Consider the following 72,089-nt stretch of genomic DNA (forward strand, 5'->3'; position numbering starts at 1 on the left):
TCCTCTCCTCTTCTTCTCTCCACCTCTTGTTTTCCCTTCTGCTCTTTCATCCTCTCCCCTCTCTCCTTTTCTCTCCCCTCTTGTTTTCTGTTCTCTCCTATTTTTTTCCTCTCTTCTCCTCTTTCCTCCTCTCTTAAAGATTTCTCTCCTCTCCAATCCTCTCCTCTTCTCTCTCTCCTTCTCTCTTCTTTTCCTTTATTTCCTCTCCTCCTCTTTTATCTCTTTTTGCCTCTCCTCTTCTTCTCTCCACCTCTTGTTTTCCCTTCTGCGCTTTCATCCTCTCCCCTCTCTCCTTTTCTCTCCTCCGCTTGTTTTCTCTCCCCTTCTCTATTTTTTCCTCTCCTCCTCTTCTTTCTCTCTTCTTTTCTCTCCTCTCACGTCCTCTCATTTCTTCTCCTCCTCTTGTTTTCTCTCCCCTCTTGTTTGCTGTTCTCTCCTCTCTTCCCCTCTTTCCTCCTCTCTTAAAGATTTCTCTCCTCTCCAATCCGCTCCTCTTCCCTCTCTCCTACTCTCTTCTTTTCCTTTCTTATTTCCTCTCCTCCTCTTCTTTCTCTCTTCTTTTCTTTCCTCTCACGTCCTCTCGTTTCTTCTCCTCCTCTTTTCTCTCCTCCTCTTGTTTTTTCTCCCCTCATTTAGCTGTCCTCTCCTCTATTTTTCTCTTCCCTCCTCTCCTCCCAATTTCCCCCCATCTCCTTGTTTTCTCTCCTCTCATCTTTTTTCCCTCTCCTCTCCTCACCTCTCTCCTCTTCTCCTCCTCCTCTCCTCTTCTCCTCTGAGACGGTGACTCAGAAAGGCGGATTCATTGAAGGAGTTGAAAGTAATTGAAAGTAAAACTTTGACAGACGGGTGGAGACAGACAGAAAGTAGGCTGAGCTGAGTTGAGTTGTTGTTGCGTAATAATTCTTCTGAAACTCTTTGGAGGAAAGTAGGTCAGAGTTTCAGATTCAGAAGGTTTCCACAGTAACAACATCTCTGCTTTATGTAATCACTGATGAGCTGCTTTCTTTACACATTAAAGCATAAAATCAGGTGAATTGATTGCTACGTTTTTATTTCTGTATCAGTCGTTTCTGTCTTTAATAAAAAAACATCACTCACTGAGTTAAAAGAAAAGAAACAAACTGTGAAAGAAGAAGCAGCTCTTCATAATTAGGAAATGTAATTAAATATCTGACAGTCTACTATCGCTCTGTCTGAAATGAATCTCTTATTCTTTCATTCATGACTCCCTGTATAATAAACATTACATAGTTCACTCAGCAGAGAGCACATACAGCAGCAAGTACACCATCGCCTCCAAATCAAGATTTCAGACACTAACTTATGGTGCTTTTCCACTACACAGTTCCAGCTCGACTCGACTCGGCTCGGTTTTTCTGCGTTTCCACTAGGGATAGTACCTGGTACCTGGTACTTTTTTAGTACCTGCTCTGCTGAGGTTTCAAGCGAGCCGAGCCGATACTAAATGTGACGTCATCAGACTGCCAGCCTCTGATTGAGCCGTCCCACACAAGAATCAAACCCGCCATTTTTAAATACCAACAACAGCGTTACAGCGATTCGGTTTCTCTTCTCTTTGCTTTGTGTGAGACAGAAAGCCACATACAGCAGCAAGTACACCATCACCTCCATGTCCTCCATTGGTTATGTGTTTGTGTCGCGTATAAACCGAAGTCGCGGCAGTTTCGTGGAGCCGTTGCTATAACGACCCCGCCCACGTTGAGTAGGTACTTCTTTGTAATGGAAAAGGTCGTTCCTGGAACCGAGCCAAGCCGAGGCGAGTAGTGCTGGAGCTGTGTAGTGGAAAAGCACCATTAGTGTCATAATTTTGTGTCGTCACCATCAGCTGTAGAGTCACGTGACGGTTGTTTCCCCTAAGGGTGGGACTCACCAGAGGCTCCGTGATACGATACTATTGCAGTTTCAAATATAATGTGATGTATTGCAATTCATTTCCCTTTTTTCAACTGCAAATTCAGTCTCCTGCACGCTGACTGTCACCAGAAAACAAACTGGAGCCCTCTAGTGGACTGAAAAAGCAATTGATTTTATTATTCTAGTACAAACTTAAATTTTCATTTGCAATTCATATAATAAAAGATCGATATTTGGCGTATTTCATGATACCACTGTATGCTGTATCGATTATTCCCCCACTCCTAGTTTCCACATGCCATAGATACCAGTTTCTGCTCTGCATGTTGGAGTATTTGAGGGCTCTAATGTTATATACAGTAGTGGATATCTTACACACACTCAGCATTCAGACACTCAAATTAAATGGCAGAGAGTAAATGTAGAGCACTAGACAGTCAGTAAGGAGTGATTTCAGACACAGCCCTGGTGTTTCTGAAATGCTTTTAATGAAATCTCAGACTTCATTTGGATTGATTTTAAAGAGCAGCTGAACTCACTGCAGGTTGCTCGTGTTGCTGCTCTGATGTAGAAACATAGAAATATACTCCAGTACTTCCTCACATCCCTGTCAGGTGTAGTTACAGCTTCACTTCTGGAGTAAGGTACCGCATTCAGAGATGTGAAATACAAGTAAGGCAAGGCAGTTTTATTTATGTAGAACATTTCATACACAATGGCAACTCAGTGTGCTTTACATAAAACAGAAAAACATGTAAGTTGAGAAATAAAAATAAAAAAATACATGGAAACATTAAAACATACAATCTTTCTTTCCTCCCCACTGCCTTCCTCACTTCCTTCTTTTCTCTGTCTTTCCTCTCTTCCTTCTTTCCTTTCCTCTCTTCCTTCCTTCCTTCCCTCTTCCCTCCTTTCCTTCCTTCCTCCCAACCTTCCTTCCTCCTTCGTTTCCTTCCTTCCTTCCCTCCCCCCTTCTTTCCTTCCTTCCTCCCTCGCTTCCTTCCTCCCTCATTTCCTTCCTTCCTTCCCTCCTCCCTCCTCCCTCCCCCCTTTCCTTCCTCCCTCCCTCCCTTCCTTCATTGACTCGAGGACAACAGGGGGGTTTATATTCTACTAACATGTCATTCATGCCAAGTAAAGTTTTAAAATATTTGGAATGCTAATTAGGACATCCAGTTTGTTTTTGATGCTTATTCGTGCATCGTTTACATGATTTTTATATATTTAAAATCTCTTCTCTAGCTGACTGGGAGCCAGTGTAAAGACTTGAGAACTGGAGTAATGTGCTCTGATCTCTTTGTTCTGGTTAAAACCCGAGCTGCAGTAGCATCTAGCTCTATACGTACTAATTAAATGGACTGTACTTATATAGTTATTTAGTATACATAGTACTTATTTGAATTCGAGGGTTTCAGAATAGTGGATGTTGTGTGTTGTACAGATCTTTAAGCTGATAGGAAATATGAGTGAAACTGACTTGAGAACAGGGAGGTTTGTATCCATCATAGCTCTTAAATATTATATATACAATTTATACAACGCTTATATTACTCCCATCAGAGTTTCTGACATGGTTGTGGGAGCAGAGCATCTTTGTTGTGTCTTCTGTCGGAGTCCCAAATGTTTTGGTTAGTTAGTAAAGTTTTGGTTTTGGATGAAATTGTACTGTACTGATAATAATCCAGTTTGTCCTGTAGTGTATCTGCTGGGCCAGAAGTTTAAAGCAGTATGCTCATATATATAATCCATAAATACACAATATGTGAAAGCAGAAATGTTGAATATACATGTATAAGACAGACAAGAAGTAGTAAATTTATATTATCTATAGTCTCTTTGTTCAATAAACACTGAATGAATCTGCAGAGCTAAACAGGAACAGTGATCAGTGATTTGACTTTAAAATAGTAAAGACGCATAATAATGATGGTGTTTCTTAGTCTGTCCTCTGTTTGGCCTGCAGGTTCAGGCGAGGGGGAGGACGTGAATATTAATGAGAATTTTTGGGGGAAATTTGTGGATTCACAGTTTGTGTCCTCCGTCTGAAGCAGAGGAGGCGGAGAGGAAAAGACACAAAGCAGACTGTTTGGAAATAAAGACAAAAACATGTCAATCAGATCAAATTAAGAGATGATGAAAGAAGCATTGTTTTCTCTTTGTGTCCAATACTGTGACGAAAATTACGAAAAGAGTCGAAATGTCTCAAAGTGTTTCTTGTTTGTGGATTAAAAGTGTAAAATGTTCACAAACTTAAAGAATACATGATGATGAACATGAAGCAATGTGACAAATTACACAGAAGAGAAGAAAACATGAAAACCCTCCTGTTGTCCTCGAGTCAAGGAAGGAAGGAAGGAAGGAAAGGAGGGAAGTAAGGGGGATGGAGGAAGGAAGGGAGGGAGGGAGGGAGGGAAGAAGGAAGGGAGGAGGGAAGGAAAGAAGGAGGGAGGGAGGAAAGAAGGACAGAAGGAAGGAAGGAAGGAAGGGAGGAAAGAAGGAAGGAAAGGAGGGAGGGAGGGAGGGAGGAAGGAAGGAAGGAATGAAAGAAGAGTCAAAACAGATGGGGTGAATTTGACCCAGGAGGACGACACGAAGGTTAAACCTGCCTTCTCTCTAATGGCTAGCAGGGGGTGACTCCACCAGCTCCAAAAAGAAGTCTGATTGTCAGAAGTCTCTACTTCTACTTCTACTTCTACTACTAAATATACAATCAGGGAGGCCAAAATGTCCCAAATGAACATCATACTGCATTGAAGAAGGCTTTAAACTAGCGATTGAGACCATAAACACATTTTGAAAACGTTTACTGAGGTTAGAAATCAAGTGAGAAGTTGGTGAATTCTCCATTGACTTGTATAGAGACGGTCGCCCCCTGGTGGCCTTTTGATAGAATGCAGTTCTAAGTTACTTCCTGGTTGACTTCATTTCAGAGGACCAGAACTCCCCGCCTGGAATAAACAGTCATTACAGAAATTCAGTTAAAATTTTCCCTACATTCAGACTTCACTTATTTCTTTAGTGAACATCTACAGTAGAGGAAGTTAGATGGTTGACTGCTGGACATCGATGCTGCTGATGAACATGAAAGTTAGATGACAATTAGCTTTTTAATCTATATCAGTGTGTTTATTCCAGCTGTTTTGTTGCTGCTCCTTCAGTGGGATCGTAGAAGAATTCAGTCCCTAAAATGCATAAAACACTTTCGCTTCTAAGAACCGCTAACATTGGCTAACAGAACAGTAAAAGTTACAACAGATTGGACCAAATAAAAGATTCTGCAGCAGAGTTATTGTTGGCTGTTGGAGTTTGTGATTCAGACAGAAGAGCGAGGAGACGTTTCCTTCACTCAGACATGACAGGACATTTAAATAAAAGACACTAATGCTTGCTGATATTTGAGACAGATCAGCGGTGAGTTCAGATGTTGTAAATCAGGAGGAAGCAGACACGTTTTTCTTCTCCTCGTCTCTCAAGCTGCATCACTGACGGATTTTCAAACAGATTGTTTTTTTGCAGTTGAAGTCTTCAGAAATCAGCGTCGCTCTGCGGCTCATCACTGTGATACGTTTTCACTTCAGTTTCATCATTTATTTGAGAGTTTTTTAAAGTCCCACAGGCACAAACACTGGATGACAGGACGCTCGGCTCTCATGCTGCATCATGTAAAGCTGCAGAATCACTTTATTGATCCTGAAGCTGCTAAATGAAAATATCAAATGTAGATTATTATTGTAGTCGACTATATGGACCAATCAGCTGCAGCTTTTCCTTATCTATTAACCTTCCTGTCCTCCTCCCGGGTCAAATTGACCCCGTCTGTTTTGACTGTTCTTTCCTTCCTTCCTTCCTTCCTTCCTTCTTCCCTCTCTCCCTCCTTTCCTTCCTTCTTCCCTCCCTCCTTTCCTCCCTCCCTTCCTTCCTTCTTCCCTCCCTCCCTCTTTCCTTCTTTCCTTCCTTCCTCCTTTACTCTGTCCTTCTTTCCTTCCTTCCTCCTTTCCTTCCTTCTTCCTCCCTCCCTTCCTTCCTTCTTCCCTCCCTCCTTTCCTTCCTTCTTCCTCCCTTCCTCCTTTCCTTCCTTCTCCCTACCTTCCTTCCTTCTTTCCTTCTTCCTTCCTCCGTCCCTCCCTCCCTCCCTTCTCTCCTTCCTTCCTTCCTTCCTCCTTTCCTTACTTCTTCCTTCCTTCCTTCCTCCTTTGACTCAAGGACAACAGGAGGGTTAAACTTAATGCTGTTTTCCCATCGACCGTGCAACTTTTGTCCTCCTGGTTTGACTGTTTATAAAGCACAAAATAAAATACTAATTATCACCCAATATCATGAAAGTAGTGACGATTATACTCACGATACCTGCCAATAATGTAGTATGGAACCATCCATGTGGTTTCCAGACAATTACACGATAGAAATCCATATTTCTGATATAAAGAACATTTTTAAAACGGGTCAAATTTGGTTTTCTGTGAGTATCAGAGATGAAGATTGAGATAATAAATGTGTTTGAGCTCCTACTGAGGAAGGTTGACTCAGGACTTTAAGATGTATAAGTGACTCTGTGTTTATTCAGACGACACATGGAAAGAGGTGCAGGTCTAAAAACAAGGATCTGGACTTTATTTTTATTTGTCTGTGTGTCCATATTTCACTAAATATAATACATTAATATATTCAGTGCTTGTCTTTGTCTTGTATGCATGAATCAGCGTCAGTGAGCAAAACTGCATCATCCTCTTTCTTTCTGGATGATTTAATCTCAGACGAGTATGAAATGTTGTTTAATTGTGTAAAATGTTGTGACTGTGAAGAAGAGCACGAGTTTGTTGTATTATACAGAAATCCTTGTAATGTTAGTTTGGAGTCAGTTCAGTCTAAGCTGCTTGTTTTGAGCTGCAGAGAGTTAATTAGCAGCGTGGGCTGTTTGTTCTATATTTATGTCTCCTCCCACCTGAAGAGGGGTACGAGTGTGTGTGTGTGTGTGTGTGTGTGTGTGTGTGTGTGCGTGTGTGTGTGTGTGCTCGTCTGACCGCTCAGAGTTAATTAACCAGTGTCTCTCGCTCTCCTCCAATCACAGCCTCTGCAGCAGGACACTTAACGAGGCGCTTGCAGCTCGTTAAATAATTAATATCCCCTCATCAATATTCCATCTGCTCAGCAGCAGCAGCAGCGGGGGAGGGGGGGTGAGGGGGGGATGTGTTCAGATGTTGGAGCAGAGAGACGAACCCGCCTTCAGTCTGTCGTTAACAAGTAGAAGGAGCATTTCAGATGTTTTAACGATCTGTCAGCGCTGCCCCCCCATGCTGCGTTCAGGTTCAACTTGGGAAACTAGAAACTCCTGCTGGAGGAACATAAATATCAAAACCTGTTTTCTAAAAAAAGAAAAGTCCTGACATAACCTCCTCGTTAGCTTCTGTTCGTCACAGAGTTTTTTTGGATGGGTGTTTGGGAGGAGATGAATCATTTCTGAGGTTTTCTGATCTAACTGAACAGAAACACCTGAACAGCTCGGTGCTTTTTGGAAAGTTCAGCAATCAACACCTAGGATATATCTCCCATCAGGGTTTGACAGACTACTTTAATTCATGTTATTGTGAAAAACCAGCTTGTGTGTGTGTCTCCTCCCATTGGCTGACAGATTGTTGATCAATCAGGTGATTTATTATACGTCGTGACCTCAAACTGCACGTCAAACAATAACCGAAATATTAGTCGGTTCATGGTTAAAACAAATGTGTCTCCTTGGAATCATGTTCACATATTCATTGAGATTACCACAAACCTAGTTTCCCACTCCCCAAAGTGTCTCTGTATCTCCTTCGCTCTCATGCCGCACCCGTTTGATATCCTGTGTGTGTCTCTGCACGTTAGACTACGATCTGTTTTTATCTTAAACCAGAAATAACCTTTAACAATAGATTCACTTCATTGTCATTTCACTGAGTAAACCAAATACTGTTTCTCAGCAGCTCCTGTCTGTATTACAAAAAGAAGTAATAAATAGATACTAAAAATTATCATACCTAAGATAAATAATAAATGAGCTAATAAAACATATTAAAAACACAACCATAGACCACCAGGATCGGGCATTACTTCGACTCTCTTCCTGTATATAATATACTAGAAGAATGAAGACAATGTGATTAACAGATAAAAGAATATAATAGCTTGAAACATTTTAAGAGACTTCATCGTCAGGGAAGAAAGAAATTGCAAGTTAACTACCATGAGCTATTATTATATGCTTTAAGAGCCATTTTTGCATCGCCATCTCATAACATACAAGGCCTAATAATGATAATAACAATAATAATATGAATCTCCTTTATAGGGGATTAAGGTCACACGTCAACATAAAACAAGATCATTTATTCATACTGTAACAGATCAACCACAGAGCCAATAATAAAAGGCTATAGATATTTACTTTGTAGAAATATTTTCATTTATTTTTCATATATTTTTTATTATTTTTGGTTTTCAAAGACATGTTTGTGTTATTGTGTAGTTTGGCTGCTTTGCTTTAATCTGGTGAGGCTCTCTCAGGTCAGTAGCTGCTGGTGTTCGTGTCCCATGTATGATGATAATCCAATATCAAATGGAAACAATAACGTGATGGTAAATAACACAAATGCGGTAATCATAGAGCGCAAGAGAAACCCCCCCCCCCCCCCCCCCCCTTAGAGGCAACAATCAGGCTTAGGTCACACAGACCTCGGCGGCCGTCGGAGGTATAAACTCTCAGAAATCATTTGTGTTTTATTTTAGCACTTTATGGGCTTCATCTTTCTATCTTTCTTTCTTTCTTGCTTTCTTTCTTTCCGCCCGCTACGGAGCCAAGATGGCGACCGTTGAGCGTGAGAAGTGTCCATATTTCCACACTAAACTTTTTGAGCGTTTTGAGTGAAACCATGCAGGTTCTCATAGTGCTGCATGTTCTCAAACTTCTCAGTGTGACCTCAGAATATTAAGAAGTGTAAGAACAGAAGAAGAGAACCCTAAACCCTACAGAAGAGAACCCTAACACTACAGAAGAAGAGAACCCTAACCCTACAGAAGAGAACCCTAAACCCTCCGGAAAAAAGAGAACCCTAAACCCTGCAGAAGAAGAGAACCCTAAACCCTCCAGAAAAAAGAAAACCCTAACACTACAGAAGAGAACCCTAACCCTACAGAAGAAGAGAACCCTAAACCCTACAGAAGAGAACCCTAACTCTACTGAAGAGAATCCTAACCCTACAGAAGAGAACCCTAACCCTTCAGAAGAGAACCATAACCCTACAGAAGAGAACCCTAACCCTACACAGGAAGAGAACGATAACCCTACAGAAGAGAAACCTAAACCCTCCAGAAGAAGAGAACCATAACCCTACAGAAGAGAACCCTTACTCTACAGAATAAGAGAACCCTGACCCTACAGAAGAGAACCCTTACCCTACCGAAGAAGAGAACCCTAACCCTACAGAAGAGAACCCTGACCCTACAGAAGAAGAGAACCCTAACCCTACAGAAGAGAACCCTGACCCTACAGAAGAGAACCCTAACCTTACACAAGAAGAGAACCATAACCCTACAGAAGAAGAGAACCCTAACCCTACAGAAGAGAACCCTAACCTTACACAAGAAGAGAACCATAACCCTACAGAAGAAGAGAACCCTAAACCCTACAGAAGAGAACCCTAACCCTACAGAAGAAGAGAACCCTAACCCTACAGAAGAAGAGAACCCTAAACCCTACAGAAGAGAACCCTAACTCTACAGAAGAGAACCCTAACCCTTCAGAAGAGAACCCTAACCCTACACAGGAAGAGAACGATAACCCTACAGAAGAGAACCCTTACTCTACAGAATAAGAGAACCCTAACCCTACAGAAGAGAACCCTGACCCTACAGAAGAGAACCCCTAACCCTACAGAAGAGAACCCCTAACCCTACAGAAGAGAACCATAACCCTACAGAAGAAGAGAACCCTAAACCCTACAGAAGAGAACCCTAACCCTACAGAAGAAGAGAACCATAACCCTTCAGAAGAAGAGAACCCTAACCCTTCAGAAGAGAACCCTAACCCTACAGAAGAGAACCCTAACCCTACAGAAGAGAAACCTAAACCCTCCAGAAGAAGAGAACCATAACCCTACAGAAGAGAACCCTAACCCTGCAGAAGAAGAGAACCTTAACCTTCAGGAGAGAACCCTAACCCTACAGAAGAGAACCCTAACCTTACACAAGAAGAGAACCATAACCCTACAGAAGAAGAGAACCCTAAACCTTCAGGAGAGAACCCTAACCCTACAGAAGAGAACCCTAACCTTACACAAGAAGAGAACCATAACCTTACTGAAGAGAACCCTAACCCTACACAGGAAGAGAACGATAACCCCACAGAAGAAGAGAACCCTAACCCTACAGAAGAGAAACCCTAAACCCTACAGAAGAGAACCCTAACTCTACAGAAGAGAACCCTAACCCTTCAGAAGAGAACCCTAACCCTACCGAAGAAGAGAACCATAACACTACAGAAGAAGAACAGAAATAAAGTGCAGCTCTGATAGTAACATCCACAGTCGAGAGTTTCCCATGATGCTGTGGGTGAAGCTGATGTTCGTGTCTGAGGTCACGTGTGTGTGTGTGTGTGTGTGTGTGTGTGTGTGTGTGTGTGTGTGTGCGTGCTCCTTCAGGGAGAACAGCAGGTAGAGGATTATTTCTGTCTGACCTGCCAGCTGTCTGCTCTGATTTCAGCCTTTTGCTTTGAATATTAAGAATATTTTAGATTTGAATTTAATATTTCACAAACAAACAACCTAAAGTATAACATACTGTATTATTTCAGTTTTTATTCTTCCCTTCTTTTCCCTTCTTTTCTCCTTTTATAATTTTTAGTACATGTAGTCTCTCTTCTTATTTGTGTTGTTTTAGTTTCAGTCTTTAACTGTTTTCTTATTCGCCATCCTTTGTTTTAAAAAGTGCTGAACAAATGAGCTCTACTACTCATAATAATTATAAATCACATACATATCCAAATATCCACAAAAGAACAACAAAAACACAAATTGAATTGTGTAAAACAAACAAAAAAAAGTGGAATAAAATAACACAAACTATAAAACAAACAATAAATATCGTATAGCACAAACAAACTGTTCTGAATAAAGTGTAAAACACAGAATAAAAACACAATGGTATAAAGATTTAATTACAATAGATATGTTTACTGATACTTATTAAATTAAAAAGTCATTTGTTTGACCTCATTTCTTTTAATCAGGGAATTAAAAGGAGAATAGATAAAAGTCTTTTCTATTAAAAAAAAACATTTTGGCTAAACTATATGAAAACATTCACTTGTTTTTCCTCATTTCTTTTAATCAAAAGAAAATAGATTAAAACATTTCTGTTTAATATATAAAAAAACCAAAATTATATAAAAGTAATGCATAATAAATGAAGTCTAAAACGCACCACTCTGTCACTGTTTACTGCCAATATTTATTTATTTATTACCCCACATGTGAGTCATGACATCACTTCCTGTCTCTGGGCTGAATTTGGGTCACTTTTGTTGACTGATGTGACCAGCGTGAAAACACAGACAGCCAATCACAGCGCAGCTCAGAGGTCGCTCTGCAGCCCCCCCCCGCCCCTCCTCCTATGTCACTTCCTGGCTGGTTGCCATGGCATCAGAGGCAAGGTGTCTCCCCGTTTCCTGTCCCGCTGTATATGTGTGTGTGTGTGTGTCTTTTTTAGAAATTAATAAGGGATTTGTTGTCGACTGCGAAAAAGAGATAGAGAGACTTTGATTTGATCATATTTGTCATCAGTCTGCCTCTCCCTCTCTCCACACGCACACACACACACTCACACACACACACACATTGGCGCAGTGTTGTCAGACTAATTGCTGGTGTGTGTTGATGGTTGCTGCAACACGAGTTTGACACAGTTACTGCTAATGAGCTGTGTGGAGATGAACATTGTGTGTGTGTGTGTGTGTGTGTGTGTGTGTGTGTGTGTGTGTGTGTGTGTGTGTGTGTGTGTGTGTGTGTGTGTGTGTCCTACTCCAGCTGTATTAAAGGCATACCATGCAGGATTCGTCAGTTGTTGTTTGTAAACACAGTATTCACAGTTGCCCCCACCCCCTCACCACCAGCTCAACATCTCTCTTAGCTGCTCACTCACACACACACACACAGAGAGAGAGAGAGAGAGAGAGAGAGAGAGAGAGAGAGAGAGAGAGAGAGAGAGAGAGAGAGACAGAGAGAGACAGAGAGACAGAGAGAGACAGAGACAGAGAGAGAGAGAGAATGAAACAGATTTTAGGTTTTTAACCAGGTGGGGAGTTCCGGTCCTCTGAAATGAGGCCAACCAGGAAGTAACTTAGAGCTGCATTCTATCAAAAGGCCACCAGGGGGGCGACCGTCTCTATACAAGTCAATGGAGAATTCACCAACTTCTCACTTGATTTCTAACCTCAGTAAACGTTTTCAAAATGTGTTTATGGTCTCAATCGCTAGTTTAAAGCCTTCTTCAATGCAGTATGATGTTCATTTGGGACATTTTGGCCTCCCTGATTTTATATGTGACGATAAAGCAGGGTATGCATTAGGGCGTGGCTACGTCCTGATTGACAGGTTGATTGACCAATGTCTTCGAGATCCAGCCCTCGTAACCATAGCAACCTCCCCGCTCCGCCCATGGCCCCGCCTCATGCCCATATAAGTAGAATCCATGTTTTTATTTTTCCCAGCATGCACCTGAAATTTTCAAGATGGCGCTGCCTAGATTTGAAACTTTTGGCTTCTGAGCAGCAGTCCACAAACCAATGGGTGACGTCACGGATGTTACGTCCATTTCTTTTATACAGTCTATGGTTTTAACGCCCAAAGGCTGAAGCCCATAAGTGTCCTGAACACAACATGATGATAAATTGCAGGCAGAGGAGAAATACATACAGTGTTGGAGAGTAACTAGTGACATGTAACATTACTTAATTTTATCTACAAAATAAATGTAAGTGTAATCTATTACAATTACTGAGAAACATCTGAATTCAGACCTTTAATATTTTACTCAGGAGGGTTTTTCCTCATTTTGAAATATTTAACATGTTACTGAATACATATATTATATTAATACATATATTGCTGACCTATTACATTTTCATAGTAACCTTCACAACCCTGGCCATATTGTACATTACTACAAATAAATCCTTAATAACTGTGTATGGACTTGGTGTTAGATTGATCAATAATTATCACTGATTGGGAAAAAACAACTGATTATCCATTTTATAGTATAAAGTTCTTAATTTCCTTTTCATCTGTGGAACAGGTGGGAAGAAAGTTTAGCCAGGTGATTCGTTTGTTTTGTAAGTTTTTGTTGTAATACTCATTTTGGCCACCAGGGGCTGAAGTGCTTCATGTTCTGAATAGGATTGAAAGCATTTATGTTTTCTTCCAAGTGCGTTTTAATTTCTCAATGAACTCCAACCACCAGCCACTTTTCCCTGTATGAAGATTTAATCATCACAATTTTAAGCAGCTCTGCAATCTGACTGTGACATTATAGAAATGGTTGTCAGCTAATAAATTATTGCTCTATAAAACAGATCTTATATAGTTTGACAATCTGTAGCACAAGAAAGAATACCAACACAAACTCCCTCAGTTATTTATTTGTAAAAGAAAAGTGCATCTCTGTGAAAAGCTGATAAAAGTTGATTACTATTATTCAAATTAATTTGTGATGTGTTGAAATAGATTTGTTACTTTTTAAATCCATTCACAAAGACAGTTTTACATATAGTACAGCAGTACTATATATGAATGTACAGTAGGTAAAGAGCATAGTATTAAAACAATGATGCATGTGACAGATCAACAACAGAAACAATACAACAAATTAAGTAAATTAGAAAAAAATATTAACAGAAATATAAAAAGGTGCAGGCAATAGATCAGGATATTTTAGATATTAAAGAAGGAAGATGTCCTCAAAATAAACCACATCTATTAAGTCCAATTTCCACTGGGTTCGTCAGCGGGATGCAGTCACCAGAGCTGATCGCTGCCACTCTAATCAATGGAGCTGCTTCTAAATCGCAACAAGCTCAACAAAGCAGACAGGAAGTCAGACAGAGAATCGGCATAATAAAACTTCCATTTTTCAAAATAAAACAACCCGTGCAGCCTCCTGATCATATTTCAGCAACAAACACAATTAAAACAGATAAAGACTCCATCTAGCTACGTAGCTACTGACACATGATATAAGCACAAACATCAAATTACCAAATCAACTAAATTTGAGCAAGTTAACAAAATCGTGCCGTTTAGTTGTGCTGCTACTACAGTAAATACGGTAGACTAAAGGCACTTGTTTGGATTTTAATGGACTGTCGTAATTACTGTATTGACAGTGCAACTTCATTTTAAAAGGCAGATTTCTCTCCCAGAGCTCCGCTGCAGTAACGCGCCCGGGCAGACGACCAAGCTAAACCGTGTCACGGCTGTTACGCACCGCTGATGGACCCGGTGGAAATCCCGGGTTAGCGACAGGGGTATTAACACATTGCTGATTTAGTGGCAACAGAGCTGATTTCTGCCAGTTTATTTTAAAACCGGAAAGTTTGTTGTAATGCTCAGAAACGGACAGTATTTATGGGATACATTACAGTCGGTTGTCAATATACAATAAAACATCGTCCGCATACAACTGAATATGGTGGTGTGTTCCTTTAGTGGAGATTAGAGACAACATGGGAGAACAGTGGATGATATTTTAGATATTAAAGCAGGAAGATGTCCTCAAAATAAACCACAACTATATTATTTGTGGTATAATTTATCCAAATCCAAAACAAGTATCATATTTCCTGTCTGAGTGTGGCATACGTCTGGTCAGGAGACATGGTGGCTGGATTGAGGGTCTCGTAGGTGGAGGATGGATTGAGGGTTTCGTAGTTGAAGGATGGATTGTCATAGCCAGACTCTCCCAATGTGGAGACTGGAGCAGAGTTCTCATAGAAGACAGACTGAAAAAAAAACAACAGTACAATTTACCAAAGTGATGAGGAATGATTACATACATGAGATACACAGCCATTTTAACAGGCCAGACTCTCTTCTGTTATTTAAGCATTTTGAGCACAGATACCATGATGTAAAGTAATAAAGTCACCTCCATGTTTATGTCGGTTAAATGGCCCCTGCTGTTCACATCTGTGGAAGACATAGAACAACAAAGGTGTTTTCATTGCTCTTCATTTGTAATTATTGAAAGAGTTAGAATAGGAAGGTAACTCACCATTAGAGCTTCTTCTTTTCTTCCATTTGTACAGGAGCGGCAGAAAAACAGCCAACAGGATAATAACCACAGTCACAGAAACAGCCAGATACAAGATCCCACCTGGATGAGAAACACAGTGTTGAAACTAGTTCAAACTGCTGTAGTAGGGGAGCTACTGCAGTTTATAAAGTCAGAATCAGAAACGTGTTTATTGAACCCTGAACCATGAAAAATTAAACTTAAACTTTCTAAACAAGTATACAAGATATCAAAAGCATGATAAAAATCAAGTTCCAAAACTGATGACTGAAATTACAGTTCAGCAAAACCATAAATATGTCCCATGTATTTTAGAAACAGGAACCCCGGTATATAGTTTAAGGAAATATTGATTTGGGAGAGTGGCCTCCCAAAAATAACCAAAGACCTCCAAAACAATTAGATATAATGTTAGACGTCCCAAAGTGACAGTGATAGTTATGTTTGACACATATCAGACCAATAAGCAGAATCAATAATGGCATTGGTATCAATAAAATCTTATCAGTTCCCATCTCTAGCACCGCTGGAAAAAATCACATGTAACTCATCTAGGAGAGTGCTCTGTCTTACTGAGCTTCTCCTTAATAGTGAAGGTAAATGTACCTGAACCTCCAGCTGTTGTCTTAGCTTGCTTGGAAGATGAAGTTGTGGTGCTTCCTCTGGAACTCTGTGTTGTTGTTGTGAAAGCTGATGAGAAAGATGTTAAAAAAAAAGGTCTGAGACTCAACTTTGGTTTTGAAGGGGGCGGAGCTGTGAACAATAAAAAAGAAACACGCTGATACAAAATAAATCCTGATGAGAGAAATAAAACGCTCCTTTAGCTGACCGGCTGCTTATAAACGATGGCAACATTAAATTAAAATGATCAGTTTATTATTTTTATTCCTAAAAACACTGAGACAGTAAATGAACACTGACTGTATTAATCTTCACAGTGATTATTAGACCAAATATCAGGTTATTAAAATATCAGCTGCAGTCAGAAAAATGTTTCCTCTGACCTCCAGACACATGAAGAAACATTTTCATGACTTTCAGTAGAAACTCACCATCTCTGACGTTGAGCTCAAACTGCTGGTATGGACCCGAACGGTAACTGTTCAAACCACACCTGTAACGTCCAGAGTCAGATTTTCTCAGCTGTGTGATGGTCACATCCAGACGACTTCCTGTAGGTGTTGTTACATATCTCATGCTGTATCTGCCACTTTGAGCTCTGTCACCATACATTATAAGAGGGCTTTCACATTCGTCCTTACAGAAGTACTTCCCCCTTCCAGTCTCAGTAAAGAAACATTGAACTGTGATACTTTCTCCTTCAGTTCTTGTAAAACTGGGGATTTGTGCATTGATGAGACCAATGTTTCCATCCTGCAGCACTGTTGGAAAACAAATCAACAATCAATAATGAACATTTCCACACTGATCCACAGAGTCACACTGGGAGCTGCCCAGTTCAACCAGTCTGTGATTTGACTTGATTTATTCTGTCAGGAAGGACTCGATGGATGCAGCATAAACTCTCACATTTTTATGATGATTTGATTTAATTTGAATGTTTAAAATATTTTATTTGTTTTCTTTTGTTTTTTAATTAAATGTATTTATATCAGGGACCATGTTCTACAAAAAAACATTAATCTCAAAAAGAGAAAAGATGCTCTGCAGCAGATTTAGCTGACAGCTAATTTCCATCTGCAGTCACTGGGCTGGTAAAGGAAACAATAAAACACAGTAAAACCTAACACCACTCATATAAGTCAACACACACACAAACACACACATCATAGGAATCACATATAACAGAATGTAGAAATCAAAATACATACATAAAGTGATTTAAAAAACGAATGTGATAATAATGAAAATTAAAGCTGCAAGCAGCGCTGAACAGGCCCTCGCCACCCCATGCATGTCGGTTTACAGAAACAACAGGGCTTCGCACTGGTCAGTGCTCGGGCCCTAACAAGACTGATTACTTAAAATCATTTTTTTAACTTCACGACAGAAAAGTTGGAAGTCTGTGAAAAACTACGTCTTTGTTCTTTGTCCTAATGAATCACAACGGTTTATCTAGTATGGGTCAGGTTTGATACGATGGCTGTGCTGTGGATGTAACAGGATGTGGTAAGGACTTCGTAATACCAGTTCACTTACTCTGTAAACAGTAATATCTTACTTAATAACATTGCATAACATACATGGTAAAAGTTTGTGTTAACGGCACAGAAAAGGTAATAAGCAGTTACAAAGGATATAATACCTCAGAAAAACTTGTGAAACCATCCGCAAGAACATCATCAGAATTTAAGATGTACCGTAATAATGGAGGAAACCGGTTCATGGGGCCGTCATTACCAACACTGATGATGTAATTTCAGCCGAAAAACTGTCACTCTACCCTTTCCTGTTATGTTGCCAACACCTTCATAGTGTGTTTCACAATGTGATTAACTAACATTGCCATGGTGATTGTAGTTTTCATCATTTTTGGCCTTCCTTATTGACATGTAGAGAGATTTAAATACAATATAATATACAGTGATCAGCTGTATGCTCACTGGAGCCCCAAAAACTCTTCATAAGTCTCACCAAGCACGCTGTCCCTAAACTCTGTGTCTGTCCCAGAGTCAAACAAAGCTTCATCCTCTGTTCACACCCAGTGGAAAAAAGTTAGTGAATCTTTTAGGCTTCAGATGTGTGCTCATACTGAGTCTCTGCTTCAACATGCTCGTGTGGGTCGGCTCAGTTTGGTCTGTAAATACTGAAACATCACAGCAACTAGGGGACAGCGGCAGCCTTTAAGTTATAAGTAATTGAGATCGATCTTGTGCAAATTGCCTCTCTCTTCTGATGGTCACAGAGCAGACACTGTTGATAACTGAAGCGTCCGTTGACTGACGACAGAAGTATTTGTAACTCGCTTTTTATTTCACGTGGGCGCTGAAATTGGGTCATTATTAAGTTTTAATTAAGTTTTTTTTAAGGCAAAACTACAGTGGAGACATTGGTCAAGTCATGTAATCAGTATATGCTCCAACACAGTGTAACACCAGTAACAGCTTTACACACTGCAACACATTTTACTCAGCAACAACACAGTCGGGTAATCGGTCCTCACCTGATAAGAAGCAGAAGAGCAGAACAGGCTGGATATTCATTCTGAAGTTGTTTCTGATGAAGAAAAATCCTTAAACTGCTGAAAACTGCTGCTATGACTTCAGTATCTTCCGTCTAATACACCTCCAACCTTCGAAGTTCCTCACTTTCAGTCCCTTATTGCTCAACTTAGTTGCCAGTCTTCATTTCAACATGACTTCCTGTTTTCTCTCGCTCTCATTCTCAGGGCTGAGCGCTACATGAATATAACATACTGTGACATCCAGTGTTGGGGGGTAATGGGTTAGAGTACTTGATTACTTTTTTGATCTGTTATTATTTTTAACCAACTATTCCTGTAGCTACCGTTCTGCCACAAGAACAGAAAAATCTGCCACCAATTTGCATCGTCTTCCTTTCGACCTGACGGAGGAAGTTATCGTCACCAAAACACTTCCTCTCTGCTCTGCTCCAAGCCCCAGTGCACCATGGGAACTGCAGTCCTCTTTGTGCTGAACATGTTACTGAATACATATATTACTGTTTTTAATTCTTTGAAATCAATATTGTTTTATATTTAGTAAATAAATCATGATACGGGCTTATTTGGAGCACACATGGGCTTAAATGTCAGTAGCCATGAAAAACAGTTGGACTTAGATTTTGGTGCTTAATGGGAACACTTACCCTAACATCTGAATACATTGGTTAGAAAATGTGATTAAGTAATTGAAATAGTTACATTACTTATTACATGTTAAATAGAGTAACTAGTAATCTGTGACCTATTACATTTTCATAGTAACCTTCACAACCCTGGCCATATTGTACATTACTACAAATAAATCCTTAATTACTGTGTATGGACTTGGTGTTAGATTGATCAATAATTCTCACTGATTAGGAAAAAACAACTGATTATCCATTTTATAGTATAAAGTTCTTAATTTCCTTTTCATCTGTGGAACAGGTGGGAAGAAAGTTTAGCCAGGTGATTCGTTTGTTTTGTATGTTTTTGTTGTAATACTCATTTTGGCCACCAGGGGCTGAAGTGCTTCATGTTCTGAATAGGATTGAAAGCATTTATGTTTTCTTCCAAGTGCGTTTTAATTTCTCAATGAACTCCAACCACCAGCCACTTTTCCCTGTATGAAGATTTAATCATCACAATTTTAAGCAGCTCTGCAATCTGACTGTGACATTATAGAAATGGTTGTCAGCTAATAAATTATTGCTCTAAAAAACAAATCTTACATAGTTTGACAATCTGTAGCACAAGAAAGAATACCAACACAAACTCCCTCAGTTATTTATTTGTAAAAGAAAAGTGCATCTCTGCAAAAAGCTGATAAAAGTTGATTACTATTATGCAAATTAATTTGTGATGTGTTGAAATGGATTTGTTACTTTTTAAATCCATTCACAAAGACAGTTTTACATATTGTACAGCAGTACTATATATGAATGTACAGTAGGTATAGAGCATAGTATTAAAACAATGATGCATGTGACAGATCAACAACAGAAACAATACAACAAATATAAAAAGGTACAGGCAATAGATCAGGATATTTTTGATATTAAAGAAGGAAGATGTCCTCAAAATAAACCACATCTATTAAGTCCAATTTCCACCGGGTTCGTCAGCGGGCTGCAGTCACCAGAGCTGATCGCTGCCACTCTAATCAATGGAGCTGCTTCTAAATCGCAACAAGCTCAACAAAGCAGACGGGAAGTCAGACACAGAATCGGCATAATAAAACTTCCATTTTTAAAATAAAACAACCCGTGCAGCCTCCTGATCATATTTCAGCAACAAACACAATTAAAACAGATAAAGACTCCATCTAGCTACGTAGCTACTGACACATGATATAAGCACAAACATCAAATTATCAAATCAACTAAATTTGAGCAAGTTAACAAAATCGGGCCGTTTAGTTGTGCTGCTACTACAGTAAATACGATAGACTAAAGGCACTTGTTTGGATTTGATTGGGCTGTCGTAATTACTGCATTAACAGTGCAACTTCATTTTAAAAGGCAGATTTCTCTCCCAGAGCTCCGCTGCAGTAACGTGCCCGGGCAGACGACCAAGCTAAACCGTGTCACGGCCGTTACGCACCGCTGATGGACCCGGTGGAAATCCCGGGTTAGCGACAGGGGTATTAACACATTGCTGATTTAGTGGCAACAGAGCTGATTTCTGCCAGTTTATTTTAAAACTGGAAACTTTGATGTAATGCTCAGAAACAGACAGTATTTATGGGATACATTACAGCGGATTGTCAATATACAATAAAACATCGTCCGCATACAACTGAATATGGTGGTGTGTTCCTTTAGTGGAGATTAGAGACAACATGGGAGATCAGTGGATGATATTTGAGATAATAAAGCAGGAAGATGTGCTCAAAATAAACCACAGCTATATTCTTTGTGGTATGATTTATCCAAATCCAAAACAAGTATCATATTTCCTGTCTGAGTGTGGCGTACGTCTGGTCAGGAGACATGGTGGCTGGATTGAGGGTCTCGTAGTTGAAGGATGGATTGACGCTGTGGTAGTCACACTCTCCCAATGTGGAGACTGGAACACAGTCATCATAGACGACAGACTGAAAAAAACAACAGTACAATTTACCAAAGTGATGAGGAATGATTACATACATGAGATAAGCAGCCATTTTAACAGCCCAGACTCTCTTCTGTTATTTAAACATTTTGAGCAGAGATACCATGATGCAAAGTAATAAAGTCACCTCCATGTTTATGTTGGTTAAATGGCCCCTGCTGTTCACATCTGTGGAAGACAAAGAACAACAAAGGTGTTTTCATTGCTCTTCATTTGTAATTATTGAAAGAGTTAGAATAGGAAGGTAACTCACCATTAGAGCTTCTTTTCTTCCATTTGTACAGGAGCGGTAGAAAAACAGCCAACAGGACAACCACAGTCACAGAAACAGCCACAGTCACAGAAATAACCACAGTCAAAGGAACAGCCAGATACAAGATCATACCTGGATGAGAAACACAGTGTTGAAACTAGTTCAAACTGCTGTAGTAGGGGAGCTACTGCAGTTTATAAAGTCAGAATCAGAAACATGTTTATTGAACCCTGAACCATGAAAAATTAAAATAAACTTTCTAAACAAGTATACAAGATATCAAAAGCATGATAAAACTCAAGTTTCAAAACTGATTATTGAAATTACATTTCAGAAAAACCATAGATATGTCCCATGTATTTTAGAAACAGGAACCCCGGTATATAGTTTGTCCACCAGAGGAAAATATCGATTTGGGAGAGTGGCCTCCCAAAAATAACCAAAGACCTCCAAAACAATTAGATGTAATGTTAGACGTTCCAAAGTAACAGTGATAGTTATGTTTGAATAACACATTTCGTACCAATAAGCGGAATCAATAATGTAACTGTCTTATTGAGCTTCTCCTTAAAAGTGAAGGTAAATGTACCTGAACCTCCAGCTGTTGTCTCAGTTTGCTGCTGGTTGGTGGTTTTAGTGGAAGATGAAGCTGTGGTGCTTCCTCTGAAACTCTGTGTTGTTGTTGTGAAAGCTGATGAGAAAGATGTTAAAAAAAAAGAGACTGAGACTCAACTTTGGTTTTGAAGTTTACAGAGCTGTGAACAATAAAAAAGAAACACACTGATACAAAATAAATCCTGATGAGAGAAATAAAATGCTCCTTTAGCTGACCGGCTGCTTATAAACAATGGTAACATTAAATTGAAATAGTCAGTTTATAATTTTCATTCCTAAAAACACTGAGACAGTAAATGAACACTGACTGTATCAATCTTCACAGTGATTATTAGACCAAATATCAGGTTATTGAAATATCAGCTGCAGTCAGAAAAATGTTTCCTCTGACCTCCAGACACATGAAGAAACACTTTCATGACTTTCAGTAGAAACTCACCATCTCTGACGTTGATCTGAAATCTCTGGTATGGACTTGAATCGTCACTGTGCAAACCACACCTGTAACGTCCAGAGTCAGATTTGCTCAGCTCTGTGATGGTCACATCCAGACGACTTCCTGTAGGTGTTGTTACATAATCCATCTTGAATCTCTCATTTTTAGCAGTGACATCGGTCATTTCTAGAAGATATTGTTCACATTCGTCCTCGCAGATGTACTTTGTGCTTCCAGTCGTCCCAAAGTTACATGTAGCTGTGATATTTTGTCCTTCAGTTCCTGTATAAACGGGGATTTGTGCATTGATGAGACCAATGTTTCCATCCTGCAGCACTGTTGGAAAAAACAAATCAACAATCAATAATGAACATTTCCACACTGATCCACAGAGTCACACTGGGAGCTGCCCAGTTCAACCAGTCTGTGATTTGACTTGATTTATTCTGTCAGGAAGGACTCGATGGATGCAGCATAAACTCTCACATTTTTCTGATGATTTGATTTGATTTGATTTGAATGTTTCAAATATTTTATTTGTTTTCTTTTGTTTTTTAAATTAAATGTATTTATATCAGGGACCATGTACTACACCACTCACATGAGGCAACACACTCACACGCAAACACACACACACACATCATAGGAATAACATAAAAGAATGCAGATATCAAAATACATACATAAAGTGATTTAAAAAACGTTCATTAGAATGTGATAACGATGAAAATTAAAGCTGCAAGCAGCGATGAACAGGCCCTCGCCACCCCATGCATGTCGGTTTACAGAAACAACAGGGCTTCGCACTGGTCAGTGCTCGGGCCCTAACAAAACCAATTACTTAAAATCATTTTTTTAACTTCACAACAGAAAAGTTGGAAGTCTGTGAAAAACTACATCTTTGTTCTTTGTCCTAATGAATCACAACGGTTTATCTAGTATGGGTCAGGTTTGATACGATGACTGTGCTGTGGATGTAACAGGATGTGGTAAGGACTTTGTAATACAGTTCACTTACTCTGTAAACCGTAATATCTTACTTAATAACATTGCATAACATACATGGTAAAAGTTTGTGTTAATGGCACAGAAAAGGTAATAAGCAGTTACAAAGGATATAATACCTCAGAAAAACTTGTGAAACCATCCGCAAGAACATCATCAGTATTTAAGATGTACCGTAACAATGGAGGAAACCGGTTCATGGGGCCGTTATTACCAACACTGATGATGTAATTTCATCCGAAAAACTGTCACTCTACCCTTTCCTGTTATGTTGCAAACACTGTCAGTGTGTTTCACAATGTGATTAACTAACATTGCCATGGTGATTGTAGTTTTCATAATTTTTGGCCTTCCTTATTGACATGTAGAGAGATTTAAATACAATATAATATACAGTGATCAGCTGTATGCTCACTGGAGCCCCAAAAACTCTTCATAAGTCTCACCAAGCACGCTGTCCCTAAACTCTGTGTCTGTCCCAGAGTCAAACAAAGCTTCATCCTCTGTTCACATCCAGTGGAAAAAAGTTAGTGAATCTTTTAGGCTTCATATGTGTGCTCATACTGAGTCTCTGCTTGAACGTGCTGCTGTGGGTCGGCTCAGTTTGTACTGTAAATACTGAAACATCACAGCAACTAGGGGACAGCGGCAGTCTTTAAGTTATAAGTAATTGAGATCGATCTTGTGGAAATTGCCTCTCTCTTCTGATGGTCACAGAGCAGACACTGTTGATAACTGAAGCATCCGTTGACGACAGAAGTATTTGTAACTCGCTTTTTATTTCACTTGGGTTCTGATACGCAAAAATTGGGTCATTATTAAGTTTAAATTAAGGTTTTTTTAAGGCAAAACTACAGTGGAGACATTGGTCAAGTCATGTTATCAGTATATGCTCCAACACTGTGTAACACCAGTGACACCTTTACACACTGCAACACATTTTACTCAGCAACAACACAGTCGGGTAATCGGTCCTCACCTGATAAGAAGCAGAAGAGCAGAACAGGCTGGATATTCATTCTGAAGTTGTTTCTGATGAAGAAAAATCCTTAAACTGCTGAAAACTGCTGCTATGACTTCAGTATCTTCCGTCTAATGCACCTCCAACCTTTGAAGTTCCTCACTTTAAGTTCTGCATTGCTCAACTAAGTTGCAAGTCTTCATTTCAACATGGCTTCCTGCCTTCTCTCGCTCTCATTCTCAGGGCTGAGCGCTACATGAATATAACATACTGTGACATCCAGTGTTGGGGGTAATGGGTTAGAGTACATGATTACTTTTTGGATATGTTATTGTTTTTAACCAACTATTCCTGTAGTTACCGTTCTGCCACAGAAAAGGATAAAGAACAGAAAAACAATCTGCCACCAATTTACATTGTTCCTTTTTTGTCAGGCAGACAGCTAGCTACGTGGCCACTTTCACAGTTTATTATGTAACTGAACTATTATTACAGGATTTCAGACACACGAGAAACACGGCTGAATACAGATGTTTCCACACAGTGACAAATCCAAATTTCCCACAAAGTTATGAGTTTAAAGACTGTGTAAAGTGAATTCAGACATTTTCTTCTAAACACATTAAATAGGTCATAAATGTATTTCTAAAAAAGGTGTAAAAAGCATTTCAACCATTTAGATTTGAATTGTGGAGCTAGGCTTCACAAACTGTGTTTCAACATTTCTGTGTTCAGGATTTAGTGATTAGCATAAACCCGCCCCTGCTGCTGTAGAGGTATAAATACATTCAGCACACTACTACTACTACAGTCTACAGTTAGCCAGTTAGCTGAGTTAGCCGCAGAGCTAGCCGCCGAGTTAGCTACCAAGCTAGCAGCTGAGCTAGCAGCAGAAAGCTCTCAGGTGTAGCGTCCATGTTTCTGGTAGAGGTGGTGACTTTGATTGACAGGTGACACTTGGTAGGGGGCAGGGCTTCAGCGGACTCGGCGGCCACGCCCCCAGCGTTTGGGAGCAGAGAAAGAGGCTGATTTTTACACAACTTTGAAGCCTATTTTCATATATTTTGCAATTTTTCCAGTTAGTGGGTGTAAATGTTTCGTTATTAGTTAGTGATCTCTAAAAACTACCTTATATGGTGCAACCTGTTTTTATTTAGTGATTATTGAATATCTTTGTATAAGAAAAGTGAGGCGTATGTTTCTTTAAAACCTCCTCTAATGTTCAGTATTACTTTATGTGCTTGGTGAAGGATGGCTACAAGAAGCTAAGTTGTTGAGCTGCAATCATTATAGTTCTGAGTCTGCGTAAATGCAACAATCTTAGTAAATATTATGTTAAACTAGAGGCCAAATATAAACATAGCAACAGCTGACAAATCAGGGAATACCACTAAATACTACAAAACCCATGAGCCCCAGTTTTATCATCAAAATCAAAAAGTGAAGTGAGTCCAAACTGTGTCAGAAGTGGAAAAAATCAGCAACATAAATGAAAAAAAAGAAATAGTGATTAGTGACAGAAAAGTTGAGAATATGGTCTTTAAATTTAACTAACACCCATCTAATTTAATTATGAAACAAATCTTATCCTCTGTTGAAATGAAAGATTATAAAAGTCATAATTAGTCTCATGTTTGTCCTCTGTGTGTTTCCGTACAGCAGCAGATGTGACTCGCCTCCTTTCAACCTGACGGAGGAAGTCATCGCCAACGAAACACTTAGTCAACACTTCCTCTCTGCTCTGCTCCCAGCCCCAGTGCACCATGGGATCTGCAGTCTTCTTTGTGCTCCTCTCCTCCCTGATGATGTCATCAGTGCATGGGGGAGTGGGCGTGGCCAGCCAAGGTGATTGACAGTTGTAAAAGCTGTGCATTTTTATTTTTTTGTTTTTTGGGTCATCAGTTTTTAAAAATAGGTTTTGTGTGTGTGTATGTGTGTGTGTGTGTGTGTGTTTCTATGTGTGTTTGTGTGTTTCTGTGTCTTTGGGTTTGTTTATGTGTGTTTTTCTGTGTGTGTGTGTGTGTGTGTTTATGTGTGTGTTGCGCTACATTTCTGTGTGTGTGTGTGTGTGTCTGTGTGTGTGTGTGTGTGTGTGTGTGTGTGTGCGCGTGCGTGTGTGTCCTGCAGGTGGTGCCGTGCTATGTCCTCTGCAGTGTGTGTGTGAGACGCGACCCTGGTACACGCCTCAGTCCGTTTATCACCAGGCGAGGACCGTCGACTGCAACGAGCTCCACCTGCAGAGAGTCCCAGCGAACATCTCTGCTCACACACAGGTAACACTCTCACCTGTTGAGCTGTAAATACACTCTAAAGACTAAAGTATTGGGATGCACCTCTTACTCATTAAAATCAGGTGTTTCATTCATTGCCACAGGTGTATAAAATCAAACAGCCATGCAGTCTGCATTTACAAACATCAGTGAAAGATCATTTTGAATAACCCAGTATATTAAAGCATGGTCCTGTCACCAACTGTGCAAGAAGTCAGTTTGTGAAATGTTATCATTGCTTAGATATTCCATAATCAGCTGTAAGTGGTTTTATTGAAAAGTGGAAGTGTTTAGTAACAGCAGTGTTGGGTCAACAGAGCATTGGCAACTTCCTCTTACAATAACATCAGCACAGAAACTGAGCCGGGAGCTTCATAATAACAGCAACAACAACAACAACAATAATAATAATAATAATAATAATCTTCATCTTTTATTTCTAATAATAATAATTAACTTCATTTCTATAGCACCTTTCAAAACCAAAATTGCAAGGTGCTTCACACACAGCAATATTAACAGAATGACATACACAAAACACAATTAAAATAATGACAATAAATAAAACAACAAGGCACAAAGCCAGCTCCATAAAGACATGATTGGATAAGTTTGGTGTGGAACTTGACTGGTGTGCACAGAACCCTTAACTCAACCCTATCCAACACCTTTGGGATGAACTAGAACCGAGATTGTGAGCCAGACCTTCTCATCCAACATCAGTGTCTGACCTCACAAATGCTCCTCTGGATGAATAAGCAGAAGAGAGGAAGTGGTTATAGCTGCAAAGAGAGGACCAGTTCCATATTAATGCCTCTGGGTTTATAATGTGATGTTAGAAAGGCTCCTGTAGGTTTAATGGCCAGCTGTCCCAATACTTTTGTCCACATGTTGAAACCAATCTGTGTATTTCAGGTGTTGCTGCTGCAGAGTAACAACATCTCCTCCATCACCACTGAACTGCTGAGTCTGACCAACCTGACAGAGCTCGACCTGTCACAGAACCACTTCAAACAGGTAACACACATGCACACACACACACACACACACACACACACACACGCACACACACACACAGAAACCCACACACACAGAAAAACACAGGCGGGGAGCTCCGGTCCTCTGAAATGAGGCCAACACGGAAGTAACTTAGAACTGCATTCTATCAAAAGGCCACCAGGGGGCGACCGTCTCTATACAAGTCAATGGAGAATTCACCAACTTCTCACTTGATTTCTAACCAAAGTAAACGTTTTCAAAATGTGTTTATGGTCTCAATCGCTAGTTTAAAGCCTTCTTCAATGCAGTATGATGTTCATTTGGGACATTTTGGCCTCCCTGATTTTATATGTGACGATAAAGCAGGGTATGCATTAGGGCGTGGCTACGTCCTGATTGACAGGTTGATTGCCCAATGTCCTCGAGATCCAGCCCTCGCAACCATAGCAAACCTCTGATGAGCGCTGCTGTGTGTGTGTGTGTGTGTGTGTGTGTGTGTGTGTGTGTGTGTGTGTCCAGGTAAGCTCGATGGGCCTGTCCTCTCTGGGTCACCTCGTCACTCTGTACCTAGAGGAGAACAAGATCGAGGAGCTGGAGGACTTCAGCCTGAGGAACCTTTCCAGCCTGGAGGAGCTTTACATAAACCACAACCACATCTCCTCCATCGGACCCAAAGCCTTCGCCGGCCTCACCAACCTGCTGCGGTACGACTCGCTCCGTCTGCTTCCTTTTTCACAGACAGGAAAATCACTGTTATGAAAGTGTTAAGTAAATCATTATGAGAGGAGATTTTATTTACACTTTTTTATTTTAAATTACTTAGTTGTATGAAATATATTATGTACATTTTGTTCATCTTCTATTGATAAATGTTGAATCTTTTTATATACCACAAATCATATAATACAATAAAAAACTATAACACTATTTTTTTCTGTCCACAGTAAACATGAATTAATCCATTCAAATGAATTAGCTCAGTTAACTGGCAAAACAGACAGACAGGAATTAGCCAATCACAAACAAGTAGCTCAGTTTCTGCCCAGCGACAGGTTGCTAAGGACAGCTAAGGCCCTACTACGGTTGCTAAGGTCAGCTAAAGCCCTATGGTTGCTACGGCGATGTGTGAGAATCTGTTTGGAAATTCTCAAAATGCCCCAGAATTTGGCTTCTGACAAGGTCCGAACAATTGCAAACTGTGAGAAAACCGTAACTCCTGTCCAAAAAGTATTTTAAGTGTTTATTTTATTCAGATATTCCTTAAAATGAGCGAGTAAGCTCAGTGTGAAGTCAGAGTGAGATTCTTTTGGGAAAAAAAGACGATTACATTAGGTTCAATGGGGAGCGAGACAGGGATTACCCCCCCCCCCCCCGTTTAAATTTTGTGCAGACCCCGCCTGTCAACGTCACATTTTATGAATCCCAACACCTATGTCTTCATTTTGACAAAAAATTATTTGTCTCCTTTTTACGGTTTGGCCGTGAGCTCGAGTTAAAAATAAAAATTAAAGGTTATTTTTTACTGCTTCTCACACTCTAGCTAACTGCTGCTTCCACTCTAACTTTGAAGAAATAGTGATTTCCACTCCTCGTTTGACTGCTCATAGTTTGAAAAGTTTACATGTTATGTAAAAACAGTTTGGTGTTTTGGAGAGAGCACAAGTTTTCCTCTGTTTTAAAGTTTGAATCACGTTTCTACGTGCAGGTATGAGAGAGCTAGGTGACTCCGAAAAAAGATGAAATTTTGTGCTTTTAAAAAAAAAAATCAATGGAGATTTTCCCTGTTTTTTTGGGAATAACTTAAAACATAAAAATTTGAATTTCAACACCAAAAGCCATAGCACCTCTTTCCCGATTGAGCCGCACGTTTTGATGTTTATATTGTTGGGGTTTTCTCAAAGCTGCGGGACGAGTTACGCCCCGAAATTTGGCTGTAGAGGAGTGCCATGGAACTGCGCCTCTCCTCATCTCTCCTCATCTCTCCTCTCATCTCTCCTCCTCCCTTCCTCCTCATCTCTCCTCATCTCTCCTCTCCTCTCTCCTCCTCCCTTCCTCCTCATCTCTCCTCTCCTCTCTCCTCCTCTCTCCTCATATCAACACATTTATATTCTAATCAATAAATGAACAGGAACAGAGGCAGTGCGTCTGCTTATACTTAATACATTTTAAATAAATATTACACACTGGATAAAATAACTGAGTCTCTCTGTCAGGTTATAAAAACTCTGTTAGTGGATCAAGTTTCAGCTCCAAGTCTGAACTCATTTCCTGTCCTGTAGGCTCCACCTGAACTCCAACCGTCTGGTGGCGATCGACAGCCGCTGGTTCGAGTCCCTTCCCTCGCTGGAGATCCTGATGATCGGGGAGAACCCCATCCTGGGTCTGGAGGAGAAGAACTTCCTGCCTCTGTCCCGGCTGCACAGTCTGGTGCTGGCTGGGATGGGACTGGCCTCTATCCCCTCCGCAGCCTTCCTGGGCCTCGACTACCTAGAGAGTCTCTCCTTCTACGACAACCGGCTCAGGTGAGTCCGAGCGGAGGAGCTTCGGTCTGTAAGCGTCTCTCACTGAGACACAGAGCGAACATGCTGATGACCCGCTGTCCTCCTGCAGGTCTGTCCCCCGAGACGCTCTGAGCGTGCTCCCTAACCTCAAGTTCTTGGACCTGAACAAGAACCCGATCAGCCGAATCCAGCAGGGAGATTTCCAGAACCTTCAACACCTGGAGGAGCTCAGGTGAGTCACGACACACTGAGCCCATATTCAGTATATTCTCAGAGAGCAGAGAGAGTGTATCTTTTAGCTCCTATCACACAATATCATGTCCCATTTTACCTCAGACATGAAAATATAACATAGACATAATGATGGAAATGTCTCTTTTTGGTAGTTTTGAGTCTCTTTAGTCTCTCCATCTCTAAGTTACCATGGTAACTAGATGGCAGCTGTCACTCAAACTAACTGTAGGTTGATTTTAGGAAGCATTTTTTTTTGGAAGCATTTGGGTTACTTCAGTCAAATTGTGTCTCTTTTTAATCCTTTTTATGTCTCTTTTTTGTATTTTAAAGGTTTCTTTAGTCAATTTGTGTCTCTTATAGTCATTTTTGCATCTCTTTTTGGTGGTTAAATGTTATTTTATATGTAAAGTGTAAAATAAGCAGAGCTTTCTGGAAGTGTGGGGTTTATTGTATAACCATTAGAGCCATCAGTCTTCACTGCTACATCATGAAAAGAAATCCTCATAACTACTATCTTATTAAAACTATTAACTATTCATTTCACTAAAACACATGGACATAGATACGGAGATCATCTGAGACAGAACAGCCTCAATGGACAAACATTAGTAGCATCTATACAAAAATATAAAATTTTAAATATTTATATTGTTGTGCATTTTGGGCCACTTTAGGAAAAGTCATCAAATTTCAAAATAAAAGACATTTGTGGTGTTTTTTCAGCTGTTAAATTTGACCCAAACAGTATGTAAAGGGTTAATCTCTGCTGTAATGCTATAAATTAAACTAAACATCCTGCTGTGATGTGTGACTGTTTGTGACTCAGTGTGAACAACATGGAGCAGCTGCTGATGGTGGAGCGATCAGCTTTCCAGAACCTTCCAGAAATCGCCAAACTGGAGCTGTGCAACAATCCTCGGCTGTCCTACATCGACCCGCAGGCCTTCAGGTGGCTGCTCCGATCAATCATCAATCATCAATAATCAATAAATTGGTCTCATCACATCACAAAGTTTATAATACATTTCACACGATAACAAATGAAGATGAAGATCTAAACTCCTCTTCCTCCTTTTTCTCTATTTTACTTTTTCAATTTCTTTCCCTCTTTTCTCCTCTCCTTGCTCCTCCTCCCTTCCTCTGTCCTCTCTCCTCCTCTCCTTGTTTCCTCTCCTCCTCTACTCTCCTCCTTACTCCTCTCGTCTCCTCCTCTCCTTCCCCTATTCTGTCCTCTCCTCTCCTTGCTCTTCCTCTCTCTACTCCTCTCCTCTTGTTTCCTCTCCTCTCCTTGCTCCTCCTTTCCTCTCCTCTCCTCTCTCCTCCTCTTCTCTCCTCCTCCCTTCCTCTCCTCTCTCCTCTCGTCTCCTCCTCCCCCTCTTCTGTCCTCTCCTCTCCTTGCTCCTCCTCTCCTCTTGTTTCCTCTCCTCTCCTTGCTCCTCCTTTCCTCTCCTCCTCTTTCTCTCTCCTCCTCTCCTCTCCTCTCCTCCCCCTCTCTCCTCCTCCCTTCCTCCTCCTGTCTTCTCTCCTCCTCTCCTCCCTTCCTCCTCCTCTCCTCCTCCCTTCTCCCTTCCATCTCCTCCCTCTCTCCTCCCTCTCTCCTCCCCCTCCTCTCCTCCTCCTCTCCTCTCTCCTCTCCTCCTCCCTTCTCCCCCCTCTCAGTGATCTATCCTCCCTCCGTACTCTCCTCCTCAACAACAACCAGCTGAGCCTCCTCTCTGGTGACCTCCTCTCCTCCTTGCCGTCCCTGGAGGAGGTGTCTCTTCACTCCAACCCTCTGCGCTGTGACTGTCTCTCCTCTTGGGGGCCTCACCTCGGCAACCAATCACATCTCAAGCTGCTCGGCTCCTCCGTCACGCTCTGCTCCTCGCCGCCTCACCTGATTGGTCGGGAGCTGCAGGAGGTGGTGGCGGTGGGATGGGGAGGTGTAGACGGAGGAGGAGCGGGAGCCAACAGCTGCCTGCCACACATCTCCGCTCACGCGTTTCCACCGGCGATGAACATCAGCGGCGGGCAGCCAATCACGCTGGAGTGCTGGGCGGACGCTGACCCCGCCCCCCAATTCTACTGGGTCACGCCCACTGGAGACAAGGTGTGTGTGTGTGTGTGTGTGTGTTTGTGTGCGTTTGTCTGTGTGTGTGTGTGTTTGTGTGCGTTTGTCTGTGTGTTGGTGTGTGTTTGTGTGTGTGCGTATGTGTGTGTGTGCGTTTTGTGTATGTGTGTGTGTGCGTTTGTGTGTATGTGTGTGTGTGAGTTTGTGTGTATGTGTGTGTATGTTTGTGTGTGTGTTTGTGTATGTGTGTCTTTGTGTGTGTGTGTATGTTTGTGTGTGTGTTTGCATGTGTGTGTTTGTCTGTGTGTTTGCGTGTGCCTATGTGTGTGTGTGCGTTTGTGTGTATGTGTGTGTGTGTGTGTGTGTGTGCATGTGTGTGTCTGTATGATCTGTGTATGTGTGCGTGTGTGTGTGTGGTTTAATGACCTCTGACCTCGGGTTCTCTAATAAAGACACTCAGGAGTTTTTGGGTTGGTCATCATTTCTCCTCGTGTTATCTTCCTGGTCAGGTGAGCTCGGAGGCGGTGGCTGCACCAATCATATCAGAGGAGGGGCGTGGCCTGAGCAGGAAGAAGAAGAAGCACCGCGTGTCTGAGCCGGGAGCGCTGGTGATCGAACACGCTGAGCCGTCAGACGCAGGTCAGGAAAAATACAACAACTACAGGATCACATGTTGAATCTGACAGTTTAATGTCCGCAGCTTTCATTAAATAAGATAAGAAAGATAGTCTTTATTGTCATTCTACAGTCACCTATACAATGACACTGGGAGTGCTGCAGCTGACGGTGCATTACAGATAAAAACAAAGATAAGAAAAATAAGAATAAAATATAACACTGTACAACAGAACAGGTGCAGGTAATAAATAATAATTAAAGCTGCAAACATGAACGATGAACTGGCCCTCGCTGCCCCGCCCGGAAATTCACCACAACGCCACGGCCAGCAGCTTTAACACAGGCGTAAGATTTTGACAACTTTTCATCTACAAAGTCTTAAGATCATTCAACAACTGAATTTGAAGTCGGAGGAGTTCATAAACATACGATGCCTTGAAATCGCGAAAATGGCACCAAAATCGCAAAATCGATTCACAATGGGCGACTTCCTGTTGGAGTTAGTGTATGGGTCCAAGAGACTTTTTTGTGTGTCTTTACATGATGTATATGTGTTCAGAATTTCGTTTGTCTACGTCAATCTGGGGCGAGGGGCTTCATTTTTAAAATTTTCTAGGGGACACTATTGAGCCAATTTTCCACGTCCATTTCCGTGGACCATAAAATATCAAATGTTCATGAGTTTTTGGGCACGTTTAGACTGAAAAATGCATTTGTTTTCGGAAAATAACTAAAGTTCTTCTCTCTCTCTCTGTCTCTCTCTGCCCCCACCAATCCCCCCCCCCCACACCTCTCTCTCTCTCTTTCTCTCTCTCTTTCTCTCTCTCTCTCTCTCTCTCTCCCTCTCTCTATCCAGGTGTGTATACCTGTGTAGCGTGGAACATAGAGGGAGCAGACACAAAGAGCGTCTCAGTGTTTGTGGACTCTCATGGTTCTCTGGCTCCGTGGTCGGGCAGCAGGGGGAGCTGGGATGGCGTCCAGCCCAGCAGAGAGCAGCTCTGGCTGGGCAACTCGTCCAGCGCTGCGGCCTCGCTGGTGGTGCTGGCGAAGGTACTGCTGTGTTTATAATGTTCACACTGTAATCTGTTATAAAGCTCATTTCATTCTGTCTGTTTGTGTGTAATTAATCATTTTATGTGTGTGCATGTGTGTGTGTGCGTGTGTGTTTGTGCGTATGTGTGTGTTTGTGTGAACATGATTGACTCTCCTTCTCATGAATTCATCACGTTTCCTGCTCAGGTGGTTCACGCTCAGTCGGTGGTGTTGGAGTGGAAGTTGTATCCCAGCGGAGGAGCTTCGTCTGTGGGTCAGAACCAGCAGGACTCCGCCCTTCCTCTGCCGCGGTGGACCAGCGCCACCGTGCACATCGACAACCCTCAGATCAGCTACACGGCCAAGGTGAACACATCCGCCCTCGCTACACCTGCACACTTAACATAGCATAAACCCGCCCCTGCTGCTGTAGTGGTATAAATATATCAGGCACACTACTACTACTACAGTCTACAGTTAGCCAGTTAGCTGAGTTAGCCACCAAGCAAGTAGCCGACTTTGATTGACAGGTGAAACTTGGTAGGGGGTGGGGCTTCAGCGTTTGGGAGCAGAGAAAGAGGCTGATTTTTACACAACTTTGAAGCCTAATTTCATATATCTGGCGATTTTTTTAATCATTCAAATTTGGCAGGGTGGTTAACAACACACTTTTCTGTGGTATGTCAAACTTATTCTGACTTTACACAGACTTTAAATCCTGTTTTTCTCTTTTGTGTTTGTCTTCCAGGTTCCCGTAGACGTTCAGGAGTATAACCTGACTCACCTCCTCCCTGCCACAGAGTACCACATCTGCCTCACCGTCTCCTCCTCTCCTCCCTCACCCACTTCCTCCTCTTCCTCCTCCCCTAGCTCCTCCCCTGAAACCACCCCTCCCTCCTCCTCTTCCTCCTCCCCTTCCTCTCCTGCTCACACCTCCTGTCTCAACGTCACCACTAAGGAGGCGGGTTTCTCTGTGGAGCTGGTGGCGTCGCGTCGCAGCAGTGTGGCGCTGGCGGCCGTGATGGGCTCCATGTTCGCTCTGTCCATCATGGCGCTGCTGGTGGTCTACATGGGCCGGCGCGTGCAGCAGCACAAGTCCTGCGGCCACTCGCTGAAGAAGTACATGCAGCACGCCATGTCCATCCCCCTGAACGAGCTGTACCCGCCGCTCATCACGCTGTGGGAGAGCGAGACCGAGAAGGACAAGGACGACAAGGAGGAGGAGGACGAGGATGAGGAGGAGCGGCAGGGCAGGGAGAGGGAGGAGGAGGCGACGGGAAGCCAGATCGACACAACAAAGACGTACATGTGGTAGCTGGAGAGGGGAGGACGAGGAGGCGAAGGGGACGTTTTAAATAATAGAAAGACAGACATGCGACGGGAGTTTCGGGAGGGATGAGGATGATGAGGAGGAGAAGAGAAACTAGATGGATGAAAGTGTCAGGATGAACAAGTGAGAGAGAAAGAGAGGAGAGAGAGAGAGAGAGAGAGAGAGAGGGAGAGAGAGAGAATGTGACTCGCTGACTCGGTATAAAATATTTAAAGATGTCGACGACAAACACATCTGGCTGCTGAGAAAGAGAGAGAGGAGACTGAAGGACAGAGAAAAACAGTGACGCTCCAAACTGCCCAAAACACAACATCACACCCATCAGATTCACTCTTAAAGGACAGTTCTGGTGTTTTTTTTCATGTTTTAGACCCACAAACTGCACATTTGTAGTATTTACTTTCCATTACTATTGATCATAAATCAGATTTTAAATTAATTTTCTTACTTAAGACAAACATTGGTTTCATTTATTTGTATGAAAATCTGTTTACTTTTTCTTTACTTTTTTTACTTAGTGTTGCTACTTCCTTCAGAGAATTACAGTAAATTAGTGTTTTTGTAATTCTGGTGACTTTTAGGTCCATGAACTATAATTCATATTTACTTTATACGAGTTCTTTTGTGATCACTGATGAGTTTTAGGTCTCAGTACATTATTGTGCTTCAACAAAATATTGAAATTACATAAAAATGATATAAGATAAAAACAAAGCAGTCATATTAACAATGATGGAGACACAAAAGGAGCCCGGTTGAGGTGATTTTTGTCACATGATTCCCTTAAATTACTTTGTTCTTAAAGAAAAGTGGGTGAGACATTTCACAGTTTCAAACTAAAGGTGTCGGTGCTTTCTGACACTGTGATGTGACGTGATTATATTAAAATATTCAGGATTTAAACAGATCTGCAACAGAAAGTGAGCAAGATGTGTGGTTAACGGGCTAAAATCTGAAAATACACCAGTTTGTTTGTTCTTTTACTTTTGTTTGCGTCAGTTTTATTTTGTCACCACTCGGGCAGCTGGACTTCCTGTGGCAAGATTGGATGGATGGACATTAACAGAAGAGGTTGATGGGTTTGTTTTCCCTCAGATCTGTTTCTCAAACTGAGGGTTGAGTCCCATAATGAGGCCATCTGAAGAGACTTTTTAGTACAAACGAACTGTTGACTTGTGAGTCCAGATGTTTTTACTCACCTCTTTCCTCTCGTTTCATTCTCTCTTCTGTCCTCCTCCCTCTCTCTTCTCTCTGTCAAGCACACTGACAGTAGTCGTACTGTAAAAAAAAAAAAAAAAAAATCAGATTATTGTAATTTAGTTCATCTGATGAACACGAATGCAGCACTAACACTCAGCACAGGCAGCAATGTGGAAGATTTCACTCTAAATGTTTTCAGCGTAGCACTTAAAGGTCCCGTATTCAAATGTTCTGTCTTTATGAGCATAGGTCACGCATAGAAAAGTAGTTTGTTTAATGAAAATAATGTTGAATTAAGCTTTAATTTTACACACGGGTGAAACACAAGGGTGTCCACTCCTTCACTTATTATTTGTCATTTTCATTTAACCATTATTTACCCGTCAAAGCTCAAACATCCTGCAATACAGTCCACCGACGTAAATCAAACTCTATCACTGTATGCAGACGACACACTACTTTAAACCCAGATTAATGCATTTTTACATTTTGGACATAGCTCACTTTTTTAAAATAAATCTTTTGGTTATTACTTTTGTTGTTTGTTGCTTTAATTACAATATCAGAAAAAATGCCTCAAATTTATTGTCATCAGGCAAGTAAAAACTCTACATATATGATCAAGAACGAGCATTTTCAAGCTGGATAATGGTGCACACATGGTGTTATCTATGTAACGGTTGAAAATTTGTCCTCAAAAACATGTCTTTCATCTATTGTCATTGCATTTGACTCCCATACTGTTTCATATTTAAGAGATTTGAGAGCCCTGAGACTCAACAAAAGAGAATACATGAACACGTGAAAGGCCAAAAATAGTTTGTTTTATAGGCCGTTTTGCTGCATCTTCCTCCTGTTTGTTTGTTTGTGGGTTTTTTTGGAAGGGGAGGGGGGGGGGTGGACGTCCCTGGTTAACTCAGTGTAAAACGTTTGTCCTCTGCTGCTCTGTGTCATCACAAAACCAGCGATACACCTCATGTTTTCCAGCCTGCAGAGCTCGTCCTGTGTGATCAGGACTTCTCTCTGCACATTTATTCACTTTAAGTTCAGCTTCAAACCAAACAAACATCAAGAACTTCCTGCCTGAATACGGGACCTTTAATCCTCCAGAAACTTCACCTTACTTGACATGCTGTCGCCGGGTGCAAAATTATCCTTTTTGTCCATCGGCCAAATGACTAGTGAATGTTTAAATTTGACCAGCCAATAGATTAACATTGTTTTTTAATCTGGTGAGTGAAGCAAATCGACTACATTTGGCTGGTGGCTGCTACTAATTTTGCACCCTGCGCTGTTTTCATCAGCCAGCATGAAAGCATTATTATTATTATTATTATTATTATAACTATTCAGTGGGCCGTGCATTTGTTCCGCATCAGGAATGTGTACAGTGGTTGTCATGGTGACAGTCCTCCATGTAGTAAACCTGCATCCATCCTGCTTCACTTTCACTAAAACAAACAAAACAAAAACAACAGACAATCTAAAGCTGTGGTAGAAACGTGCAGGCGGATGGATTCAGGTCGAAGCTCGATCACTGACATCACTATTACATCCAACTTTATCGACACTCTCTGCACTGACACTAACAGTGACCATGTTGTGCTTTTGTTCGTCACAAATGCAGAGTTGTAACCTCTGATTGTTTTATATCCTGTAACACTGACTTATTTTGGGTGTGTGGAGTTTTTAGCTGTTGATGATGACGTTGCACTCGGAGGCGGGTGGTGCTGCATGCCTTTGCACTCATATTTAGGACTGTTTTTATGAAACCACGTCTGTGTGACAACCTGCAAACTGCTGGAGGAGCCGTGGGTTCGATCCCAGCTGATCCTGCAGAGGCAGCTCTGACCTGCAGGAAGTGAAAGCAACCTGCATTCACCAAAGAAAAACAAATATTATCTCAAGATTATGATTTACATTATGACTCAGCATCACATACATTTAGTTATGACAGAAGATTTAATTATTACATTGTGGGATCCTTATCTCATAATTACAACAAAACTATCTCATACGTTTTCAGATAAGAATATGATAATTATGATGTACTGAATACTGATATCAATGTTTTTAGTTTTCATGTAATTACAAGATATATTTATAATGAATAATTACAGGATACAGACTTTGTAATTATTAAATACATATCTAATAATTGTAGGAAACCTATCTGAGATCCATACATCATAATAAGAAATACACATCTTGTAGTTTGTCATAATTATGAGATAATATCTCTGGTGCTGAGGTTAATCAATCAATGCTTTTGATTTATTTTCCTTTAACAGCAGAAGTCAAATTTCTGTCTGAACTGAATATCTTTGAGTTTTGGACTATTGGTCGGACAAAAAAAGACATTTAAAGGCGTCACTTTAAGAAACGACCAGACAGCTGATTGATAAATCTGAAAAACGATCAGCTGCTTAACCCACAGTGAAAGAAGTCCTTATTGGAGCTGAATGCAGCGTGTCTGTAGTATCAGAGAGAGTTCCTGCAGTACCTCTTCTTCTTCTGCTCTGAATCTGAATATAGAAACAATTACCTCTGCAGAAAGAAACTTAACAGGTTTCACATCTTAATGAAATGTAAATCCAGACAGCGTCAAACCAACAGTTCAGGTGTTGATAAGATCCATCAGTTTGCAGGTTTGTTTTTCAGACTTTTAGCCAAATATTCCCTCAAAACTGTCTGTCAACCAAAACACTTCAGGAACAAACACTCAAAGGATGCTCGGGGCATTTTAAAGAATATAGATGTGTATAAATATATATATATATACTGTTATAAAGATGTTTCTTTGGTTCTCTGGTTCCAGCTTCTCCAATATGAGGACCTGCTGCTTTTCTCTGTTTTCTATTATTGTAAACTGATTTAAATTGATTAATTAAGAACATAATCAGCAGGTTCATCACTAATGAAGACAGTCATATGTTTTTTTATTGCTCAGATAGTTTAGCAGAAATTGTGGGTTTTAGTTTGAGCTTTAAAGGAGCATTAAAGGGTTGAGATGTCTGGACTGGATAACTAAACCAAGCAGGTTTAACTACTGGAGTGTCCACGAGCAACACATGCATGACTACCAAAATTATAACATTTCACTTCTTTGAGGTTGAAGATCTTAGAAATGCCAGTTGGGCAAAAAAAAAATCTCAACACAAGCTACGACTTTCAACCACATATACAATCAGACCAGTCATGAAGTCCACACATTGAGGCTGAAAGCTCCAGAAACCTCTTTGACTTTGTGCTGAGACTTTTTTTGTGGTTTTTCTCTGTGATTTATTAATCAAACACACTCTACAGATGATTTTTAAAGATTACACGTTGATGTGATTTCATTCAGTCTGAACCTTTGTAGAAAGTTGGGGGTGAAAATATTTGCAGTGGCTCCCTCCGGTGGCCACCAGGGTGAACAACCAGGAACAATAACGTCACACTTCTCATTTAGATTAAATTTGACAGTAATATGCAGGGTATTTTGTATAAAGTGTAATGGCTCTATATTTGAAGACAACTATTGCTTATATTATTATTATTATGAATATAATTATTATTACTCAACACTGAGCACAAACTGTAGCTGAAGATGTGTGTGTGCGTGTGTGTGTGTGTGTGTGTGTGTGTGTGTGTGTGTGTGGGAGGGGAAGATAATATAAATACACACTTTGTCACTCCAGAGCCTGGTGTCTTATTATTTACTCATTATATATGATATATAAAAAAAATGTGTATAATTTCACTCTGTGTTTGCAGCTGCTGCTACTGATGATGATCATGATGATGATGATGATGATGAGGGTTTCATTTAGTGGTGGAATATAACTCTAAATACAATTTTAGGGTGCGATTTTATGCTACTTTATACTTTGACTCCACTACATTTTGCCTTTATTTGGCAGATTTAGTTATAAAATGCAGATTATTAAACCAAATCCACTAATAAATTGTAATATATTATTATAAATTATATATTTTTTATATTATTATAATTATATGATTTGCTCCAGCTTTATTAGCTACAACGTTACTGATACCAGCACAATGATATAATATTATTAGTCATAATATAAAATATATGATTTTGAAATTCGGCATAATGAGTACTTTTATTTTTGCTACCTTATTTTGATGCCAATACTTGTGTATGTGTATACTTTTTCAGTATTTCTACACTGCAGTATTGCAATTTTTACTTTAGTAAGAGACTTTGATAATTCTTCCACCACTGTTTTTTTTTCTCATGTAGTTTCCAATTACAAAAAGGTAGCTCAGTTTCTGCCCAGCGACAGGTTGCTAAGGTCAGCTAAGGCCCTGCGGTTGCTAAGGGCAGCTAAGGCCCTACGGTTGCTAAGGGCAGCTAAGGCCCTACGGTTGCTAAGGGCAGCTAAGGCCCTACGGTTGCTAAGGTCAGCTAAGGCCCTGCGGTTGCTAAGGGCAGCTAAGGCCCTACGGTTGCTACGGCGATGTGTGAGAATCTGCTTGGAAATTCTCAAAATGCCCCAGAATTTGGCTTCTGACAAGGTCCCAAACAATTGCAAACTGTGAGAAAACCGTAACTCCTGTTCAAAAACCAAAAACACTGTGAGAGACAAAGAAGCCAGCAGATTCTGACAGTGTTTATTTTATTCAAATATTCTTTAAAATGAGCGAGAAAGCTCAGTGTGAAGACAGAGTGAGATTCTTTTGGGGAAAAAAGACGATTACATTAGAGTCAATGGGGAGCGAGACAGGTATTGGTGCCGGTCTGGCACTGCTTCTCACACTTACTCTAACTTTGAAGAAAAAGTGGTTCCCTGATGGATCAGCTGGTTGAAAGTAAATTCATCATCTGGTTTGATTATAATTTCAGTTTTTGAGGAGCACACCACAAAGTTTTTACGATCATGTTTTTCATGTTTTCATCGAAATGTTTCTAAAAATGTGATATATTTTAACTTTTAAAGACACAGAAACCATTTTACACACTTTTATCTCATCATGTCTGGATTGTTGCAACAGCTTTCTCACTTTCCTGTGATCGACTCCAGACTGAACAGCTGTTGAGAGACATGATGACATCACTCCTGTTTTAGCCTTTTTGCACTGGCTCCCTGTATGTTTGAGAATAGATTTTAAAGGAACAGTGTGGAGAATTTAGTGACATCTAGTGGTCAGTTTGCAAATTCCAACAAACTGAATTAACTGTTGCAACAAAACAAAGTCCATCTCTAGTTTGATTTCATTATTATGCCACTGCTTGGTTTGTCCATTCTGGGCTACTGTAGAAACATGGTGGGCACTGTGGAAGAGGACCCACTCCCTGTGTAGATATAAAAGGCTCATTCTAAGGTAAATAAAACATGATGAGTCCTGTTTTTAGGTGATTACACTAATTAAAACACACTTCAGAACAAGGCCATTCCACTAGATGCCACTAAATTCTACATACTGTACCTTTAAGATGTACTGATTACTTTTAAGGCTCTTCATGGCCTCTCTCTCTGACCTCTTCACACCATTTGTGCCAGTACGTACTGTACCGTGAGATCTCCAGGCGGAGGTCTTTTTTCTGTTGCAGAGTCCTGACTGAAAACTAACAGGCACAGAGCTTTTGCAGTCAGATCCTCGAGGGGCCAAAAGGCTCTGGAATGATCTACCTGAAGAAACGAAGTGACTCAGTGATTTGTTTTAAATCCCTTCATCAGACAGCCTTATTTACTTGAATTTTAATCATCTTTAAACTGTCTTAAATTTCCTTGAAAAAAGTCTTTGTGAAGCACTTGGTAACAGGGATTTTGAAAAATGGTCAATAAATAAACAAATAAAATATTATTGCAAACATAGGCCTTAATAGTACTTTAGAGAAGCTAAAGAAACAATAAAACTCTCAGGGAAATAAAGACTTGTTCTGGTCACTTTTTGTCAAATGGATTGGATTGTAACAGCTGGTAAATGACAGTCAGTGTGGTCAAACCCGGTACTGCAGCCTCCTGAAGCACAGCAGGTGAAGCTGATTTTCACTGATTAACACCAGCTGCAGACTCCGGGGAAGAAACTGTGAACCGTCACATTCTGGATTTACAACAAAGACAGAGTCATCATTTAAATGAAAGAAGCAGCAGAGTGAGCTTGTTTTACAGTGCTGCTAATGCTAACAGCTAACATCAGCTAGCAGTGATGGTGGGAGAAGAAAAAGAGATCATAGCGACAAGAATAATGGACTTCAGGTGATGTGAGTCAGATTTACTTTCTATGTGTGTATGTCTGTCAATCTTGTTGCTGTGTAATTCTGGGCGTTTTTGAAGTTATATTCTCTGATTAGTGGGTTTATCCTGCTAATCTTCCTGACTTTTCTTATCCTCTGTCAACATGTGGGAAAAAGGTTTTAAGTTGTTGTTGTTGTAATACTCATTTTGGCCACAAGAGGCTGAAGTACTTTATGTTCTGAATAGGATTGAAAGCATTTTAATTTCTCAATGAACCTCCAACCACCAGCCACTTTTCCCTGTATGAAGATTTAATCATCACAATTTTAAGCAGCTCTACAATCTGACTGTGGCATTATAGAAATGGTTGTCAGCTAATAAATTATTGCTCTATAAAACAAATCTTACATAGTTTGACAATCTGTAGCACAAGAAAGAATACCAACACAAACTTCCTCAGTTATTTATTTGTAAAAGAAAAGTGCATCTCTGCAAAAAGCTGATAAAAGCAGAATACAATTTTGTAATTTAATTTGCTTTAATATAGATTTGTTGCATTTCAGTGTTTCTGTGAGATTGTGCCATATTTCAAATCTACTCACAAAGACTCAAAGATAATTAGTTTTATATTTAGTACAGCAGTATTATATATGAAATTGCAGTAGGGTTACAGTATAGCATTAAAACAATGATGAATGTGCCAGTTAACACAAATTAATAACAGAAACAATACAAAAAATAAAGTAAGTAAATCAAAAAATATTAACAAAGGTAAAAAGTTACACATTAGATCAGGATATTTTAGATATTAAAGAAGGAAGATGTCCTCAAAATAAACCACATCTATTAGGGACAGGGGTATAACACATAGCTGATTTCTGCCAGTTCATTTTAAAACCGTAAAGTTTGCTGTAATACTCAGAAACAGACAGTATTTATGGGATACATTACAGCGGATTGTCAATATACAATAAAACAAAGTCCGCACACAACTGAATATGGTGGTGTGTTCCTTTAATGGAGATTAGAGACAACATGGGAGAACAGTGGATGATATTTTAGATATTAAAGCAGGAAGATGTCCTCAAAATAAACCTTGACCATATTCTTTGTGGTATGATTTATCCAAATCCAAAACAAGTATCATATTTGCTGTCCGATTGTGGCGTACGTCTGGTCAGGAGCCACGGTGGCTGGATTGAGGGTCTCATAGTTGAAGGATGGATTGTCGTTCTCGTAGCCAGACTCTCCCAATGTGGAGACTGGAACACAGTCATCATAGACGACAGACTGAAAAAAACAACAGTACAATTTACCAAAGTGATGAGGAATGATTACATACATGAGATACACAGCCATTTTAACAGCCCAGACTCTCTTCTGTTATTTAAACATCTTGAGCACAGATACAATTGTAATAAAGTCACCTCCATGTTTATGTCAGTTAAATGGCCCCTGCTGTTCACATCTGTGGAAGACAAAGAACAACAAAGGTGTTTTCATTGCTCTTCATTTGTAATTATTGAAAGAGTTAGAATAGGAAGGTAACTCACCATTAGAGCTTCTTTTCTTCCATTTGTACAGCAGCGGTAGAAAAACAGCCAACAGGACAAGCACAGTCACAGAAACAGCTACAGTCACAGAAACAACCAGATACAAGATCATACCTGGATGAGAAACACAGTGTTCAATTTTGTCTTGGTGGCCATGCTAACTTCCTAAGCGAAGTGGAATATTGCTCGAATGAGAGCATGGGTTTACCAGGCTAGCTGCAGTATGTTGTACGGAGAAATAAAAAGAAAACCAGAGGAGTCGTGGAGAGGGTGCCCAACTACAAATACCTCGGTGTGCACATAGATGCAGACCTCAAATGGAGCACCAACACCTTGGAGGTTATGAAGAAGGCTCAACAACGCCTCCACTTTCTTAGGGTCATCAGAAATGTCAACTTAAGGAGGGAGCTGCTGACAGTTTTCTACCGCTGTTCCATTGAGAGTGTGCTTACCTACTGTATCTCTTTGTGGTTCGCCAGCTGCACCACAGCACACAAGAAGGCACTTCAAAGGGTCATCAAAACTGCCCAAAAAATCATTGGCCACCCTCTCCCCTCCCTGGAGGACCTCTACAACACTCAGTGTCTTAAGAGGTCAAGCAGCATCTTGAAAGATAGCACACACCCAGGACACCATGTGTTTGAGCTGCTGCCCTCTGGCAGGAGATTCAGGGCTTTAAAATCAGGGACAAACAGACGGAGACAGTTTTTCCAACAGGGTAATAACAATACTAAATGCAAGCATTTGACATGACTCATCTCTATTGCACTTTTTATGCTGCTACTGTTGTATTTATTTTAGTTTATATATGTGATTGTTTGAACTTGCTTGTTTGCACCGGAGGGGACAGTGGCCCAATTTCGTTGTACTAATGTACTTAGCATGATTGTGCAATGACAATAAAGATTTATCTTATCTTATTCAGTGTGTTGATCAGAGGGGTATTGCACAAAAGTAGAATAAATAAATCCAGGATAACTGAGCAAGCGCAGCTTGATCTAGCCTGCCCGGCGCATCTTGGCTTAATTGGTTGCACGTTCGCCAAGCCAGGATGAAAAGGCGCGGCTATGTCAAGCCAGGTGTAGATAGCTGGGATAAGTGCATGTTCACGGCATTCTCAAATAGACCCATGGCATCGATCACAGAATCACAGATTGGAAAATGGAAAGGTGTCGCACGTCATTCTTCACGGCCGCTGAACAACAGCTCCTGATGGAGTTTCATGATGAGGTTAAAGAAATGATAAGAAAAAAAGGCAACACAAGCACAAAGCACTGTAATCAAGGAAAGGGAGAAAGCCTGGCAGACAATCGCGGACCGGCTCAATACGTAAGTAGTGCAATTAATGTGCAATTAATGGGTTAAGTATAGCTCAGTGGGTAGAGCACCTGCCCCGTGTGTTGCGGCTACAGCCCTAGCTGCAGGCGACCCCGGTTCAAATCCCGCACCAATCACTCCTATCCTGCATGTCATTACCCCCTCTCTGTCTCCAGTTTTCCTGTCTCTCTCTACTAACCTGTACATCAAAGGCAAAAAGCCCAAAAATATACTTAAAAAAAAAAAAGTACAATTAATACAACAGTGCTCCACTAGAACTGTCAAAATTACAATTAAAGGACTAAAGAAGTTACTGTCCAAGCCCACTAATCAACAGTTGTACACTTTGATTTAAATGTGGCAAGTAAAAGTGCATGCTTCTCAGGAAATATAATTAAGTGCAAACAATTATTATAATTATAATTATTATATAATTATATTAGTGCAGGGCAGGGGGAAGGCACATCTGCAGCTGCAGGATGCACTTCTGCAGATGAGGAGACGGCGTTGCTGGACTCCAGGCTTGAGGTATCATGTCAATTTTATGGAACTGTCTTGCTCATTTAGCCCATAGTGGATATGAAGTCAGTGATTAGGTGCTAATAGAAAATAACATGTGTAACAGGACCCAGATGCTGCTCAGCCTCAGAAGCAGCCAAGTAACATTGTGAGTATCGGCTAGTAGATAGTACAAAGTAAATCTACTGTACATTATACACAATAATGATACCACATGAATGACTATAAAATGACAATTAAACAGTCAACAGACTTTAATGAAACTACAATATAATTTATCTGTAGTATTTTAATGCAGGATAATTGAAATGATGCAACATATTTAGAAAGACCATGGAAATGCTGTAAAACCCATTAATTTGTCACACGATTGACAGTAGAACTGCCAGATGAATCCCTGAGAATAATCTTAGCCTGGTTGTTAGCCTGGTCTGGAGCAGGCTAGCTGCAGAGAATAAATTACCATAGTAACTGGGCCGGGATAAATTTAACCTGCTTTCATGCAACCGACTTGAGGCTAAATTCAGCCAGGATACCTAACTTATCCCGGCTTAATCCCTTATCCTGGTTTCGTGCAATACCCCTCAGAAGTATTTCAGACACTAGTTGCTGAGATGTTTCAGTATTTACAGACCAAACTGAGTCACAGCAGATGTGTAAAAGTGCAACGCTGCAGCAGTGACACAGTATGAGCACAGCTCTGAAGTCTGAACACTCTGCTAACTTTGTTGTGTTTTACATTATAATAGAATAAAGTTCAGCATCTTTGTATAATAGAGAGAGACAAACCTCTCTAAAGAAATCACCTCTGGGTGTCATCCTACTCCAATCTACAGCGCGTCAGTCCGCAGTGAGAGAGGAGCAAACTGCATTAAAATAAATAGTCATCTGTCTGTTTCCAAAAGTAAAATAATATTTGCAGGTTTTGAAGTTTTACTGGAAATGTCAGGCTGGATCCAGATTGTACTCTCTTGTGTTGGCTCAGCACTTATGAATTAAAACATTGAAAGGGATGTCTGTTTAAACTGTTATTCTCTGATCTGAGTCTACACAGAACTCTGTTTTATTTCTTTACCTCCTTTACTAGTTTCTTTGGTTCGAGTTTGTGCCAATAATAAAATTGAATATGAAGTTTGTTTTCATTGACAGAGGGGCTTTGCAAAGTTCTCAACATGCAATGTATTACAGTCATAAACACAATGACATGGTTCTGAACTGAACAAAAAGACTAGTTCTCTGGTCTTTTATAAAATATTTATATTTGAAGGTAAGCAATGGCACATTTATAGGATTGACTTATGTTAATTTATAATGTAAAATTAATGTTTAATTTAAACAAAGAACTATCAGATTACATCATATCCAATCGTATTGTATTGTATAGAAATCCCATCGAATAGTATCGAACCGAATCGTTCCACTTTAATACGTATCGTTCCTGATTTGTATCGTACTCCATATATCTAGATATATCAGATTGTCTTATTGGAGAGATGCTAACCCCTAGTAAATGTACCTGAACCTCCAGCTGTTGTCTCAGTTTGCTCCTGGTTGGTGATTTTAGTGGAAGATGAAGGTGTGGTGCTTCCTCTGAAACTCTGTGGTGGTGTTGTTGGTGATGGTGGGGCAGGTCTAGGAGTAAACTTTGGTGTTGAAGGGGGCGGAGCTGTGAACAATAAAAAAGAAACACACTGATACAAAATAAATCCTGATGAGAGAAATAAAATGCTCTTTTAGCTGACCGGCTGCTTATAAAAACAATGGTAACATTAAATTATTTATTATTTTCATTCCTAAAAACACTGAGACAGTAAATGAACACTGACTGTATCAATCTTCACAGTGATTATTAGACCAAATATCAGGTTATTAAAATATCAGCTGCAGTCAGAAAAATGTTTCCTCTGACCTCCAGACACATGAAGAAACACTTTCATGACTTTCAGTAGAAACTCACCATCTGTGACAATGATCTTGAACTGCTTTTGTGGACCCAAACGGTAACTGTCCAAACCACACCTGTAACGTCCAGAGTCAGATTTTCTCAGCTGTGTGATGGTCACATCCAGACGACTTCCTCCACTTGTCTCATAATATTTCATGCTGGATGTTCCATTTTGATGACTGCCACTATACATTGAAAGAATGTATTCTTTACATTCGTCCTTACACATGTACCTCCACGTTCCAGTCGTAGTGAAGTTACATGTAACTGTGATACCTTCTCCTTCAGTTCTTGTATAAAAGGGGATTTGTGCATTGATGAGACCAATGTTTCCATCCTGCAGCACTGTTGGAAAAAAAATTAACAATCAATAATGAACATTTCCACACTGATCCACAGAGTCACACTGGGAGCTGCCCAGTTCAACCAGTCTGTGATTTGACTTGATTTATTCTGTCAGGAAGGACTCGATGGATGCAGCATAAATTTGATTTGATTTGAATGTTATTTGTTTTCTTTTCTTTTTTAATTAAATGTATTTATATCAGGGACCATGTTCTACAAAAAAACATTAATCTCAAAAAGAGAAAAGATGCTCTGCAGCAGATTTAGCTGACAGCTAATTTCCATTTCCATCTGCAGTCACTGGGCTCATAAAAGGCAACACATCTCACACACACACACACACACACACACACACACACACACACACAAACACACACATCATAGGAATCACATATAACAGAATGTAGAAATCAAAATACATACATAAAGTGATTTAAAAAACGTTCATTAGAATGTGATAATAATGAAAATTAAAGCTGCAAGCAGCGATGAACAGGCCCTCACCACCCCATGCATGTCGGTTTACAGAAACAACAGGGCTTCGCACTGGTCAGCGCTCGGGCCCGAACAAGACTGATTACTTTGTGGAAGTCTGTAAAAAATGACGTGTTTGTTCTTTGTCCTAATGAATCACAACGGTTTATCTAGTATGGGTCAGGTTTGATACAATGGCTGTGCTGTGGATGTAACAGGATGTGGTAAGGACTTTGTAATACCAGTTCACTTACTCTGTAAACCGTAATATCTTACTTAATAACATTGCATAACATACATGGTAAAAGTTTGTGTTAACTGCACAGAAAAGGTAATAAGCAGTTACAAAGGATATAATACCTCACAAAAACTTGTGAAACCATCCGCAAGAACATCATCAGTATTTAAGATGTACCGTAACAATGGAGGAAACCGGTTCATGGGGCCGTCCTTACCAACAATGATGATGTAATTTCATCAGAAAAACTGTCACTCTACCCTTTCCTGTTATGTTGCAAACACCGTCATAGTGTGTTTCACAATGTGATTAACTAACATCGCCATGGAGACTGTAGTTTTCATCATTTTTGGCCTTCCTTATTGACATGTAAAGAGATTTAAATACAATATGATATACAGTGATCAGGTGTATGCTCACTGGAGCCCCAAAAACTCTTCATAAGTCTCACCAAGCACGCTGTCCCTAAACTCTGTGTCTGTCCCAGAGTCAAACAAAGCTTCATCCTCTGTTCACACCCAGTGGAAAAAAGTTAGTGAGTCTTTTAGGCTTCATATGTGTGCTCATACTGAGTCTCTGCTTCAACATGCTGCTGTGGGTCGGCTCAGTTTGGTCTGTAAATACTGAAACATCACAGCAACTAGGGGACAGTGGTAGTCTTTAAGTTATAAGTAATTGAGATCGATCCTGTGGAAATTGCCTCTCTCTTCTGATGGTCACAGAGCAGACACTGTTTATAACTGAAGCATCCGTTGACGACAGAAGTATTTGTAACTCGCTTTTTATTTCACTTGGGTTCTGATACGCAAAAATTGGGTCATTATTAAGTTTAAATTAAGTTTTTTTTTTAAGGCAAAACTACAGTGGAGACATTGGTCAAGTCATGTAATCAGTATACTGTATGCTCCAACACAGTGCAAACACCAGTAACAGCTTTACACACTGCAACACATTTTACTCAGCAACAACACAGTCGGGTAATCGGTCCTCACCTGATAAGAAGCAGAAGAGCAGAACAGGCTGGATATTCATTCTGAAGTTGTTTCTGATGAAGAAAAATCCTTAAACTGCTGAAAACTGCTGCTATGACTTCAGTATCTTCCGTCTGATACACCTCCAACCTTTGAAGTTCCTCACTTTAAGTTCTGCATTGCTCAACTAAGTTGCCAGTCTTCATTTCAACATGACTTCCTGTTTTGTCTCGCTCTCATTCTCAGGGCTGAGCGCTACATGAATATAACATACTGTGACATCCACTGTTGGGGGTAATGGGTTAGAGTACTTGATTACTTTTTGGATGTAACGAATAACTTAAATTGTTGGATCCGTAATTGAAGTATTTAAGTTGTTGGCCTGTTGCAGTGATGTAGAGATGTGTTGAAAAACGTCCTCGCTGTAAGTTCCTTATTGCTCACTTTCAGTTCCGCATTTCTTGATGACATAACACATCTTTATTTTAACATGACTTCCTGCTCTCTGTCTGTCTGTCTGTCTGTCTGCCTGTCTATCATGCTCATAGATCCTTACACTGATTATATCCAGTATTGTTATTGTGTAGCGATAACACATGATGAATCATAATGTGTTTGGACACCTGAAGGAATACAAGGAAGGAAAGGTAGATACAAACAGGATGAAGGGTAAAAATCATGGTGTGATCTATAAAACTATGAAGTGCATGAGGACAGACCAGACCTGCCAAATGCATCGAGAGGGATTCATGTTTAGTTTGACTTCTTTTCATGTTGTGCTGGTGTGCTTTAGTGGAGAAACTTTCATACGTCTGTGTAACAAAATGCTTTGTTTAAACCTAGTTACTCAGAATATCTATCATATACTCATGTAAACCTATATACCAGTCATATGCATCACATTAGAAGAAAAAAAGATCATTTTTGGCTCCCTTCTTCTGCCTCTACTCTCTAGTAGAGTTATGCTTTATAGTGAAAGGCCTGTAGAGTTTCATGGAAGAGCTATGTTGCATGAGCCAGCCAGTATGATCTCACTAATTGGATATCAGCATAATGCTTGTCTACCTAGTGTTTGACTCCCTCACAGACCTCTTGTAGATCTTTGCATGACATAAGCAGAGTGAGAATGAGTCTACCACTTGGTTCAGAGCTGATATCAGAAAAACTGATGTGGAGTTATAAAGGGACAATGTGAATAAGAAGGGGGGCTGCAGTGTTGTCTAGTTGTGGGATATGAAGGGATATAATCATTGTATGGTCAAGAAAGGAAAAAGAACTTATAGCATAAAAGGAAGAGTGAGAAAAAGCTTCTTCAATCTGACTGCGACATTATAGAAATGGTTGTCAGCTAATAAATTATTGCTCTATAAAACAAATCTTACATAGTTTGACAATCTGTAGTGTAACAGAGTTGGAAAATGCACTTTAATAATTTTTGTATTTGGGGATTTGATTGATCATTTATTTATTTTGTTGAATATTTGTGTATTTTATCTTAATTAGTTGTTTTATTTTATTGTTATTTTTCTTTGTGTTTCCTTTTTGGCTGTCACCTCTTTCTGTCCCTCCTGGGTTTCCGTAGGTCATCGTCAGCTCCTCACAGTGCTGTGTTGCATTGATGAGGGAAAGTTGTGTTAGGAAGTGCTGCTGTGATTTTTAACCGTTTTCTTTGAAAAATGATCTATTTATGTTGACATGTTTGGCGCATATTATATAATGTAAATACCGCTAACATTACGTAGCTGTTTTATGTTGTTTTAACCATTAATATACGTTTTATGGATGTTTTTGTTTTCGCGCCTTTTGTACTCTGGCAGGCTGCTGCGTAATGTAAACCAGACAGCGCTGCAGAGCATTTCAGCACATTTTCTCATTGTTATTTTACTTATTCAGGAGCAGAAAGTACAGAAAGAGTCCAGAAGACTGGTACATGTGTGTTTATGTCTTCTGCAGGTGTGTTTCTTTTGTTAAATGTAATTATTTTCGCTGTTTTTACCCCACATATGCAGTGTTTTGTTTGGTCCACTAGGTGTCACTGTTCCCATATTGGTTATTATGCTTTGAGATCTATTAGTTAAAAACAAAGTGTTTTCTGTCTGTTTTAGCTTTTATTTAGTAAAATGTAAGAAAGAAAGAAAATCAACTAAATCACACAGTGCTGTGTTGCATTGATGAGGGAGCAGTAAGTGCAGAAGTGTTTTTATGTCTTCTGCAAATAAATGCAGGAAAACAAGCCCTGACTCATCATTATCCACACCTGATCCAAACCTGTTACAGTAGCACAAGAAAGAATACCAACACAAACTCCCTCAGTTATTTATTTGTAAAAGAAAAGTGCATCTCTGCAAAAAGCTGATAAAAGCAAACAATTTATTAAATAATTGAATGTGTTGATATAGATTTGTTGCTTTTCTGTTTTATTTGCTTCACAATAGTTTCTGTGAGATTGTGCTATATTTCAAATCCACTCACAAAGACTCAAAGATAACTTCCCAGTTTTATATTTAGTACAGCAGTATTATATATACATTTGCAGTAGGTATAGAGCATAGCATTAAAACAGTGATGAATGTGCCAGTTAACACAGATCAATAAACAATAAAACAATACAAAAATAAAGTAAGTACATCAGAAAAAACAATGTAAATGTAAAAAGGTACAGGCAATAGATCAGGATATTTTAGATATTAAAGAAGGAAGATGTCCTCAAAATAAACCACATCTATTAGGGACAGGGGTATAACACATTGCTGATTTCTGGATGATATTTTAGATATTAAAGCAGGAAGATATAATAAAATAAACCACAACTATATTCTATGTGGTATGATTTATCCAAATCCAAAACAAGAATCATATTTGCTGTCTGATTGTGAAGTACGTCTGGTCAGGAGCCACGGTGACTGGATTGAGGGTCTTGTAGGTGGAGGATGGATTGTCATTCTCGTAGTCAGACTCTCCCAATGTGGAGACTGGAACACAGTCATCATAGACGACAGACTGAAAAAAACAACAGTGCCATTTATATTATTTAAACATTTTGAGCACAGATACCATGATGCAAAGTAATAAAGTCACCTCCATGTTTATGTCGGTTAAATGGCCCCTGCTGTTCACATCTGTGGAAGACAAAGAACAACAAAGGTGTTTTCATTGCTCTTCATTTGTAATTATTGAAAGAGTTAGAATAGGAAGGTGACTCACCATTAGAGCTTCTTTTCTTCCATTTGTACAGGAGAGGTAGAAAAACAGCCAACAGGACAATCACCACAGTCAAAGGAACAGCCAGATACAAGATCCCACCTGGATGAGAAACACAGTGTTGAACTAGTTCAAACTGCTGCAGTTGGGGAGCTACTGCAGTTTATAAAGTCAGAATCAGAAACAGTTTATTGAACCCTGAACCATGAAAAATGAAACTTTCTAAACAAGTATACAAGATATCAAAAGCATGATAAAAATCAAGATCCGAAACTGATGACTGAAATTACAGTTCAGAAATACCGTAGATATGTCCCATGTATTTTAGAAACAGGAACCCTGTTATATAGTTTGTCCACCAGAGGCAGGGTTATTTCTTAATTTGAAAAAAATGAAGTTATGAATCGGTTTGATGCAGCTGCTAAAAGCTCCTTCTGCTCCTTTCTGAAGCTCTCTCACTTTCTCGCTCTCCCATAAGTATAACATTAATCGTCACAGCAAGTAAAAGACATGACGCAGCTTAAAGTCTGAAATCGAAGAAAAAAAAGACTAGTTCTCTGGTCTTTATATTTAAAATATTTATATTTGAACGTAAGCAATGGCACATTTATAGGATTGACTTATGTTAATTTATAATGTAAAATTAATGTTTAATTTGAACAAAGAACTATCAGATTACATCATATCCAATCGTATTGTATCGTATAGAAATCCCATCGAATAGTATTGAACCGAATCGTTCCACTTTAATACGTATCGTTCCTGATTCGTATCGTACTCCATATATCTAGATATATCAGATTGTCTTATTGGAGAGATGCTAACCCCTAGTAAATGTACCTGAACCTCCAGCTGTTGTCTCAGTTTGCTGCTGGTTGGTGATTTTAGTGGAAGATGAAGATGTGGTGTTTCCTCTGAAACTCTGTGTTGGTGGGGCAGGTCTAGGAGTAAACTTTGGTTTTGAAGGGGGCGGAGCTGTGAACAATAAAAAAGAAACACACTGATACAAAATAAATCCTGATCAGAGAAATAAAATGCTCCTTTAGCTGACCAGCTGCTTATAAAAACAATGGCAACATTTAATTGAAATAGTCAGTTTATTATTTTCATTCCTAAAAACACTGAGACAGTAAATGAACACTGACTGTATCAATCTTCACAGTGAATATTAGACCAAATATCAGGTTATTAAAATATCAGCTGCAGTCAGAAAAATGTTTCCTCTGACCTCCAGACACATGAAGAAACATTTTCATGACTTTCAGTAGAAACTCACCATCTGTGACGATGATCTCAAACTCCTGGTATGGACCCGAACGGTAACTGTTCAAACCACACCTGTAACGTCCAGAGTCAGATTTTCTCAGCTGTGTGATGGTCACATGCAGATGACTTCCTTCACTTGTCTCATAATATTTCATGCTGGATGTTCCATTTTGATGACTGCCACTATACATTGAAAGAATGTATCCTTTACATTCATCCTTACAGAAGTACCTCCACCTTCCAGTCGTCTCAAAGTTACATGGAGCTGTGATACTTTCTCCTTCAGTTCCTGTATAAATGGGGATTTGTGCATTGATGAGACCAATGTTTCCATCCTGCAGCACTGTTGGAAAACAAATCAACAATCAATAATGAACATTTCCACACTGATCCACAGAGTCACACTGGGAGCTGCCCAGTTCAACCAGTCTGTGATTTGACTTGATTTATTCTGTCAGGAAGGACTCGATGGATGCAGCATAAACTCTCACATTTTTCTGATTTGATTCAGTTTAAATATTTTAAATTACATCTTTGTCCTCATTCATTGTCTTTTATTTCTCCAGATGTCTTTATATGAAGTTTTGTGTTTCTTTTAAATTTTTTCTTGATGCTTTTTATGTTTTCTGTAAAACACTTTGAATTGTCTGTTGCTGAAATAAACTTGCCTGTATAATCACTCTTTCCTTCTATTTCAGCAACATAATTTACTCCCACTAACTACTGCTTTTACAACACGTTAGTGTGTTTTATGTGTTTTAATAAAAAGTCAAATTGAAATCACATTTATTTTCCCTCTTTGCATTTGAAAATATTGTCAGCATGTTTTTAAATATATTATTAGTAGTTTTGTGTTAGAATGAAGAAAAAAGGGAAAATATCAGAAATGTTTGTGTCTCAGTCTGCTTGGGGTTGTATCAGTGTTTGATTGACATTAGCTGGCAGTCTGCAAGTGTTACACTGTACAGTGGGGGTCGACTGATTATCACCCCAGCTTAGATATTCATCATTTTTCATATTAAAAACGCTGTCACAGGGTTGAGCGTAGCTCAATGTGTAGAGCACCCACCCCATGTGTAGAGGCTACAGTCCTCGCTGCAGGCGAACCCGGTTCGAATCCCTCACCGAGCTGTCTTATCCTGCATGTCATTCCCCTCTCGCTGCCTCCTGTTTCCTGTCTATCTCTACTAACCTGTCCATTAAAGGCAAAAAAGCCTGAAAAAATATACTTTAAAAAAAAAAAATGCTGTCACAGTCTGCTCTGTTAGGCCAGGTTCACACTGGACGCGGAAGCGCCACGCTTGGAAATTCTCGCGCGTGCCACAGCCCTTCAGTTCACACCAGTAGCGTACTTCTCCGTGACGGTCGGCAAGCGGCTCTGCTACTCGGCTCCTCTGTGGAGCTGTTTTTTCTCACTGTTTGCATGTGTATGACCAGCCCACTCTGTGTCCCTCTCTCTCTTTTGTGTGTGTGTGTACACGTACGTATGTACGTACCTGTGTATTCATCTCGTGCTCTGATTGGACACACACACACATCGCATTCGTGGAACGGCGTGTTTAATTATTGAGCATTTGAAATGCTTTATTTAGAAAACCGGATACTCTCGTTGTTGCTTTGTTTGACTTCCTGCCCGGATTGATAGATTCGGCCGCGGCACGTGGAGAAAATAGATCGGACGCTGAAACAATTGCTGCACGGCACGAGCCGACAGCGGGGCAGAGCGCCGCGCTTCCTATGTGAACGACACCATTGGTTAACATGGCCGAAAAGGAAACTGGCTCCGCTCCTCGGCGCTTCGCAGCTAATCGCGGCGCTTCCTCGTCCGGTGTGAACCTGGAGTTACTCTCCTGCTGCTGGTAAATTTCCATTCACCACACCTTTGCTCCACTCCTGCTGATCAGCCACACCCACCTCATCAGTTAACTCTGTTCACCTGGACTCTCAGCTGCACCTCGTCTGTAATCAAGCCAGTATATTTACTCCTGTTGTTCATTCCCTCCTTGGCAGATCGTCATTTGCATTTGCTTCATGTCAGACCTTCCAGCGCTACTTCAAAGACTGTTTCTCTAGTTTCGACCCTGCTTGCTAGTGACCTCCTCTCCTCTTGTCTATCCCGGTGAATGCACCAGCTTTCTGTCCTTGACCTCGAGTATCGCTTGTTCCTGTCTGCCAGTGGCTGTGTGGCGTCCTCCGGCTTCAATCCTGTCAGGAGAGCCCAGAGACTTCCACCTGCTCAACCTCATGTCTGTGAGTGCGACTGGCCTTACCTGCTGCCAACTCTGTCTTCAGTGACCCTGAGCCCTGTTTGTCCCCCCTACGCTCTGTCCCATACAGCTGTACAGTTACCATGCAGACTATATATTAAAGATCAATTGAAACTGCTCCCTGGTTTTGTGCTGCATTTGGGTCCTACCCATCCACAACTATTACAGATGCATTGCAAGTTAAACAATGATGTTTGGGTTAAAAGGGTAAAAATGACCAGCTGTAGCTTCAGACTACACCTGTTTCAACTGTCTTTAACCTCCTGTGACTCTGCATCCTCATATGCAGACATTACATTTCAGGTTTGTTGGACTTTTTACTTCATTCTGATGAACTTTGACTTCTTTTCCTCATTCATACATGTTGTTTCGGGCCACCTGGTGGCAGCAAAAGTACTTTATGGTGTAAAAATGAGATGGCAGGGATCTTGGCCTAGTCAATCAACAGCCAATCCCCAGACAAAAGTGGACCAGGTACAAAACGTATCACATTTTATGGTTGAAACTTGTTTGTTTTATGCTTAATAACATTTATAGTCTGATTATGTTATACAAATGTGACTAATTTTAGCAACAAGCTATCACACGGGTAATCAGGAAGTATTATTGTTCATGCAAAATGACTTCCTGTTCAATGATAATGCTTAGTTTTTGACCTTACAAGGTTCTACTGACCCCAAATATCTAGGAGAAATTAAAAATGCATAACAAACAAAAGCTCACATCTTAGGAGGTTAGGTTGCATTTCAACTGTGACGTTGTGGTCAAGTCATGTAATCAGTATATGCTCCAACACTGTGTATCACCAGTAACAGGTTTACACACTGCAACACATTTTACTCAGCAACAACACAGTCAGGTAATCAGTCCTCACCTGATAAGAAGCAGAAGAGCAGAACAGGCTGGATATTCATTCTGAAGTTGTTTCTGATGAAGAAAAATCCTTAAACTGCTGAAAACTGCTGCTATGACTTCAGTATCTTCCGTCTGATACACGGACACACTTGTGAATTTCCTCACTTTAAGTTCCGCATTGCTCGATGACATAGTAAGTCTTTATTTAAACATGACTTCCTGCTTTCTCACATGTCATCATTCTCAGGCCTCAAAATATACTATATATAACATACTCTCTTCCTTCCTCATAACAGTGAACTTAAAATGGTGACTTTGTGCTGTGTCTAGAAATTAAATGTACAGAAGCCCTAAAAGGCAAGTGAGAAAAGAAAACTGGTTTTATAGTTTAAAGTTCTTTAATTTCTTTTTCATCTGTGAAACAGGTGGGAAGAAAAGTTTAAGTTTTTGTTGTAATGCTCATTTTGGCCACAAGGGGCTTAGGTGCACTGTGGTGGACCAAAAACCTACCATCATATAATACATTATCTGCTGCTACATTAATAACACTTATCAGCCAAATGTGTAACCTTAAACTTAAACAGAAGATATACTGACTCACCCCTGACTCATCATTATCCACACCTGATCCAAACCTGTTACAGTAGCACAAGAAAGAATACCAACACAAACTCCCTCAGTTATTTATTTGTAAAAGAAAAGTGCATCTCTGCAAAAAGCTGATAAAAGCAAACAATTTATTAAATAATTGAATGTGATGATATAGATTTGTTGCTTTTCTTCTGTTTTCTTTGCTTCACAGTAGTTTCTGTGAGATTGTGCTATATTTCAAATCCACTCACAAAGATTCAAAGATAACTTCCCAGTTTTATATTTAGTACAGCAGTATTATATATATACATTTGCAGTAGGTATAGAGCATAGTATTAAAACTGATGCATGTTCCAGTTAACACAGATCAATAAACAACAATAAAACAATACAAAAATAAAGTAAGTACATCAGAAAAAACAATGGAAATATAAAAAGGTGCAGGCAATAGATCAGGACATTTTAGATATTAAAGAAGGAATATGTCATCTATTAGGGACAAGGGTATAACACATAGCTGATTTCTGGATGATATTTTAGATATTAAAGCAGGAAGATATAATGAAATAAACCACAACTATATTCTTTGTGGTATGATTTATCCAAATCCAAAACAAGTATCATATTTTCTGTCCGATTGTGGCGTACGCCTGGTCACGAGCCATGGTGGCTGGATTGAGGGTCTCGTAGGTGGAGGATGGATTGTCATTCTCGTAGTCAGACTCTCCCAATGTGGAGACTGGAGCAGAGTTCTCATAGACGACAGACTGAAAAAAACAACAGTGCCATTTATATTATTTAAACATTTTGAGCACAGATACCATGATGCAAAGTAATAAAGTCACCTCCATGTTTATGTCGGTTAAATGGCCCCTGCTGTTCACATCTGTGGAAGACAAAGAACAACAAAGGTGTTTTCATTGCTCTTCATTTGTAATTATTGAAAGAGTTAGAATAGGAAGGTAACTCACCATTAGAGCTTCTTTTCTTCCATTTGTACAGGAGCGGTAGAAAAACAGCCAACAGGATAATCACCACAGTCACAGAAACAGCCGAATACAAGATCATACCTGGATGAGAAACACAGTGTTGAAACTAGTTCAAACTGCTGTAGTAGGGGAGCTACTGCAGTTTATAAAGTCAGTATCAGAAACATGTTTATTGAACCCTGAACCATGAAAAATTAAACTTAAACTTTCCAAATATGTATACAATATAATCAAAAGCATGATAAAAATCAAGTTGTAAAACTCATTATACTGAAATTACAGTTCAGAAATACCATAGATATGTCCCATGTATTTTAGAAACAGGAACCCTGTTTTATAGTTTGTCCACCAGAGGAAAACATCGATTTCGGAGAGTGGCCTCCCAAAAAAAACAACAACCTCCAATACAATTAGATCTAGATATATCAGATTGTCTTATTGGAGAGATGCTAACCCCTAGTAAATATACCTGAACCTCCAGCTGTTGTCTCAGTTTGCTGCTGGTTGGTGGTTTTAGTGGAAGATGAAGGTGTGGTGCTTCCTCTGAAACTCTGTGTTGCTGTTGGTGGGGCAGGTCTTGAAGTCGACTTTGGTTTTGAAGGGGGCGGAGCTGTGAACAATAAAAAAGAAACACACTGATACAAAATAAATCCTGATGAGAGAAATAAAATGCTCCTTTAGCTGACCGGCTGCTTATAAAAACAATGGTAACATTAAATTAAAATAATCTATTCATTATTTTCATTCCTAAAAACACTGAGACAGTAAATTAACACTGACTGTATCAATCTTCACAGTGATTATTAGACCAAATATCAGGTTATTAAAATATCAGCTGCAGTCATAAAAATGTTTCCTCTGACCTCCAGACACATGAAGAAACATTTTCATGACTTTCAGTAGAAACTCACCATCTGTGACGTTGATATCAAACTGCTTGCTTGAACCCCCCCAGTACCTGGACAAACCACACCTGTAACGTCCAGAGTCAGATTTTCTCAGCTGTGTGATGGTCACATCCAGACGACTTCCGTCACTTGTCTCATAATATCTCATGCTGTATCTTCCTCTTTGATGACTGCCACTATACACTGAAAGAATGTATTCTTTACATTCGTCCTTACAGAAGTACCTCCAGATTCCAGTCGTGTTAAAGAAACATGGAGCTGTGATATTTTCTCCTTCAGTTCTTCTATAAATGGGGATTTGTGCATTGATGAGACCAATGTTTCCATCCTGCAGCACTGTTGGAAAACAAATCAACAATCAATAATCAACATTTCCACACTGATCCACAGAGTCACACTGGGAGCTGCCCAGTTCAACCAGTCTGTGATTTGACTTGATTTATTCTGTCAGGAAGGACTCGATGGATGCAGCATAAACTCTCACATTTTTCTGATGATTTGATTCAATTTAAAAGTTTTAAATTACATCTTTGTCCTCTTCATTTGTCTTTTATTTCTCCAGATGTGTTTTTATGATTTTTTGTGTTTCTTTTAAATCTTTTCTTGATGCTTTTTATGTTTTCTGTAAAACACTTTGAATGGTCTGTTACTGAAATAAACTTGCCTGTATAATCACTCTTTCCTTCTATTTCAGCAACATAATTTACTCCCACTAACTACTGCTTTTATAACACGTTAGTGTGTTTTATGTGTTTTAATAAAAAGTCAAATTGAAATCACATTTATTTTCCCTCTTTGCATTCGAAAATAATGTCAGCATATTTTTAAATATATTATTAGTAGTTTTGTATTAGAATGAAGAAAAAAGGAAGATATCAGAAATGTTTGCGTCTCAGTCTACTTGGGGTTGTATCAGTGTTTGATTGACATTAGCTGGCAGTCTGCAGGTGTTACACTGTACAGTGGGGGTCGACTGATAATCAGCTTAAATATTCATCATTTTTCATATTAAAAATGCTGTCACAGTCTGCTCTGTTAGGCCAGGTTCACACTGGACGCGGAAGCGCCGCGCTTGGAAATTCTGGCGCATGCCACAGCCCTTCAGTTCACACCAGAAGCGTACTTCTCCGCGCCGGTCGGGAAGCGGCTCTGCTCCTCTGCTCCACTTGAAGCTGTTTTTTCTCACTGTCTCTGTTTGCATGTGTATGACCAGCCCACTCTGTGTCCCTCTCTTTCTTTTGTGTGTGTGTGTGTGTGTGTACACGTACGTACGTGCCTGTGTATTCATCTCGTGCCCTGATTAGACTCACACACACACACACATTGCATTTGTCAAACGGGGTGTTTAATTATTGAAAAATAGTTTTATTTTGAAATGCTTTATTTAGAAAACCGGATACTCTCGTTGTTGCTTTGTTTGACTTCCTGCCCGGATTGACAGATTCGGCTGCGGCACATGGAGAAAATAGATCAGACGCCGAAACAATCTCTGCACGGCATGAGCCGACAGTGGGGCAGAGCGCCACGCTTCCTATGTGAACGACACCATTGGTTAACATGGCCGAAAAGGAAACTGGCTCCGCTCCTCGGCGCTTCGCTTCCTCATCCGGTGTGAACCTGGCGTTACCCTCCTGCTGCTGGTAAATTTCCATTCACCACACCTCTGCTCCACTCCTGCTGATCAGCCACACCCACCTCATCAGTTAACTCTGTTCACCTGGACTCTCAGCTGCACCTCGTCTGTAATCAAGCCTGTACATTTACTCCTGTTGTTAATTCACTCCTTGGCAGATCGTCATTTGCATTTGCTTCATGTCAGACCTTCCAGCGCTACTTCACAGACTGTTTCTCTAGTTTCGATCCTGATTGCTAGTGACCTTCTCTTCTCTTGTCTATCCCAGTGAACGCACCAGCTTTCTGTCCTTGACCTCGAGTACCGCTTGTTCCTGTCTGCCAGTGGCTGTGTGGCGTCCTCCGGCTTCAATCCTGTCAGAAGAGCCCAGAGACTTCCACCTGCTCAACCTCATGCCTGTGAGTGCGACTGGCCTTACCTGCTGCCAACTCTGTCTTCGGTGACCCTGAGCCCTGTTTGTCCCCCCTACACTTTGTCCCGTACAACTGTACAGTTACCATGCAGACTATATATTAAAGATCAATTGAAACTGCTCCCTGGTTTTGTGCTGCATTTGGGTCCTACCCATCCACAACTATTACAGATGCATTGCAAGTTAAACAATGATGTTTGTGTTAAAAGGGTAAAAATGACCAGCTGTAGCTTCAGAGTACACCTGTTTCAACTGTCTTTAACCTCCTGTGACTCTGCATCCTCATATGCAGACATTACATTTCAGGTTTGCTGGACCTTTTACTTCATTCTGATGAACTTTGACTTCTTTTCCTCATTCATATACTTTTTATTTGTGCAACCTAGTGTTAGCAAAAGTACTTTATGATGCAAAAATCAGTGTAAAAACAAAATGGCAGGGATCTTGGCCTCGTCAATCAACAGCCAATCCCCAGACAGAAGTGGACCAGGTACAAAACATATCACATTTCTTTGCAAAGGGAAGGTTTAATTATGAGGAAATAGTTTTATACACCGGTAAATTCATTGTTTTTTCAGAGTAATTTATCAGGTCAGGATGGAAAAACCTCAGAAGCAGCATTTTACATGAAGTAGGCTCCTCACAGTTTTAAACTTTGTTTCTGGAGCTGAATGTTTTCTTTCCAAAAATACAAGATAATTGTATATTTATCTTTTGTTGTATTTGGACATTTATATATTTGTTGTTTGTGTAATGGATTGTACAGTTTCTACAACTGCTTCAGTAGCAATGTTTAATGCTCTCTTGTGTCTTTGAGTGTTCGTGACTGAGCCATGAAAAATGTCCATGACAATTTGGTGGCTCATCCAAGGATGTTAACCTGCTGAGGAGTTGACCAGTCCATTATCCAGGACTGATCCTAGGACACTGAAGGAGAGTCCGATGTAGGTCAGGGTCTTGTATCGAGAAGGCTACGGTCACCTTCCCAGGAAACAGGAAAGGTGGTTTATTTGTATTTAGCATTGGTGGTTGTTGCACCAATGCATGGCAAATGTGTCTACAGGGAGAGAAAAGAGCTTGCTTCCCTAAAAGTGCACAGGGAAATGCAACAGTTAAAGTCTGTTGCTAGAAGCTGGGTTCAAAAGTATGACGTAAGACCCAGAACAAAAAAAGGTTCCTCTTTTCTGCCTGAGCTGCTGCTTTTTGTAGTGCAGGTATGTGTCTGCAGCTCCTGCCTGCAAAGATGTTGGGAGAAGAGCTCGGAAAGACTTTCCAAAGCAAATGCTAGCGGTAAGTTGTTAAACTCAGGAAAGGAAAAGAAAAGGGGAAAAACACAAAAATTGATCTTAGAAAAAGAGGAAACTAAGAAAGACATCTGATATTTCTGACTTGTGACACATACGCCCACTGTATGTGTGAAACCAGTCTAAAATGTGTGAAGGGAGGGGTTAGTGTCTCTGTTTTAGACTCATCAGTGTGTGTGGTGTTTTTAATGAGTTTTGGCCAAATGAAATAGTCAAGGTTAGAAATTGTCCAGAATATATTTGTTTTATTAATCCACCACATGATTAGGTTCTTTCTGATGATTAAATGATCTTAAATGATAAACCACAGGAGGGAATCAGTGAGGAACTGAAAACAGCTCGATTTTGTCGATGCATTGCAAGTTAAACAATGATGTTTGTGTTAAAAGGGAAAAAATGACCAGCTGTAGCTTCAGACTACACCTGTTTCAACTGTCTTTAACCTCCTGTGACTCTGCATCCTCATATGCAGACATTACATTTCAGGTTTGCTGGACCTTTTACTTCATTCTGATGAACTTTGACTTCATTCATACACATTGTTTTGGGCCACCTGGTGGCAGCAAAAGTATTTTGTGGTGTAAAAACGAGATGGCAGGGATCTTGGCCTAGTCAATCAACAGCCAACCCCCAGACAAAAGTGGACCAGGTACAAAACTTATCACATTTTATAGTTGAAACTTGTTTGTTTTTATGCTTAATAACATTTATAGTTTGATTATGCTATACAAATGTGACTAATTTTAGCAACAAGCTATGACACGGGTAATCAGGAAGTATTATCGTTCATGCAAAGAGAAGGTGTAAATGTAAGGAAATACTTCTATACACTGGTAAAGTAAACCAACTGTCCCCATATTGCATGTCAACTGTGACGTTGCGGTCAAGTCATGTAATCAGTATATGCTCCAACACAGTGTAACACCAGTAACAGCTTTACACACTGCAACACATTTTACTCAGCAACAACACAGTCGGGTAATCGGTCCTCACCTGATAAGAAGCAGAAGAGCAGAACAGGCTGGATATTCATTCTGAAGTTGTTTCTGATCAAGAAAAATCCTTAAACTGCTGAAAACTGCTGCTATGACTTCAGTATCTTCCGTCTAATGCACCTCCAACCTTTGAAGTTCCTCACTTTCAGTTCCTTATTGCTCAACTAAGTTGCCAGTCTTCATTTCAACATGGGTTCCTGCTTTCTCACGCTCTCATTCTCATGGCTGAGCGCTACATGAATATAACATACTGTGACATCCAGTGTTGGGGGTAATGGGTTAGAGTACTTGATTACTTTTTGGATGTAACGAATAACTTAAAATCATTGGATCCGTAATTGAAGTATTTAAGTTGTTGGCCTGTTGCAGTGATGTAGAGATGTGTTGAAAAATGTCCTCACTTTAAGTTCCTTATTGCTCACTTTCAGTTCCGCATTTCTTGAAAACATAAACACATCTTTGCATGACATAAGCAGAGTGAGAATGAGTCTACCACTTGGTTCAGAGCTGATATCAGAAAAACTGATGTGGAGTTATAAAGGGACAATGTGAATAAGAAGGGGGGCTGCAGTGTTGTCTAGTTGTGGGATATGAAGGGATATAATCATTGTATGGTCAAGAAAGGAAAAAGAATTTATACCATAAAAGGAAGAGTGAGAGAAAGCTTCTTCAATCTGACTGTGACATTACAGAAATGATTGTCAGCTAATAAATTATTACTCTATAAAACAAATCTTATATAGTTTGACTGTAGTGTAACAGAGTTGGAAAATGCACTTTAACCATTTTTGTATTTGGGGATTTAATTGATCATTTATTTATTTTGTTGAATATTTGTGTATTTTATCTCAGTTGTTTTATTTTAATGTTATTTTTCTTTGTGTTTCCTTTTTGGCTGTCACCTCTTTCTGTCCCTCCTGGGTTTCCGTAGGTCATCGTGACGTCAGCTCCTCACAGTGCTGTGTTGCATTGATGAGGGAAAGTTGTGTTAGGAAACGCTGCTGTGATTTTTAACCGTTTTCTTTGTAAAATGATCTATTTATGTTGACATGTTTGGTGCATATTATATAATGTAAATACCGCTAACATTACGTAGCTGTTTTATGTTGTTTTAACCGTTAATATACGTTTTATGGATGTTTTTGTTTTTTCGCGCCTTTTGTACTACGGCAGGCTGCTGCGTAATGTAAACCAGACAGCGCTGCAGAGCATTTTAGCACATTTTCTCATTGTTATTTTACTTATTCAGGAGCAGAAAGTACAGAAAGAGTCCAGAAGACTGGTACATGTGTTTTTATGTCTTCTGCAGGTGTGTTTCTTTTGTTAAATGTAATTATTTTCGCTGTGTTTACCCCACATATGCAGTGTTTTGTTTTGTCCACTAGGTGTCACTGTTCCCATATTGGTTATTATGGTTTGAGATTTATTAGTTAAAAACAAAGTGTTTTCTGTCTGTTTTAATAGCTTTTATTTAGTAAAATGTAAGAAAGAAAGAAAATCAGCTAAATCACACAGTGCTGTGTTGCATTGATGAGGGAGCAGAAAGTGCAGAAGTGTTTTTATGTCTTCTGCAGGAGCAAATAAATGCAGGAAAACAACCCCTGACTCATCATTATCCACACATCTGATGGTGTTGTCACTAAATTTAAAGAAATAATTCCATCAGTACTGAACTCAATACCATGTCTCAATACAACCGAGATGACTTATTCTGACTTTAGTCCCCCCCCCCCCAGATTGACTGTGTTGTGGATAGTGCTGCAGACTCACTGAGAAAAACTCTGAACTCCATCGCCCCTCTAAAAAAGAAGGTAATTAAACAACAGAGAACAGCTCCATGGTACAATTCCCAAACCAGACAATTAAAACAAACTTCACGAAAATTAGAAAGACTATGGCGTTCTACTAAATCAGAAGAATCTCACTTAGCCTGGCAAAACAGTCTTAAAGCATATAAGAAGGCCCTCCGTAACGCCAGAGTCGCCTACTACTCATCACTGATAGAGGTGAATAAAAACAGTCCAAGGTTTCTTTTCAGTACTTTGGCTAAACTGACAAAGAGCCACAATACTACTGATCCATGTATTCCTTTAACTCTCAGTAGTGATGACTTCATGAGTTTCTTTAATGATAAAATTGTAACCATTAGGGACAAAATCAATCACCTCTTGCCCTCAATAAACTCTGATTCATCTTCTAACACAGAATACCTAGACATCGCTGTTAAACCTGATACCTTAGACTGCTTCTCTCCAGTCAACCTTACAGAATTAACTTCAATGATTACTTCATCGAAACCATCAACTTGTCTCTTAGACCCGATTCCAACTAGGCTGCTCAAGGAAGTATTCCCCTCAGTTAGCACTTCCTTGTTAGATATGATTAATCTGTCTTTGGTGACAGGTTATGTACCACAGTCCTTTAAGGTAGCTGTAATTAAACCACTTCTTAAAAAGCCTACTCTTGATTCAGAGGTTCTAGCCAACTACAGGCCGATATCAAACCTTCCCTTTCTCTCTAAGATCCTTGAGAAAGCAGTTGCTAATCTCCATAGTAACAGTTTATTTGAGAATTTTCAGTCTGGATTTAGAGCTCATCATAGCACAGAGACCGCACTAGTAAAAGTTACAAATGACCTTTTAACCTCATCAGACAATGGACTTCTCTCTGTTCTCATCCTGTTAGACCTTAGTGCTGCCTTTGATACTATTGATCATCAAATCCTGCTGCAGAGACTTGAACATTTAATTGGCATTAAAGAAACCGCATTGAAATGGTTTAAATCATATCTATCTGATAGATTTCAGTTTGTAAATGTTCATGATAAATCCTCCATGCAAACAAAAGTTAGATATGGTGTTCCTCAAGGCTCAGTGCTTGGACCAATACTATTCTCCTTATATATGCTTCCTTTAGGAAACATTATCCGGAATCACTCAATAAAGTTTCATTGTTATGCAGATGATACTCAATTATACCTATCAATAAAGCCTAATGAAACTAACCAATTATCTAAACTACAAAAATGCATTAAGGACATAAAAGCCTGGATGAGCTGTAACTTCCTGTTATTAAACTCAGAAAAAACTGAAGTTATTGTGCTTGGCCCTAAACATCTTAGAAATTCACTATCAAACGACATAATTACTCTGGATGGCATTACTCTGGCCTCCAGCTCCACTGTAAGGAACCTAGGAGTTATCTTTGATCAGGATCTGTCCTTTAATTCCCACATAAAACAAATTTCAAGGACTGCCTTCTTTCATCTGCGTAATATTGCAAAAATTAGACATATCCTGTCTCAAAAGGATGCTGAAAAACTAGTCCATGCATTTGTTACTTCTAGGCTGGACTACTGCAATTCATTATTATCAGGCTGTCCTAACAAGTCTCTAAAGACTCTCCAGCTGGTTCAGAATGCAGCTGCTCGTGTTCTGACAAAAACTAGAAAGAGAGATCATATTACTCCCATCTTGGCTTCACTGCATTGGCTTCCCGTAAAATTCAGAATAGAATTCAAAATCCTCCTCCTCACCTTCAAAGCTCTTAATGGTCAGGCCCCATCATATCTCAAAGAACTGATAGTACCTTATGTACCTACTAGAAGACTGCGCTCCCAGCATGCAGGTCTACTTGTGGTTCCTAATATCTCTAAAAGTAGAACAGGAGGTAGAGCCTTCAGCTATCAGGCTCCTCTCCTGTGGAACCATCTTCCAGATTTGGTCCGGGGGGCAGACACCCTCCCTACATTTAAGAGTAGGCTTAAAACTTTCCTTTTTGATAAAGCTTATAGTTAGGGCTCTTTGAGCTCTTAATTTATGCTGCCATAGGCTTAGATTGCCGGGGGACCCCCACCCCCATGATGCACCGGGCCTCTCTCTCCTCCTCCTCCCTCTCTCTCTCTCTATCTATCTATATCCATTAACACTCATGTTCTATTAATGCATTCAATAACCTAAACTTCTTCCCCGGAAGTTGTCTTTCTGGTTTCTGGTTTCTGGCTCTGCTTTCTCGTCCTACAGGTAATCTGGGCCTGTAGACGTCCGGATGACGGATTCCAGTCCCGGACCATCTGGCTCCATTGTTGATTTTCATTGTGCCTCTCTCCTCTATCCTTCCTTTCTCTCCTCTCAACCCCAACCGGTCGAGGCAGATGTCCGCCCACTTCTGAGTCTGGTTCTGCCTGAGGTTTCTTCCTGTTAAAAGGGAGTTTTTTCTCGCCACTGTTGCTCATGTGGGAATGTTGGGTCTCTTTAAAGTTAAAACCTGAAGAGTTTGGTTTAGAACCTGCTCTATGTGTGAAGTGCCTTGAGATAACTTTGTTGTGATTTGGCGCTATACAAATAAAGATTGATTGATTGACACCTGATCCAAACCTGTTACAGTAACACAAGAAAGAATACCAACACGAACTCCCTCAGTTATTTATTTGTAAAAGAAAAGTGCATCTCTGTAAAAAGCTGATAAAAGCAAACAATTTATTAAATAATTTAATGTGTTGATATAGATTTGTTGCTTTTCTTCTGTTTTATTTGCTTCACAGTAGTTTCTGTGAGATTGTGCTATATTTCAAATCCACTCACCAAGACTCAAAGATAACTTCCCAGTTTTATATTTAGTACAGCAGTATTATATATACATTTGCAGTAGGTATAGAGCATAGCATTAAAACAGTGATGCATGTGCCAGTTAACACGGATCAATAAACAACAATAAAATAATACAAAATTAAAGTAAGTACATCAGAAAAAACAATGGAAATATAAAAAGGTACAGGCATTAGATCAGGATATTTTAGATATTAAAGAAGGAAGATGTCCTCAAAATAAACCACATCTATTAGGGACAAGGGTATAACACATTGCTGATTTCTGCCAGTTAATTTTAAAACCGTAAAGTTCGTTGTAATGCTCAGAAACAGACAGTATTTATGGGATACATTACAGCAGATTGTCAATATACAATGAAACAAAGTCTGCATACAACTGAATATGGTGGTATGTTCCTTTAATGGAGTTGAAGACAACATGGGAGAACAGTGGACGATATTTTAGATATTAAAGCAGGAAGATGTCCTCAAAATAAACCACAACTATATTCTTTGTGGTATGATTTATCCAAATCCAAAACAAGTATCATATTTGCTGTCCGATTGTGGAGTACGTCAGGTCAGGAGACACGGTGGCTGGATTGAGGGTCTCGTAGGTGGAGGATGGATTGTCGTTCTCGTAGCCAGACTCTCCCAATGTGGAGACTGGAACACAGTCATCATAGACGACAGACTGAAAAAACAACAGTGCAATTTACCAAAGTGATGAGGAATGATTACATACATGAGATACACAGCCATTTTAACAGCCCAGACTCTCTTCTGTTATTTAAGCATTTTGAGCACAGATACCATGATGTAAAGTAATAAAGTCACCTCCATGTTCATGTTGTTTAAATGGCCCCTGCTGTTCACATCTGTGGAAGACAAAGAACAACAAAGGTGTTTCCATTGCTCTCCATTTGTAATTATTGAAAGAGTTAGAATAGGAAGGTAACTCACCATTAGAGCTTCTTTTCTTCCATTTGTACAGGAGCGGTAGAAAAACAGCCAACAGGACAATCACCACAGTCACAGAAACAGCCACAGTCACAGAAATAACCACAGTCAAAGGAACAGCCAGATACAAGATCCCACCTGGATGAGAAACACAGTGTTGAAACTACTTCAAACTGCTGTAGTAGGGGAGCTACTGCAGTTTATAAAGTCAGAATCAGAAACATGTTTATTGAACCCTGAACCATGAAAAATGAAACTTAAACTTTCTAAACAAGTATACAAGATATCAAAAGTATGATAAAAATCAAGTTCCAAAATTGATTACTGAAATTACAGTTCAGGAAAACCATAGATATGTCCCATGTATTTTAGAAACAGGAACCCTGTTATATAGTTTGTCCACCAGAGGCAGGGTAATTTCTTAATTTGAAAAAAATGAAGTTATGAATCGGTTTGATGCAGCTGCTGAAAGCTCCGTCTGCTCCTTTCTGAAGCTCTCTCACTATCTCGCTCTCCCATAAATATAACATTAATCGTCACAACAAGTAAAAGACATGATGCAGCTTAAAGTCTGAAATCCAAAATTTGGAAAAGGTTTGAATTTTACTAGAAGAACTGAACAGTAGACAAAAACCGCTGCAGTATGTAGGAGTGTAAAACAGCACAAACTATAATAACGGTGTGATTATCCACAGTATGAACGATAATGTCCTGTAAACAGCTGTGTCTGCAGCTTATTATTGATAAGCTGTTACTGCTGCAGTATGTCATACGGAGAAATAAAAAGAAAACCAGAAGAGTTCAGAGGTGTGTGCTGATTCAGTGTGTTGAAGTATTTCAGACACTAGTTGCTGAGATGTTTCAGTATTTACAGACCAAACTGAGTCACAGCAGATGTGTAAAAGTGCAACGCTGCAGCAGTGACACAGTATGTGCACAGCTCTGAAGTCTGAACAATCTGCTAACTTTCTTGTGTTTTACATTATAATAGAACAAAGTTCAGCATCTTTGAATAATAAAGAGAGACAAACCTCTCTAAAGAAATCACCTCTGGGTGTCATCCTACTCCAATCTACAGCGCGTCAGTCCGCAGTGAGAGAGGAGCAAACTGCATTAAAATAAATAGTCATCTGTCTGTTTCCAAAAGTAAAATAATATTTATAGGTTTTGAAGTTTTACTGGAAATGTCAGGCTGGATCCAGATTTTACTCTCTTGTGTTGGCTCAGCACTTATGAATTAAAACATTGAAAGGGATGTCTGTTTAAACTGTTATTCTCTGATCTGAGTCTACACAGAACTCTGTTTTATTTCTTTACCTCCTTTACTAGTTTCTTTGGTTCGAGTTTGTGCCAATAATAAAATTGAATATGAAGTTTGTTTTCATTGACAGAGGGGCTTTGCAAAGTTCTCAACATGCAATGTATTACAGTCATAAACACAATGACATGGTTCTGAACTGAACAAAAAGACTAGTTCTCTGGTCTTTTATAAAATATTTATATTTGAACGTAAGCAATGGCACATTTATAGGATTGACTTATGTTAATTTATAATGTAAAATGAATGTTTAATTTAAACAAAGAACTATCAGATTACATCATATCCAATCGTATAGAAATCCCATCGAATAGTATCGAACCGAATCGTTCCACTTTAATACGTATCGTTCCTGATTCGTATCGTACTCCATATATCTAGATATATCAGATTGTCTTATTGGAGAGACGCTAACCCCTAGTAAATGTACCTGAACCTCCAGCTGTTGTCTCAGTTTGCTGCTGGTTGGTGGTTTTAGTGGAAGATGAAGGTGTGGTGCTTCCTCTGAAACTCTGTGTTGGTGGTGGTGTTCTTGATGTTGTTGTTGGTGGTGTTGGTCTTGTAGTCAACTTTGGTTTTGAAGGGGGTGGAGCTGTGAACAATAAACAAGAAACACACTGATACAAAATAAATCCTGATGAGAGAAATACAATGCTCCTTTGGCTGACCGGCTGCTTATAAACGATGGCAACATTTGATAAAAAATAGTCAGTTTATTATTTTCATTCCTAAAAACACTGAGACAGTAAATGAACACTGACTGTATCAATCTTCACAGTGATTATTAGACCAAATATCAGGTTATTAAAATATCAG

General features: G+C 39.8%; 1 protein-coding gene across 1 annotated transcript; it reads left to right on the forward strand.

Annotated features, from left to right (window-relative positions):
• The first annotated feature begins 25,965 nt into the window (after positions 1-25,965).
• si:ch211-180f4.1 (uncharacterized protein LOC100144405 homolog) lies at positions 25,966-35,221 on the forward strand. Its single transcript, XM_053318106.1, has 12 exons — positions 25,966-26,021; positions 26,334-26,475; positions 27,388-27,489; positions 27,991-28,175; positions 29,751-29,993; positions 30,082-30,204; positions 31,033-31,155; positions 31,866-32,295; positions 32,766-32,895; positions 33,731-33,924; positions 34,114-34,272; positions 34,655-35,221. Exons 1-12 carry the CDS (start codon positions 25,966-25,968, stop codon positions 35,219-35,221), a joined length of 2,454 nt encoding a protein of 817 aa, XP_053174081.1.
• The last annotated feature ends 36,868 nt before the right edge of the window (positions 35,222-72,089 follow it).

This window comes from Scomber japonicus, chromosome 4, assembly GCF_027409825.1.
Source record: "Scomber japonicus isolate fScoJap1 chromosome 4, fScoJap1.pri, whole genome shotgun sequence".
NCBI classification, from domain to species: Eukaryota; Metazoa; Chordata; class Actinopteri; order Scombriformes; family Scombridae; genus Scomber; species Scomber japonicus.

What these genes read in the sequence shown, in the direction of transcription:
- si:ch211-180f4.1 (XM_053318106.1), top strand. Translation starts at nt 25,966, where the DNA reads ATGGGATCTGCAGTCTTCTTTGTGCTCCTCTCCTCCCTGATGATGTCA. An exon ending in GGCCTCACCAACCTGCTGCG is followed by an intron (nt 28,176 to 29,750) that starts GTACGACTCGCT and finishes CCTGTCCTGTAG; the next exon opens with GCTCCACCTGAACTCCAACC. An exon ending in CGCTGGTGGTGCTGGCGAAG is followed by an intron (nt 33,925 to 34,113) that starts GTACTGCTGTGT and finishes TTTCCTGCTCAG; the next exon opens with GTGGTTCACGCTCAGTCGGT.